Genomic DNA, 72,089 nt, shown 5'->3' on the forward strand with positions numbered 1-72,089 from the left:
ATGGAAATATACATATAAGGATCATCCCCTGGGTGATGTGGGATGTCACAATCCACCCCCCCCTTAGGGGCCCGACGTCCTCGTCGGCACACACGCGACCAGGGTTAGGCTCTGATACCAAATTGTCACATCCCGGCCCAGAGGGGACCACTTCCCGGGCCCGCTCCACCACCGTATCACGATATTGTCCGCTTTGGGCTTACCACTCCCTCACGGTTTTGTTTTTGGGAACTCACGAGCAACTTCCCAGTGGGTCACCCATCATGGGATTGCTCTAGCCCCCTTCTCGCTTAACTTCAGAGTTTCGATGGAACCCGAAGCCAATGAGCTCCCAAAAGGCCTCGTGCTAGTTAGATATAGGAATATACATTTAAGGATCACTTCCCTGGGCGATGTGGGATGTCACAAAAGAGATATGGATGGAGATGAAGCCTTCATTAGTACACAACTACATTCAAATTTGACAAAATCATTACTGCAATGGAGACCCACGGACAAAAGAACTAGATTTTAGAGGTTATAATTTGCTTTAATCAATTAGATCAATGTAATCTATACTAATTATCTCACAAAAGATGCAAGAAACTTATAATTAATAGATCAATGTAATCTAGACTAATTATCTCACTAAAGATGCAAAAAGCTTATAATTAATAAATTAATAGCAGATGACGTTGTATCGTAGTGGCGGAAAGCAATCATACATATGTACCCTCATGCGGGTTCGATCTCTGCCGATCCAACAAGCTTTTGTTGTTGATTTTCCCAACTATTGCTTAACTAAAAACTACAAAACCTCGCAGATGGCGATGAAGCCTTCATTAGTACACAACTACATTCAAATTTGACAAAATCATTACTGCAATGGAGACCCACGGACAAAAGAACTAGATTTTAGAGGTTATAATTTGCTTTAATCAATTAGATCAATGTAATCTATACTAATTATCTCACAAAAGATGCAAGAAACTTATAATTAATAGATCAATGTAATCTAGACTAATTATCTCACTAAAGATGCAAAAAGCTTATAATTAATAAATTAATAGCAGATGATGTTGTATCGTAGTGGCAGAAAGCAATCATACATATGTACCCTCATGCGGGTTCGATCTCTGCCGATCCAACAAGCTTTTGTTGTTGATTTTCCCAACTATTGCTTAACTAAAAACTACAAAACCTCGCAGATGGTGCTTTATCGTAGTGACATAAAGCAATTCTGTCTAAAACTCTTAGTGAGAGTTCGATCTCCATCGATCACTATCTTATTTCAACAACAAACCATTTAGCCCATTGACAACTAACAATTTAATTCATTAACACTGTCATTTGTAGAAAAAATACAGAATCTCAATGACTTGTTTACACACACAACTAAATGCAAACCCCTTTTTTCATTAAAAAAAGGAATATTGTTTGGAAAAAAAATAAGGAGAATAGAATGACAAGAACTGAACTTGTAAGATAACCATTTCATTTTACCAAGTTCAATGTTAGTCAAATTAGTCAATATTTATATGTTTCGATGCAACAACAAGATGTTATTTGTAACAAGTAGTTTTGTTGGTTGGTTAATTGGTCAAATTTTATTCATGAAATGGATTGGGTTGGTATTAGGCTAGATACATCAAAATAATTCTATTACATATGATGTACTTATTAGATCTGATAAGTACATTTTGTCAGAATTGAAAAATTCTGGGGTTTAGGCAAAATACCGTCCATATACGATATTTATATTAGTTAATGAAAGAGCCCAATGCAAAAAAATGCATGTTGGGCCTTTGAAACAGTTCAAATCATTTTGATAATAAGAAGTTTGATCTGTTTTACCGAGAAGGCATACGGTTCGAGTCCGTATAGCCCTAAAACCTAAAAATTAAAAAAAAAAAAAAAAAAAAATAAATAAATAAAACTAGGTGGTTCTTCTTGCGGAAAAACCACCCAACCAGTAAAAGTTTCTTCGAAGTAATTTTTTACCTAGAAAAACTAGGATTTCATGGTGAGTTCTACGGCTTTCTCAATATTGCCCAAAGCGGACAATATTGTGCTACGGTGGTGGAGCGGGCCCGGGAAGTGGTCCCCCCCGGGCCAGGATGTGACAATTTGGTATCAGAGCCTAACCCTGGCCGCGTGTGTGCCGACGAGGACGTCGGGCCCCTAAGGGGGGTGGATTGTAACATCCCACATCGCCCAGGGAGTGGGTCCTGTGATCCTTAAATGTATATTCCCATCTCTACCTAGTACGAGGCCTTTTGGGAGCTCACTGGCTTCGGGTTTCGTTGGAACTTCGAAGTTAAGAGAGTAACTCGCGAGAGCACTCCCATGATGGGTGACCCACCGGGAAGTTGCTCGTGAGTTCCCAAAAACAAAACCGTGAGGGAATGGTAAGCCCAAAGCGGACAATATCGTGCTACGGTGGTGGAGCTGGCCCGGGAAGTGGTCCCCCCGGGCCGGGATGTGACACTGTATATATCTTCTTGGCACGTTGAAATATATTATCTGAACGTACCAGCCTCAAGCCTATGAAAATAAAGAATACGTCTAATTATCTCGCATGATATCAATATAAAATAGTGAAAACAACCATTAATTGAAATGGATAAGTCCATTCAAAATTCAAAAATGAGGATCATAGAATTCTAACGTTGGAGAAGAAACCATACGGCTCAAACGTGGGAGAAGAAACTAGCTTCCTAAAATAAAGGCCACGTACAGAATAGAAATATATAAACCTAAACGGATATATATGGAATTTAATAATTAACTTTTTAAATTAAAAAAAAAACACAATAATTACATGTAATCTAAATAAATATAAAAATGTTGACATGGCTATTGTTTAGGCGTCCTAATCAAATTTCAAAATAGAACCCATGTTTAATCTAAAGAGTATTAGAAAAGTGCAGAGGATTCTAATTTTCCCTATATAAAATAGATAGAAAAAGATTAAGTGAATAACTAATAAATAAATGAAATGGTTGAATAATTGAAAAATGAGATTATTCAGGAATAGCCATTGAATGCTAAGATTACGCATTGAATTTCTGATAGTAGATCTATAATATAATAAATGTTTGTAATTGTTCCAGAAGAAATGAAACAAAAGATACGGTAAAGCTAGGACAGTTACTGTTTGAGGTCTACCAAATCCTAGATGCAAAGGTACATAATAGATCGATATGAACATCATGAGCTGTCCCGTACTAAAACCGGTTGTTACTGATACTTGTCATCATGATAATTTGTAATTTATCAGCCGATGGACTTGCTCTGTACTTGCATTTTAAAGAATAAATCAATCATGATATTTATTAGGGTTATTTAGAAAAAGATCCTTGAAAATCCTATTTTCCAAACAAAAACCCACCTAATATTAAACATCCAAATAAAACCCAAATTTCAAATAGAGTAACATGTAGACAAATATGTAACTAGTTATTATCACATATTTACAACTTATGCCACAAAACCCTAATTATGTCAATAAATATTATTACTCACCTTAATTATGATTAGCAATTAACTCCATATGGAAAATTTACCTTTCTTGTATGCTAAATATTAGGAACATATATGTGTGTGTATATATATATATATATATTAATTTAGCCATGTTCATAAACAATTATGGGCACATTTTTCGTATGGAAAAAAAAAATCCTTTGTACAATAAGTTTTTTGCATCAAATAATATTGTTTGATAAAAACAACAAAGAACCAATTAATCCCAATTAATATTCTTTTATGTTGTAGGTAAATTATTACATTCATTTAGGCATTTTTTTTTGTTATTATATATGCGTGTTAAAAATAATTTATCTATATGTACATGAAAAATATAAGTAAATTAATTTTGAATCAAATAACATTTATTTTGTAGGTAAATTAAAATAGTTGTTCCATTATTTTGGTAAAGTTAAACAATGCCTAAATTATTTCGTAAAAATTAAACCAAGACAAATTATCTCCATTAAAATAAAACAATAGATATTTTGACCAAAAATAAATAAATAAATAAATAAAACAGTAGATACATTATGTTTTTATAAGATTAAACAATAGGTAAATTATATTGTAGGTACATTATTTTTGTGATAAAAAAAAGAAATTGCAACTCATAAACAAAAAGTAGTAGATATATTATTTTTTAATCAAATTTCCTTTATTTGTAGGTGAATTATTTTCATTCATTATTATATATATTAGGCACATTTTACTACTACTATATATGTGTGCAATAATTATATAAAATATAGATAAAATTATTTTGAATCAAATAACATTTTTTATTTTATAGGTAGATAAGGTTGGAGATTGGGTATTCTTAAAGCTATGGTCGTGGAAATGTGTTGTACGATTCGGGAAGAATGGGAAGCTAAGCCCTCAGTACATCGGGCCATACCAGATCATTGAGCGAGTTGGTGAAGTTGCTTACCGACTTGATCTACCTCTATAGTTGTCGAGGGTGCATAATGTGTTCCATGTGTCCATGTTACGGAGATACGTCTCTGATCCGTCACATGTGATTCCTCCTTAGCCATTAGAGATTAATCTGGATTTTACTTATGATGAGGTTCCAGTGACGATTCTTGATTGGAAAGACAAAGTTCTCAGAAACAAGACCGTTCATATGGTGAAAGTTTTACGGAGGAACCACTTTGTTAAGGAAGCTACTTGGGAGACAGAGGAGTGTATGTGAGATCTTTATCCACGTCTGTTCTTTGGCTATGATCTTTAGTAATGTTGAAATTTCGGGGACGAATTTTCTTAAGGGGGTAGATTGTGACAACTCATCCCTAATTTTCTATGTAATTTTCTCGCCGAGCATGTATATTAACATTTATGCCCTTGTTGGCAAAGTGACATGGACGTGGTTATTCAACTTTAAATTATTTTTCTCATTATCGTAATTAAATAGTACTCGTTGTTACGTACACGTGAGCGTGAGTTTTACCCGAAACGGACTTGTAACGAAAAAGTTACGTTAAATTAAAGTGTGTTAACAATGAGTAGATTTGTATACGGGCGCGTTAATTATTTAGTACTGGAGACTACTGTTTTTTATAATATACGTTATATTACGTCTGATTTTTCAAATTGCTCAAACCTTATCTTTTCTCCTCTTTTTAAAACCTGTCCATGCCCTATCTCCATCACCAATCAATTCATTTCCCACTTTCTTTCAGCCAATCAAACACCCTTTCTTTTTGACCAATCAGAAATCCCTCTCTCCTCTTCTCAACCAATCAGAACTCACATTTTTTCTCTCTCTCTCTCTCTCTCTCATCTTCTCATTTTCTCTCTTCTCACCCATCACTCTTTCTTCTTTGCAACTACAAAGACCTTCATTAAACACTCACAGATCAAGCTTAAAAACACCACCATCATGATCTTTTCATCCTCACGAACCCAGTTGTACCAACCGATTCTCAAATGGACGAGTTTTGACTTGCCAACTCGGAAGCTCCGAGTCAGACGAGTTTGCTCCGACGTGATCCTGGTCGAGTTACGACGTTTTGAAGGTTGTAAAAGCACCTAATCAACTCCCCGATGCCATTAGGCTAGTTTTGAAGTGGAACCAATGGGAAAACATACGTTTTCAAGGAGTCGAAAAATATGCCGAACCTTTCAAGCTAATTTCAATCCACTTCCATCCACTTTTTGGACTTTTGAAAGGTACAATCTTGTTTTACTCTTCAAGAGCTTCATTTCCATGTAAATTTCATCAAAAATGGTTGAGAAATGAGCAAGATATTAAGATTTGAATTTTTCCCCAAAAACCGGTGAAGTTTTCCAGTTTCCGACGAAACTAGACGGCGGTGTTCTACCAAAGAAGACGAATATTATGTCAAAGTTGACAGAATATTCTAACGGCGTTAAGGAACGCCGTTAAGTTCAGTTAACTGTTTAAAGGAATATTCCTCTCTTCTGTCAGTCTCTGCTAGGTGCGTGGCCGTGGGCTAGGCAGTGCGTGAGGGCGCGTCCGGCCTTCAACCGACGAGTGGTTAACGTGTACGAGTCTGTGACGTCGATTAGAATGTTTTGGTATATTTAAATCCTCCGTTTGAGCAAACTGTGGGGGTTTTTCCTAGCATTTTTGTATATGTCATTATTAATTAATTATTATTAGTTGTTTCGCATATAGGGGAAACTTACCCTGAGGACGTATAAGGACAAGTGAGGCTAGAGGGCTACGATCCATCGACGTATCAGTGAGTGGGCATTTGTTTTCATGTATGTGTGTGTGTGTGTGTGTGTGTGTGTGTGTATAAACTTTATAGTTTCCACAAATGCTTTTGAATTGGTTTATGTATATCATGCCATGATTAAATAACGTTATAAGAAATGTTGTACTGTTGTGAAATGCTAAAATAATCCTACGAGATGCGCATGTAAGTTTATTATGTTGACTAGAATTATTGAATCGTTATGGCATGCTTATATTTATGTAGTCTGCTCATCATTGATGCACCCCCGGTGTTAGTGTTCGTTGAGGGCCAGGGCTAGTCTTTCACGAGTATGTTCACCTCCGTACCGCACACTCGCCTTGGATCCAAGTAGGTGCCAATCCTGTCATACAGGTTGTATTAGATAACTCTGACTTATAGGTGACCACGAATAGCGCCAGTCTTCATGTGATTGTAGCACTAGAGCGTATATTATGATTACACCCAGTCCTGTTATACAAGTTACATTAGGTAACTCCGACTTATGTGCTAGCATAGATTGATGAGCATCAGTTCAGTCGTACAGGTCGCATTAGCCGACTCCAACTTGTGTGCTAGTAAAGATTGATTGAACACCTGATTTTACTTATATTATTGTTGAGATATTGTGATGTGGCATACTTCTGGATTTACTGTTGATTTGCATTTGATTTCATACCTATACGTAATATGATTTTTTGGAAACTATACATGTTTTACGGCGAGGGGTTAGTATGTTCAGAAAATAAATGGATTTTCTAAACTTTTGTTTTTGCCCACTCACCCTTCTGTTTTTCGCCCTCCCAGGCCCTAGATAGCTGAATTACTCTGTGGCGTACGAGGATTAGTCGACGATTCTGACATATCCATGTTTAAGTGTAAGAACTTATCTTGTGTGTATTAAGTACCGAACTTGCACCATCTTTTATTTGCGGATAAAAAACAGATCTTCTACTTCATTAAAAAGCGGGCTACTAAGAAACTAAATGGGTTGAAGGGCATGCTTTTGAGTAGTGCAGGGCGGGAGTTACTCATTAAGGTTGTGACCCAAGCCTTACTGGCTTATGCCATGCAAAGTTTTTTACTTCCAAAGTCTTTCTGTGAGGAACTTCAACAACTAATGGCAAGGTTTTGGTGGACTAGTGATATCGAAGCTCAGAAAATTCATTGGATATCTTGGGAGAAAATGTGTAAGCTAAAGAACAAGGGTGGGTTAGGGTTTCATGATCTCTACATGTTTAACCTAGCCCTCTTCATGAAGCAAGGGTGGCACATTTTGCAACAACCAGGGTCTTTAGTTGCTCCTATGTTGAAGGCAAAATATTTTTCGAATTGCTCGTTTAGGGATGCCGATGATCAACCTATGGCGTCATACACTTGGAATAGTGTTTTAAAGGCTCATTTTGTTTTGGAGAATGGTTTACAATGGGCTATTGGTGATGGGAATTATGTTTCTATATGGAGAAATCGTTGGATTCCTAGACCATGGACCTTCAAGATCCTTACACCATCTTCCTTTTTACTCGGGGTTCTTACGGTTAAGAACATGATAGTGCAGGAAAATCGGTGTTGGAGGATTGAGCTGTTGGTGATAGGAATTATGTTTTCAAATGCCTTCTAATCGTTTGATGTGGCATTATGATAACAAGGGTTTGTTTTTAGTTAAAAGCGCCTATAAGGTAGTGAGAATGAGATATGCACCAACATTGATAACGACATCGTCATCTACGAGTAAGGGTGGTGCTTATCACGGGATGTGGCAGACTATTTGAAGGGCTCGTATGGCACCAAAGGTCAAGGTTTATGGTTAGAGGATTTCTTGTGACAATTTTTTCCAAGGTAGCTGATGCGAGAATTACTTGACACTCAAATTAAACCCTCGTTTGACAATTGTAGTAGAATGGATAAGTGAGGGATCGTTCTAGACCGGGGATTAGGAGGGCTTGCTAAAACCTTCTAAATTGATTTAAAAACGTAAAAACAATATAAAACACTAAACTAGACTCAAAGAATGTGAAACTAAACGTTAAAACACTAAGACAAACCAAAAGAATCAAAAATGCTTTAAAAACACAAACTCAATTGATTTCTAACTATATTGAACATTAAAGCAAAAGGGGGATTTAGGTTTGACGAAAATTGAAATAACGAAACAAGTTAATAACTAGACAGAATGTAAATATGAAATTGATGAAATAAGATGGTTGGTGAATTAGCTAGAGATTCTTTCTCCACACATGATACTTATGCATATGAATCAATTTCCAGTTATTCCTTCATTGAATTATGAACGACAATGCCCCAAATTAACCGTGACATCACTAGTTAACCCTCAGATTTTCCTTATATTGGATTGGATGGCATCATTCGACAACCCAAAACATTCTCAAAAGTTCCCTACATGTCATCATAATAGAGATACAATCGAAGATCATTAAGAAATGAAAACCATAAGCATTGACAAATCATTTGCAACTATGACATCATGTTACTCATGCTAAGAATTAAACTTAACGCGATCGTGACAAGCGACCTTCATTACTTTCAAGTATAAGTTAGTAACGATTATGTGAAACCTTCTTAAACTTTAGCCACATATTCATGCATGCTAATTAAGTGTCGACCCTCAATCAACAAACACAAATAAGTTAATCATCAAATAGTTAAGCCAATTGCATTCACGAATCAAGAGTTTCATAACCGGAATTCATCAATTCATATTACATAAATAATCATGGTATTGAAATTACCCCTAGCCAAAAAGGGTTTAGTTCCTCATAACTTTGAAATCAAAGAAACACCTAAACATTCCAACAACTCAAACTTGAATTGTATGAACGTTTAGGCACTCTTCTCTTCCATTCCTCATATTACAAAACAAAGAGAATTGAATTTAAACATTGAAATCAAAGAAACGCGTAAACATTCCAACAACTCAAACGTGAATTGTATGAACGTTTAGGCCCTCTTTCTTCCTCTTTATTGTGGCACAAGGACTAAGGGATGTTGTTGGTGTGTTGAATGGATTGGGGGATTATGGAAATGGATGAGGAATGGTGGAGAAAATGGAGAGACACTCACGGCTAAGGAAGAAAATGGAAGTGTTTGTGGTGTGGTGTTGTGTATGAAATGAGATGATATGTGAATGAATGAATGCAAGGGTATTTATAGGAGGAGTGGAGATGTATATGGCTATTTGTTTAAGGTGTTTGTGGCTGCAATGATGAAGAATTGCATGTGGAAATAAAAGGGAAAGCTGGAAATGTATTGAAAGTGCACGGCACAAGGCAAATTTTTATGTTGGAAATGCATGTGTATGCTGAAAATAGTGTATGTATGCATGTGTTTGGGAAGCTTTCTTGCTCATTTTCTGGATGCAATGATGAAGAGTTTAATAATTAATACATGTAGGTGGCTGAAATGATGAAGAATGAGTGGTGGAAATGAAAGGGAAAGCTAGAAAGACATGTGAAGATGCTGGAATTTCAAAGGGAACCCACGGCATTGAAGGTTTTGGTGCATGTGTTGGCTGTTTTGTGTTGTGAATTATTATGAATGCATGTGAGATTAAAGAGGGAGAATGTGGTGAAATGATGAAGTAGGAAGGTGGAAATGCATGTGAGATGTTTGGAAAGGAAGTGGGAATGCACGGCAAAGGAGTTGTTTTGTTGGTGTGTGAATGCATGTGACTTGTTTGTGGAATAAAGAATGAATGGTGGAATGATGAAGAGTTGCATAAAGAATGCATGTAGGGTTAGCTAGGTTGGCTTTGTTTGGGTGCATGTGTGTTAATGGTGGTTTTGCATGTGAATTGATGGATTGTTTTTGATGGAATGGATGGTTCTTTGCATGCTTTTGAAGTGATTGTGGGCATTGGAATTGGAAGGAAATGCATGGCCTTGGGGTTGGTTTAAGAGAGAATGGGCTAGGCCCTTTGTTTTATGTCCAAAATGAATACAAGGCTTTCAAATTCGTCCAACACTTTGGCTCCAATCATATGCTATCCATTCCAAGCCCAATTTTGCTCCAAAATGCTCCAAAATGCATCTTTTTGCTTCCTTAGCCATATGAACCTAAAAACACACGAAAATGGCTTAAACTACTAAAACAACTATGAATTAACAACATAGATGCACGAAAACAAGCTAAGTAAGTCGCCTAAATATGCTCCTATCAGTAGCACATCTTTGAAGCAGGTAGAGCTCCTCGCTGTCAGAGTAGGGCTTCAACTTGCAAAAAGGGTTTGCGTGAAGGTACAGGTGGAAATAGATTGACTTGACGTCATGGCTGCTTGTAATGGAAGTGCAATCGACTGGTCAACTCTCGGTTTTATCACGACTAATATTAAAGAGTTGGTGTCCGATTTCGTGGGTGTACAATCTCATATGTCTCTCATAATTGTAATGGTGTAGCTCATCACTTCGCCAAGTTAAGTTTATTTAGTGGTGATTTCATAGTTTGGTTTGAGGAACTTCTAGATGTTATTAGGGATGTTCTTCACCAAGATATGTATTCTCGTTGAGCTTTATGCAATAAAGCTATTGTTTTCCTTTCAAAAAATAATGTTAAGTATATCAAATTATTACATCAAATGATGTGGCACTAATCAAAATTTTATTTTAATTCAAGTTAAGGTTTGATTAATAAATGGAGTAAAAATTCATTTGGTGTAGAATGTGCCACATCATTTGATGTACAAGTTTGATATATGTAGCACGTTCCATTATAAAGATGCTGGACTTGGAGTATATCCAAAAAAAACTCTAATTTTTGTTAAACTAGCAAGTGAACAGTGCTAAAAAAAAAAAAAAAAAAACTATTTTACTCAGTTTAAATTTCATCTCTAACAACACTCTATATTTTAACAAACTTTGAACATTTTATTTATTAACAAATGATCACGCATTTGAGCATATTTTTTTTTTCTTTGGACAAAGGATATTTCCTTAGGGACACGGCCCAAGAACCAAAGGGTACAACATACAATTGTTGGATGTTAAACTCTAATCCAACGGCTAATAGGTCAATATAGTTAATAAGGATTGATGTGGAATGTAAGTATGATTAAGGTTTAGTTATAAGCTATAACTTGGACTCCAAGTAAAGTATATAATCTGGTTATAATTGGTAAAAAACATGATGAGTAATTCGAAGCTACCTATTTTTCTTTGGGGAGAAGCAATCAAAACTGCAAATTACTTGCTGCACAGGGTCCCTAGCAAGTCAGCTCCCAAGACACCCTTCGAATTGTGGACCAACAGAAAACTAGTGCTAAATCACTTGAGAATTTAGGGCTACACAACAGAAGTAAGAGCATACAATCCAATGGAGAAAAAGCCAGACCCTAGAACAATCACATGCTTCTTTGTAGGGTATCCAGAAATAACTAAGGGTTACAGGTTTTATTGCCCCAATCACACCTCGAGGTTCATTGAAACTAAAAGACCAAGTTCATTGAAGAAGTTAATGATGATCAATGGGAAAAGAATCTTAACTGGAATGAAAAGACCACAACCCTGCAAAATGAAAACCTAGGTGATGCTGTGATAGATGAAGTTGTTGTGCCAATTCCAGTGCCTAATGTAAATGAACAAATTGAAGAACCAATACAGGCTGCTCAACAAGAAGAAATGGTTGCAGAAGAACTTGTGTAGTTAAACAACACACCAGTTATTCAAGAAAAGCACATTGAATCTGTACAAATGGAAACCAGAAGATCCACTTATGCAAGAAAACCTGTAATCTCATATAACTTCCTTATGTATATGCAAAAAGTTGAGTTTAATAGTCAAGAAGAAGATCCATTAAACTTCAAGACAACAATTGAAAGTCTAAATAATACACATTGGTAAGGAGTTATGCAATCAGAATTGGATTCCTTGGATAAAAATAAAGCTTGGGAGTTAGTTGAGCTTGCACAAGGATGTAAACCAATAGGCTGCAAGTGGGTTTACAAGACCAAGAAAGACTCAAAGGGTGATATTGAAAGATACAAAGCTAGACTTGTAGCAAAAGGTTATACTCAACACCCCAGTCTTTACAAAAGACTCTTTTAGAGTGATCATGGCACTAGTGGCTCACTTCAATTTATTTCTGCATCAAATGGACGTTAAGACTGCATTCTTGAATGGAAATCTTGAAGAAGATATCTATATGAAGCAACCAGAGGGTTTCACTCAAGAAGAGATAGAGTTTGGTCTGTAAACTTAACAAGTCCATTTATGGATTGAAATAGGCCTCGAGACAATGGTATTTGAAGTTTGATGAGGTTGTTTCATCACATGGTTTCGAAGAAAGCCCTAGTGATGAATGTGTTTGCATGAAAATGAATGGAAATTGTTTTATTTTTTTCATTCTTTACGTAGATGACATATTATTAGCATGCAATAATGCATCATTGCTGAGTGACACCAAGAGATTTCTGTCAAAACACTTTGAAATGAAAGATATGGGAAAGACATTTTTGTTCTTGGGATTCAAATCACAAGGGATCGAAGAAAATGGCTACTTGGTTTAGCACAGAAAGCATATATTGAAAAAGTACTTAAAAGGTTCAATATGGAAGACTCAAATGGCTGTGATGTTCCAATGACAAAGGGAGAGAAGCTTAGTAAGGATCAGTACCCTAAGGCTGAGTTTGAAAGAAAAGAAATGGCTAGCAAGCCTTTTGCTTCTCTAGTTGGGAGTCTCATGTATGCACAGGTATGTACCAGACCTGATATTGCATCTTCCATTAGCATACTGGGAAGGTTTCAATCTAATCATCGTAATGCACATTGGTTAGCTGCTAAGAAAGTTTTAAAATACCTGCAAAGAACTAAAAAGTACCAACTAGTATACAAAAAGGATTCAAGACTCGAACTAGTAGGCTATAGTGACTCAGATTTTGCAGGCTACCTTGATCAATTAAGTCAACTTCAGGTTATATATTCACGTTGGCAAATGGGCCAATGTCATGGAAGAGTGTGAAACAATATACTATTGCCACTTCTACCATGCAAGCTAAGTTTGTAGCTTGTTATGAAGCTACTTCACAAGCTATATGGCTGAGAAATTTTATTAGCAGTCTCGAGATTATGGATTCCATAGCAAAGCCTGTTCAAGTTTGGTGTGATAATAAAGCTGTTGTCTTTTATTCTAAGAATAATAAGAGGTTTCCTGGAACTAAGTATTTGAACACCAAATATGCATTGACAAGGAAGAAGGTGAAGTTTGGAGAAATCAAGGTTGATTACATTGACACTCATATGATGCTTGTTGAGTAAGTAGCCTCCGATAGTTCATAGTCTCCGATAGTTCTGAGTAAGTAGCCTTTGCTTGATAAAAGCATGCAAGAAGCTTTATAGCTTAACCAAATTCATTGGCCAATAAAGAATCATGCTTACATATTCATTAAAGTTCTTTCTTGAATTAACTATTTGACCTAGTGGGAGAATGTTGGATGTTAGACTCTAATCCAACGGTTAATAGGTCAATATAGTTAATAAGGATTGATGTGGAATGTAAGTACGATTAGGGTTTAGTTATAATCTATAACTTGGACTCCAAGTAAAGTATGTAATCCAGTTATAATTGGAGAATAAGGGCTTTTGATACTATCCTATTAGGACTGAGATTTGGTAGATTGTATCCTTGTACAATAAGGAATTCTAATGCATGATTATGGGAATGTGTACTAGGGTTGTAGTAGTATAAATACCAAGGGAAGGTCCCTGCATACACCACCAAAACATGTACTTAGATAACTCTCTATAGGTTCGAGTAATACAGTCGTGGTGAGTGTGCATAAGGCTTTCCTCGAGTTCTAGGTCTTGGTGTGCTCGCTACTGTTCCAGTGCTTGCTAGTGCATTGAAGGATGTCTTCACATGGTTAGTACAATGGTGTTTTAATATTACATGAACGTATTGAGTCTAACAACAACTAGAAAGAAAACATAAAAACCAGCATAGCTAAATAGTAACGGGGATGACCAAATATAATATGACCCCCGACATGGCCAAGATAGGGCAGGGGACAGAGCGTGATAAGCAAAGCTAAAGTCCAATTTGAAACACAACCCAACCTCAGCTGATTGCGGGGAAATTGGGGAGGACAAGGAAGCCCTGTCTTTTGAAAGAATGTGAACTAGAGAGAATGGGGGTCGAATGACCCAAACTTCCATACACATCCTTCTTGTACAATGAGATGCAACCCAATCTGCTGCAGAATTTGCTTGACGGGAACCCATCTCCAACCAATGGAATGAAACCGATGTCTGAGGTTCCTAATTTGAATAAAAAAAACAAAGGGTATAAAAAGCCATCTTCCTCTTCTAAAGTCGCCATTTATACCATTTATGAGCTCTCGTGAATCAGATTCGAAAACCACATCTTGGATATCATTATCAATGGCAGCATGAACGGCAAGAATAGCCGCCGTCGCCTCGGATTCAAGGGCCGACTTATATAAACAAACAGCAGACTTGCCGGTCACCATAGAGCCGTTAGAAGAGCGAAATAACACGCCCAGCGGCTTCCACATTTGAGCATATTGAATACCAATTACGCAATCAAAAGTAGCCTCTTTGTGTCGGGGCAAATAAAAGCCACCACAATTTCAAGTTCCGTGATTCATAGTTCAAACTTCCAAGTCAAAGTCCTCAAGGGCTCTCTCTCTCTCTCTCTCTCTCTCTCTCTCTCTCTCGATCAATCTAACTAAAACATAATTAGCATCTTCCCGTTTTTTTTTTTTTTTTTGGAAAGATAAAAGATGCATTCATCTCCCTCATATGTATCGCATGGGCTTATAATGTGTCCTATATATCCTTGTCAAAAAGGATGGGTTTGTTGTGCTCTCTTTTTCCATCGTCGCATTTCAAATGCAGCAAAAGCTAATGATTTTTTTTTACTTTCTTCTCTTCTTTTACCTTAACGAGATCATCGATTACACGAGTCATGAACAAAAGCTCTCCTTGTCAAAGATAGACACCCATGCAAGTAGTGGCAGATGTAGGATTTCGATTAAGACAGGACACCGCATAAAATAATAATAATAATAATTAGCTAGGCTTATAAATTAACCTTGACTTTTTTGTGCACTTGAATGAATAATCTAGAACATTGGTTGCACAAACATAACATATGCAACGCAAAGAATTTGAAACAGAAAACAGAGAAGAGAGGGGCATGAGCCCACCAGGAATTCATTAGCTCCGCGCCGTGGGTCTCATTTATATATATATATTAGATAGGTAGTCATCAAGTTAATTAATTAAATGCTAATTTAAAGTTGTCCATACAATTAAACACACTAATACTATGTTTGGATGAAGAAATTTAAGATTACTAAGGAATTTTAAAATGACGGGATTTTATTTTCTAGAATTTGTGAATTTTCCTATTTGGTTAATCTAAAAGAACAATGAAATTGAGAATGAAATTTGTTAATTTTAAACTCTCAATCATAGAAATTGAGAAATGACACCTATTTATATATAATTTAAACTTGGGAATTGGAGGCCCCAAATTCCAAGTTTTTTATTTCACATGGAAATTCTAAATTTCTATGTTTATAAATCCAAACAAAAGAATTGGTGCATGTAAATTTATAAATTCTGATTTTTATCCAAATTCCAAGTTTATTTCCTTCATCCAAACATAGTGTAAGAGCATCTCCAAAAGATGTCAAAATGTACACATTAGCTATAACAATAAAAAAAGACCACACTAATATTCTCCAACTGAAGTGTCAAATTCCATGAGGCGATGACATGAATTGGCAGCAAAAGAGGTTGCTGTCAAATTTGACAGCAGCTTCAAATGTTTTTTTTATTTATTAATTATTAAATGTATTTTATTAAATTGTAATTAGTTTAATCATTTATTATAATTAATGTTGAGTTGACCGATGCAATTATTCTACTTTTTTCTTCTTTTCAATTAAGAAAGGTGAATAGATTACTAATTAAACTTTAAATGTCCTTTATTAAATTTTAATTAGTTTAATAATTTATTTTATAAAATAATAAAATAATAATTTAATTTGACATATCGGTTGGAAAACAAAACTTTAAAATATGTCAAAGTGCCACAAAAGCTGTCAAAATTTAAATTTTATGTTCAAAATTTGACATCTCCAAATGAGATGTCAAAACTGCCGTGTAGACATACAACAGTAAAATATGGTAGCAAACTCTCTCCAACTGAGTCTTCAATTTCCTAGGTGTCATTGAGTCATTTGAAGGCAAAACCTTTTGTTGTCAAATTTGACAGCAAGTGTCAAATTTATTAAATGATATTTTAGTAGATTAATATAATATATAATAAATGTTGTTATGTTTTTTAAATATTTAATTGGTTGTCTTAATCATTAGACTCCACAAAAAGATAAAAAAAAATTATTAAATGACATTTATTACTTAACATATTGGGGGGTTGGGGGGCAAAATGTCAAATTTTCACATAAGCTATCAAATATCATTTTCATGTTTAAAATTTGGTATCTTTTTTGAAGATGCTCTAAGAGATGGAGTTAGAAAAACATCTTGATTGATTTGGATTGTTAATAAATCCAAGAACGAAAAGAAGAATTACAAGTTAATTTCAAACTCGAATTCTTCTATTGACAAAAAAAAGAGGAAGACTCCAAATTGTCCAAACGGGTACATAAGCAAAAGGATATCTTCCCAAAACTACAATTTTCTTATTGAGTTACATAAGTTGCATTTATAAAGAGCCAATTTTGGACAAACAATAAGACAAGTGGTGGTTTGCCACCAACAGGTCCCACATACACGGAGTCGGTATTGCCAATATTCCCCGCATTTTAGCCACTCGGAAGCAACAATTATGAGGTTTTACCAAAAAGCCTCGGTAATATGTGTGTGGTACCATTCCTTATAAGGACTAGATGCTCCTTTCACTAGGCGATGTGGGACTCTCAATTTGGCTCAAATCTAAGCTAAGAAACCCAACAAACTCTGCCTGGCGTTATTCAAGCCATCTTCAAATTGGACTGTCACAATCCAAATTCAACTAAAACTCCACCTTGACCACATGCACCAAATTCCGAATGAGCTCTTCAACTTCAACAATCGTGAGAGTCACCAAGCGTACTGTCACGATCCAAATTCAGATAGAGCTCTGTCTTGACCACATGCACCAAATTCCGAATGAGCTCTTCAACTTCATCGATCATGAGAGTTACCAATCCTAAGCGTTGTTTGGGCTTTGAAACCAATTGTTGTGCGGAAACACACTAACGGGTTCCACACACATGGAGTCAATATTGCCAACATTCTCCCCACTTTAGCCACCCTAGAGCAACAGGTATGGGGGTTTTATCAAAAAAGTCTTAGTAATGTGTGTGTGTGTAGTGTTAAAATATCATACATCGATCGTATCTATGAGAAAAGAGTTTAAATATCATAACCTACTCCAACTAATATTGAGGCTTTTTGTGATAAAATCTCACACTTGACGGATTGTGCAGGTGCAGGTAATTAATGTGACATCCCACATCGCCCAGGGGAATGATCCTTAAATGTATATTCCCATTCCTACCTAGCACGAGGCATTTTGGGAGCTCACTGGCTTCGGGTTCGTAGGAACTCCGAAGTTAGCGGAGAAGGGGGCTAGAGCAATCCCATGATGGGTGACCCACTGGGAAGTTGCTCGTGAGTTCCCAAAAACAAAACCGTGAGGGAATTTAAGCCCAAAAGCGGACAATATCGTGCTACGGTGGTGGCGCGGGCCCGGGAAGTGATCCGCCCCAGGTGGGATGTGACAATTTGGTATCAGAGCCTAACCCTGGCCGTGTGTGTGCCGACGAGGACGTCGGGCCCCTAAGGGGGTGTGGATTGTGACATCCCACATCGCCCAGGGGAATGATCCTTAAGTATATTCCCATTCCTACCTAGCATGAGGCATTTTGGGAGCTCACTGGCTTTGGGTTCCGTAGGAACTCTGAAGTTAAGCGAGAAGGGGGCTAGAGCAATCCCATGATGGGTGACCCACTGGGAAGTTGCTCGTGAGTTCCACAAAAACAAAAACCGTGAGGGAATGGTAAGCCCAAAGCGGACAATATCGTGCTACGGTGGTGGAGCGGGCCCGGGAAATGATCCGCCCCGGGTCGGGATGTGACAATTAACGTGGTAACACTATCTGCACGTTGGAAGTGGGCATTTTGCTCGTCTCTCCGATAATTTCCACATGGTATCAGAGTCAGGGAGTGGGCCCGTACTGCCACTTGATGGGTGGGTCTCCTTGGCCCCAAGCGATAATGGTGGGTCCCTTGGCCAAATGCGTAGGGTGAGTCCCCTTGGCTCCAAGTGGTTGTCGATTTGTGGATCTCATGAGGGGGAATGTTAAAATATTGAGGACAATATCGATGTTATTGGAAGTAGGTCTTTGGCCCGTCTCTCTAATAGTTTCTACATGTGGTACCATTCCTTATAAACTACTAGATGCTCCTTTCACTAGTTGATGTGGGACTCTCTATTTCGCTCAAATTGAAGCCAACAAAACCAACCGTTAGGCCGATCTTTCTCTTGAATCTACTGCATCCCAAATTTAAGCATTTTCTCCCGTAGTGTAGATTAGTATTGTGTAACAAAAAGGAAAAGTAATGAACCATAAACCCTATATAAAAGGGAAGAAATTTTAATTCTTATCCTATTGCAAAACTGTTATACGTAAATGCCCTAATAAAATCTCATTTTGCTAACTTGCAAACTCTTCTAACATGAATAAGATAACTCGCTAGGTTCAAGGCACATTAAAGGGAAAAAAAATTACAACTTCCAAATTGTTTTCAAGTTGAAGTTATAAGGTGAAATAGTCATGAAGGAAACTTATTGCTTCTAATCCCCACAAAAATGGTTTAGAATGAGAAGGGGTAACTTTCCTTTATGACTACTTTATCTTATATACCTTGAACACAATTTAAAATATGGCCTCTATTTCCTTTAATATATGCATGCCTTGATGTCAGCTAATCTTTTCTAACAATGCAGCCTAATTAGGATCAACCATCTTAAACACATCAAGAAAGCTTCATCCTGAGAAAGCTTAAAAACTTCAAGATAACCTAATCCTACTATTAAGATTTCATTATCCTTTATCAAATTACAGGAAAAAACGTTAAGCTGAGGTTCCTTACAGGGTGGAAGATTGCAATTCTAAAAGGGCAGATGAATGGACCAGTTTCTGGGTGTTGTTTACGATAGGCAAATATATAATCCTCTTGGTTCTTGCAATAATCGTATTCTATATAGAAATTGGAGTTGGTTTTAGATATATATGTATATACACACGCACACACAAATTAAGGGTATTCCTAAAGTTATCTTTTGATTTATTGTTACTTTCTCTGTAATGTTCGTACTGTTTTGTGTCATAGTCACCCTCTTCAAGGCTTGAAGGAAACATTTTATTGCTGATGGTACAAGCTAAGCACATAATATGTGTATGAGGAACTTAATTATGTTGATTTTTTGTTTAAATGGTTTTGTCTAAGAATACCAGGAATCAATATATACCACAACAAAATTCAGTCTAACAATTTCAATATAATTCTGTCTAACAATCATTGCCAGTGTATACATTGATAGAGAAGACTCCTGCCACAACTAGGTAGTACAGGTACTTAAATAACATAAAAACACCTTTGGCAATTGGTATCAACTATCAAATGCAAAACAAAGCAAGTGAAATCATTATTTTAAAAGAAGATTATATTATATTTCATAATGAGTTCCCCAGTCTCACTCATTTATTTGGTAGAACATGATTAGAATATAATATCACATATTTTAATAAAACATGTTTTATTCATAATGAGTTTAAATAAGGATAATTGGAATTATTCATTCTCTTTTATTTATAATTGTTAATTTGTTCGACACATATAGATGACTAAATTGTAATCGAATGATTGTTTTCTAAAGATACTCTTTAGATGGTGATATAGAGAATGAATAGTTTAAATTATGACGTTAGTGAGGAAAGAAGAAAGTCTTTCCACCAAGGATGAAAGGATTATTCGTAACAACCAATTTGGTGATTGGTGTTGTAGTTTAAGAGAGACAAGTTGCAACCCATCATTAATAGCATTGATATTGTCCTCACTTAATCACTCGTGTAGGCAATAGTTATGGGGCTTTTATGCAAACAGACTCGACGTAATTAGAAATGGAATCATTTGATATAAGTTGTGATTTTTTTTTAGATGACCAATATGAGACTTTTCAACAATCAGTATCAATGCAAAACAAAACAAGTAAAAACAATACTAAAAAAGATTTATATTGTCATATTCATAATGAGTTCCCAAGTCTCACTCATGTATTTGGTAGAACATAATTAGAAAACATTTCTAATTATAAAACATGTTTGATTTATTGATCATTAAGAATGGAACAGGCTGAATCAGGTATGTTGTCATCTTCAAAGGCAGCTAATTATTTGAGAAAGATTGCATATTTAAAGAGGTTACTTGAGAAGTGAAGCTAAATTGTACAAGGAAAAGCGACTTCAAGCTTGTAATTAGTTACGGGGTCAATAAAAAAACCTATACCCACCAACTCCCCATTGTTTTCCCTTCTCCTCCCACCTCCCACCTTCCACAGAATATAATATCAGTTTACAGCACACTAAAATACATACAAACATGACAAAAACACATAAAATAATTCAAAATATTACATGCAAATAAACCACCAACTAAACAAGAGTTAAACATCTCTAAAACAACAATAAACAAATCATTTTTATTCTAATTTTTTTGTAATTTGATTTCTGGAATGCTAAGAGGGTGATTGTAAGGTCACCCTCAATTCCTTCATCCCACATTGCTTCAATTTTCTGCTTGCTTTTTCTACACATTCTTTAAAAATCATTCCCTCTCCAATATTCTCCTCAGAAATTACTTGGTTTAGAAGAGTGAGGGAGAGTTAGAGAAAGAGCCTCAGATGATCAATTGGAGCACAAATTCCACTTGATAATCAACCTCTCTTTCTCTTTCTGTGATCAGTGAAGAAATCAAAGAAAGATTCCCAAAAAATGAAGAACAATATCAATACAAAGCTGATCCTTCTCCACCCTTACATCCAAAAGCAAGGAAGCTCTAACCGCCTATGGCTTCTGGCCTTCATGTCACTATTCACACTCGCCTTCCTCCTCACAATCGTCTACACAAGCGGCTTATACGCGTACTCATCCACCAGCACCACTACAACAACCACAATCCCCGCCCCCACAATAACTGCCACTAACAACGCCGCTCCACAGCTGCCCACCACGGTCATCAACACCCTCCTCCACTACGCATCAAAATCCAACGACACGTTCAAAATGTCGTACGCAGACATCAAACCCATCTCTGACGCGCTCCGAAAATGCTCCACCCCATGTAACTTCCTCATTTTCGGACTCACCCATGAAACCCTACTCTGGAAAGCCCTAAACAACAATGGTCGCACCGTCTACATCGACGAGAACAGGTACTACGCCGCCTACATGGAGGAGAAGCACCCTGAAATCGATGCCTACGACGTGCAGTACACGACGAAGCTGAAGGAAACGGAGGAGCTGATCGCCGTGGCAAAAGAGCAAATACGCAACGAGTGCCGGCCGGTGCAGAACCTGCTTTTCTCCGAATGCAAGCTGGGGATCAACGACCTGCCGAACCACGTGTACGAGGTCGAATGGGACGTGATCTTGGTGGACGGACCCAGCAGCGGGTGGCCGGACGCGCCAGGGAGAGTGATGTCCATATTCACGTCGGGGGTGCTGGCGAGGAGCAAGAAGGGCGGGAACGGGAAGACGCACGTGTTTGTGCATGACTTTGGTGGGACGGAGGTGATGGTTGCTGGGAACGAATTTTTGTGTCGGGAGAATTTGGTGGAGGCGACGGAGACGATGGGACATTACGTGGTGGAGAGAATGGACGAGAGTAGCTTCCAGTTCTGTCGCAACCAAACGACGTCGGTTTCGTCAGCAGCAAAGAATTCTTCTGCTTCTTCTTCTTCAGCATCGGCTTAATTAGCGATTGTTGGTGTTTGAATTTGGTGGTAATAATCATCATCATCATCATCCTCATCATTATCAACATGTAAGATTCAGCAAGTGAATATTTATGGTTTGGTTTTTTTTTTTAAGAATTTTTTTTCTTTGGTCTTTTTGTTTTTTCATGGGTGGGGGGGTGTAAAAATAATTTTCTTTTTGACAATGCAAGCAAAATTGTAATTTCCTTTCCCACTGAAATGAAAATATAAATTCCAGTTTTCATGGAAGCTATTATTCAACATCTTAATTTGTTATTAAGCACTTCAATAATAAATTGAGTCGATCAAAAGCAGAGTGTGAAAATTATTTTGCTGAAGAAGTGTACGATAGAGAAATCAGGAGGTGTAATTTACGTTAATCTCTCTTTTCATATTTACATCCTAAATTTTTGGGTTTGTGTTGGATTAACATTTGTCTTGATTGTCTCCCCATACACAGATGGTCAAAGAAGTAGGATCAAACCATGGTCTTAAATATCGATATTATCGACGATATTTCGTCGATAATATCGTTTTTTTGACAGGGGGATATTTTCACACGTATCCACCTTATTTTCGTCAATATATCGGGATAATATCGATAATATCGGTAATATCAGGATAATATCGGTAAAATAAACATAATAATTCAGTGTGTGTGTGTCGGTGTGTGTGTGTCAACGTGTGTGTGTGGTGTGGTGTGTGTGTGTTATGATAAATTGCATAATATAATATATAATATATATAATATAAATCCCCCAAACGGGCCAACTTTTGAAACTTTTGACAATTTTTGACAACTTTTGACAAGACAAAAAGTAGTGGTGGTTGGTTTCATACTCAAAACCGTGTGCCACTTCCAACTCTTTCACATTCAGAGAATCAGATCATCACACCTCTATTACACCTTTTCGTTTCTTCTTCTTCCCTTGGCCCTTTCAGAGCCTTTCCAGAGCCCTTTCAGAGCTTCAACACAAAGGGTTCCATATTTAAGGTAAGTTTACAAACTTATATTTATATTATTGTAATTTATACAACTACAAAAAAATTTGTGTGGACCCGTACATGTGATCTAAGAACCAAATAATATTTGCATGTTAATTTTTTGAAGTAATTAAGTAATGTTGTATAATTATTCCCCAGGATAATTTTAATATGTTTAATGTTATTTATTATTTTATTAATATTAGGTTTTATTATCAAATTGGATTATTATTCATTAATATTAGGTTTTTTTTTATTATCAAATTGGATTATTATTCATTAAATGGGATTATTATCAAATTGGATTATTCATTAAATTGGATTATTATTAAATTGGATTATTATCAAATTGGATTATTATTCATTAATATGTTTAATATTAAGATTATTTTATTATCAAATTGGATTATTATTCATTAATATTAGGTTTTATTATTCCATATTATTTTTATAATTACTTAAAATCTTGCAATCATTTTCTTTACTTCGTATTTAATTCTTCTGTAGAATAACTTTATTATTTAGGTTCTCTTATATAACCGTCATCACTACTATATTTTTTGGCCAAAATATAATTGCCTAATTTCCATGAAAAATAAATATAGGTACGTTTAAGATGTCTAGTGGAGTTACTAAACGTGATCCAGCTTGGGAACATGAAGACCCAATAGACGGAAACAAACATGGCACAATTTGCAAATATTATGGTCGGGTAATGAAGAGTGGCGGAATGACACGACTTAAGTACCATCTTAGTGGATTAGATCCAGAAAATAATGTCCAACAATGCGATAATATCCCCCCATACGTGAAGGCATTCATCACCACATTATTAAAAAATAAAAAACACCAGAAGGAAAAGAAAACACATGGAATGGAAAATATTCGAGCTGGGCTACGAGGAGAAGTCATTGGCCAAGCGGTTGACAATGATTATGATGATGATGACGATGAGGACAAATGTGATGATGACATAGGACCTGAAGAACAACGCAATTTCAAACAAGCATTACGTGCCTCTAAACAGTCAGAAAGGGAAAGAGAACACCTTCATAAAATTCCTAATAGAGCACAAGGTTCCAGGACGAGTGGTGGTGCACAAATGAGACGGGGAGCAAGTGTTAGAGAATCACAACCAACACCACCAATAGCCCCAAGTTTATATAAGTCATCCAAAACATGTCAAAAGAGTGTTTGGAGTTATTTCACTGGAGGTAATATGAATGAGGGAATGGGGCGCCTAATTAGCAAGTTCTTTATCTATGAAAATGTCCCTGCTGAGAAGGCATCATCACATCATTTCAAAAATATGGTATTGAGATGTCAACAGGCCGGTGTTGGAGTACAACCTCCCACTCCCTATGAGGTAAGAAACAAATATTTGGAAATGGAGTATAAAGACATTAGCGAGCATGTTAACAAGTTGAGGTTAAAGTGCGAAACTAATGGTTGCACAATCATGTGTGACGGATAGACTGGCCCGACCAGATTGTCTATCATAAACTTCATGGTATACTCCAAGGAAAAGACAATTTTTGTGAAGTCCGTTGAGGCTTCAGACCATATAAAGAACTATAAGTATATTTACAAATTATTGAGGGATGTAATCATGGAAGTGGGAGAGCATAATGTTGTCCAAGTCATGACCGACAACGGTTCTGCATTTGTCAAAGCTGGAAAAAAGTTAATGAAGCATCATAATGTGTTTTGGACATCACGTGCAGCACATTGTATTGATCTCATGTTTGAGGCAATGGGGAAGAAAGAGAATATTGCTAATGTCGTAAAAAGAGCTAGAACAATCACAAATTATATTTACAATCACGGTTGGTTATTGGCAAAGATGGTTGAATTTTGCAAAGGAGAAATTATTCGTCCAGCTATCACTCAATTCGCCACCAACTATATTGCATTAGACAACCTACTTAAGAAGAAAACAGGGTTGAAGCAACTATTCACTAGTGATGATTGGGCCAACCACAATTTCAGCCGCTCAAATGCAGGTCGTATAGTGGAAAGTATAGTGCTTGATCATGCTTTTTGGACTCAATCCGAACATGTGTGCCAACTATTTGAACCTCTTTACAAAGTTTTACGGATCGTTGACACAGAAGTGTATCCTACTATGAGGGCAATATATGAGTTGATGTGTGTAGTGAATGAGGACTTGGAAAGAAAACATGGTGCAAGGTGGGTCATAAAGATAATTGATGACCGATGGTATAAAACATTATACCACGATTTACATGCAGCAGGTATAAATTATGTCATAATTTGCTTTAGTTGCATAAGTATTATTTCTCTTATTAGAGTATGTGTTTCTTTGAATGACATATTATTTGAATCCTCGATACCAATACAGACCCGGTGTTGGAGATGATGGTACCCTTATACGTGTTGTACATAATGTATACTCTAAATTAGACCTTGCATTACCAACAGTTGGGCAATTTGGAAATGAGGTACACAATTACTTAAATTATAATAATTACATTGTTGGATTAAGCTAACACGATTTATTGAATTCAGCTAACATGGTTTAAAGATGCAAGAAGAACTTTTGGAGAACCAACATCAGTTGCTGCTCGAACAAAAATGTCTCCTAGTGAGTGTAAACATATTTCACTATCAGTTTATAATAGAATTTGTTGGAGTTATTAGGCTTATCAACATTGTTTTTCATTATAGCTGAATGGTGGATCATGTGTGGGACTGATGCACCAACTGTGAGAAAGTTAGCAATCAAAGTATTATCACAAACAGCTTCCTCATCTGCTTGTGAAAGAAATTGGAGTACATTTGCATTCATACACACAAAGCAAAGAAATAGGTTGGCTCATAGTAGGTTGGAAAAATTAGTTTATTGCTACTACAACATGAAGCTTCAAATTCGAGATAAGGAAGCAAAAATAGATCATGTCGACCGTGGTGACCCACTAGATGTGTTTGATATTGTTGTTGAAGATGATGATACAGAGGGTAACCAACTTTATCAATGGATTAGACCTCTTCATTTAGATGATGATGAAGGCAACCCAGCTCTAAGAGTTGCTGAAAAAGCACGTAATGAAGGGATAAATGTAGAAAGAGTATTAGAAGAGGAGGTAGGATCTAGCAGTGTTGACTCTTTCAAAGAACTTTTGCGCCCAAGACCAAGAAACACTGGAATTCCACCTTCTTCCAATCTTACACAACCACAAGATCCTGTTGATACTAATGATAGCTCTAGTACAAGATCAAGAGACTCACCTACCACCGGAGGTGGGAATGATGAAGGATATAGTGGAGCTGGAGGTAGTGGTGGATATGGAAACTATGTTGGACCACCTCCTGGATTCATGAGCCCTTTCACTGGTGAGGCAAACTTCACGCATGCAACACAAGATGAGGACCAGGAATTGGTGCCATAGGGAAGGACTATACTCGTAGAGAAAGAGGCAAGGGGACTTTGTCAAGTCAAGAAGATGACTCGTTATCTATAACTTCGGACTCTGTTGGAGTGAGAAGTAGTAACTATGGTTATACTCATAACCAACCATTTCCCTACCCTTCATATCCCATTCCTGTTGGGATGGAATCGAGCGACTCATGGAAAGAATCCGAGACTCAATCTTCAAATGATTTTGCTTATGGACAACGTCAACCAATCTCGGATCCATATGGATGGCATGTTAACAATTACATGCAAAACTATTTTGGGGATTTATCATTTGATGACTACTCTTCACAATACACTTACTTTACACATAGAGATGATGAAGATAGTGAATATTTTGAACCTCATGGGAACTCTATGTGGTACTAAGTCACTCATGTATCTTACCCTGCAATGTATAAAGTGTAAAATATTGTACTAATTCATTATATATAAATGATTATGGTGTGTTTAAACTTCTTTCATTAATTACTACATATTTTCTACACTCACAATATTTGCCAACTCGCTATATAATCAACTTAAATCAGTTAAATCCTTCATGCAATGCATTTCCTTCCAATTTTTTGTGATAAACTAATAGATAATAGACTAAATAACCATCCTACAAAGTTTCAATAAAAATTTCCAAGTTTTTCTTACAATTTCCGTGGCTTTTATTCAATTTTTATTGATATCGATAATATCCCGATATTTCCATCAAAATTTCCGTGTTTTTGGACTAATGATATTTCCGCTATCAGCGATATTTTAGACCTTGGATCAAACTAACAAATAATGATTGCTCCAACTACCTGAGATTTTCAATTGTTTGACGTGTTAACTGAACCAAATTCAAGTACCTTGTCGGCAAAACCAGCTCAACAGCTTGAGAAATTTTTATTATGACAGGAACACAAGTGGTACATCATGTGTTTTTATGTAAGTAGTGGAAATTTTTATTTTTTAAGTTATTAACTTTTTAACACATATATCCCATAATTTGTATAGTGACACGTGATGTACCATCTCGTGTGCCAGTTACACTGAAAAATCTCTCCAACTGCTCAAGCCTAATACAATAAGGCTAAATTGGATTAATGTTCCCGTGGTGAGAGAGTAATCAATACATAGCTCTTGTGGTGAAAAAAAATTGGAATTAAACCCTCATAATGAAATCTATTAGAATTCAAACCCAATATTAACATTTTTGTCAACTATCTGTTAACCCATTTGGCCTTCATAACTAAAGGGGATGTGGCCGCTAATTGGGGCGTGGGGATGTTTGGCCAGGTTGATACTCAGATACAGATAACGAGTTCAATATTGCAATCAAACATCTTTGAAAGTATTGCATAGAGCCATAGTGAAGCACGTCTATCAAATAGTAAGGGTAGCCGGACTGCTTCTAAAAGATTGGCATCAAATGAGACTAGGCTTCCTGATACTGGTGTCGATCGAGCAGTTGCCTCGGGGCAGGTTTTACGATCTTTCAGTTCACAAACTTCTGCTTCAAGGACAAAATTACCTCAAGCTTCAGTTAAACCAGCTGAAAAGGAGATGATCAGGTGAACATTAAACCGAATTTAGATTCAACTTTGTGATTTAAAGCATAACCAAAGGGAAAAAAACTCATTCATCCAAGGCTATGAATTCTTTGGTCCATTCTTCGATTCCATTCAAAGCTTTTTTGTCTATCTGATGGAACCACTAGCTTTCTTTAATGCAGCAGTAGCCATCGCATTAACATTAATAATAAATTTGGAGGAACTGATGGTGATTTGCTTGCCCAATCAATGGAATTTCGCAAGAGAGTTGAGGAGCAGTACGGTAATTTCCTCCAATGCTTCAATTAGCTATCTAGAAAACAGACAGAGTACGGGTGGAAATGTTAACAAAAAGTTGACGAAAATTTTAATTTTGGACTTGAATCTTAACAGACTTCACCACGAGAATTTAAATCATAATTTTTCACCATGGAGCTATCCTTTGATTATCTTATCACCACAGGAACTATTAATCTAATTTGGCCATACAATTATGGTCTAGCAGTATTCATCTTCACTTGTAAGTGAGAAATTTTAGGTTACATTCTCGCCAAAGACAAATTTGTACCACATTGTTGCTAGCCCATTGTGAGACTTAGTCTATTCCCAATTCATTTAGTGTAGATAATATCGTTTGTTAAAAATAAATAAAATATTTGGCCCTACAATAACAAAAGCGTTTATGGTGCACGATATTGGAGTAATTGTTTGTGAACTATCATTATAATTTTGGGACTTGTTTACAGTACATGCACTTGACTGTCGTCATGTATGGTCAAATATAACATTTCTATTTTTTGGTTGCATATATGGTTAGATAATAAATATATTAAGTAAATACATCTGCCATAACCAACATTTTTACATCCATGTACATTAGATGTTATAATATAGTGGTTCATTTGGTGACTTCAAAAGTGCAACTTTCACTCTGGAAAAGGAGGGCACCGCTGCACTAATGTGAAATTGTGACATGTAAATGTGGTGGAAAATATATATATATATATATATATATTTAATAGCGATATCATGATTATTTATTATAATATAAAGAGATGGCAGAATTGATATATAAACAAAATGATATATCATATATTATAAATCATAATATAAAGAGATGACAGCATTGATGTGTCCCACGTTTCTATTCGAAGGGAAAAAAAACAAGAACAGAGCAAAACATGCCGAATATGGCAAAAAACAATAACAAGCAAAGCCCAGAGAGAAACAAGACAAACCACAAGGTCCACAACACATCATCCCAAACCTCCTACTATCTGATTTTCTAATTAATCTAACAATTAAAAACGATTCACGGATGACACTTTATAGTAACAGATAATAATAATGTATATATTCGCAAATTCGATTTTCACCTTTTTTTTTTCTTTTTAATATTTAATAATTTAACTCACTAATGTTTTCATTTGTAAAGAAAATAAAAAACAATTCTTGACTTAAAAACATGGTGAATTCTCAAACATTTGTTGTCACTCAGATGAAGATTTGTAAAACCGCTTTGCAGCTGGGTTGGTTCTCCGCACCCCCTCCTTCTATGATTCTGATCGTGTTTTGCCTTCTTGCTTTGTTGGCATCAAAAGTTTTCCCTTGTTGGTCCTCGGATGATGAATATGGTTGCTAGTGTTGGCTACTTATTTCTTTTACTGAGTATTTTAGAGGCAAATTTGGTGAGGTACATGATGGTTGTAATAAAGACAACTTGCATCGACAAATGAAGCCTAATTAGACCGTCATGTGCTTTGTTTGAGCTTCTTTGCCTACTTGGCCTTCTAGAAGCTATTGATGTATGTCTTGATTTTATAAATGCTTTTAAGTTTTTCTGTTAAACGTTGCAGAACTAATTAGCTATTTAAAAACTGCGTTTAGCCATAGTAAGAGTAATGCGAATAATATGCACTTGTGTACTTTTCTTTTTGTCCTTAACTGATTACCATTTTGTTTCACATGTAATAGTGCTATAAAGAAGTAAACCAGGAGGTATGGAGATCTTGAAAAACCAATGGAAGGACCTCATCAATGGTCCGTACAAATTAAGGCCTTCCCTACTGAATATAAGCATTCGATCAAGTATATATTTTGCGTACTTATCTCGATTACAAAAAGGTTGTCAATGTAATATGAAAAGCAGAGCTGATATAAAATCGAATACGAAATAGTTAGGTCACCTTTGTTGAGTTAGAGTAGTAGAGCTTTTGCACAAGTCTAGCTCAGCCTACTTAAGATTAAGGACTACTGATCAAATTTAAGGAGAAAAGTTCTGTGAAGTGAGTGGAGGCATGGAACACCCCGTCGTCCCGATCACCATTGAACAAAATTCGTTTATGTTTTGATTTTGCAATGCTGCTCTTGACTCATTCAACAGTATACAAATAAGTTGATAATGTTTTGGACATTAAATTGTGACTACGTATCTATTGTTCGGTCTAGATACTCCATGTTTGTTCTCTTTCGAGCTTAGTATAGACTTCACGACTGATTCTTGCATAGTGTTACTGAAGTGGTTCATTTCGCCTTATGATCCTTTGTGCAGGCCAGATAATCCTCCGAATTTAAGGTACTAATGGAGGAATATATCAGCCTCTGCACAGGAATGTTTTCCATGGATAACAAACTTTTTCCCATTTTTTCGACGCTTTATCTTTTCATATTCTCCTGGTTACAGGCTTTTGTTTCTCGGTTCCTTCCAATGCCTTAGTACTCAGTGGATCACCATATGAGTTTGAAGGTGATAGAGCTGGAGATGCATTTTGGGTGATGCGTCTTATTGGTTACCCAGGTGCATGCTCTACAAATGGCTCAGACATTCCCACAAATGATGCCGGATGGTGATCTGTAATGCTGCTTAAGATGCTTGGGCTTCCCTTTATGTCTAATTTATATGTTACTGATGTCCTTTCCTCTTGTTTTCCCCGTTGCTCTCGTTTTGTTCATTGCTGGCGGCCAAACAATTCCCGTGGAGCTGACACTGATGATGGTAATCTTCTTCACCTTCAGCAAGTCGTGGCCTAGGAAAATCAATAAATCCCGGTCTTCTAAATTGTTGCATTACAGGTTTGTTGACATTGGTTAATCAGGATGACAATATAACTGCACTTCAGGTACTAGTTTTATATGCTGTTTGTATCCTGCCGCTCTAGTTTCCATAGAAGTTGAGTTGAATGACTTGTTGAAGGTGAGAAACCCGTCCGGTGAGTGGATATCGCTCCTCCAGTTCTCGGAACAATTGTCTGCAATATCGGAGATATGCTAAAGGTAAAATTAATGTGTGTAATTAGGTGTTCCTAATATCTGTACCAACTCCTGGATTAAGTATCAAGTCACTTCTCTCTCTAGGATGAGTGCAGATTTACTCAAATGGTTTAGACGATACCGGGTCTGTGTAGCATATGCATATCTCTGTGAGGTATGAGATTAGCCCGTTCCTTTCGTCTTGTAATGCGTTCTCCCCGCGTTCTTTCAGTTTCTGTTTTCTCTGTTATTCGTGTTTAGGTGCTAATCCCCTCTCTCAATGCTTCATGTTGTTTAACAGACAAATTTTGACACAGCAGTGGAGCCTTGGACTTTTGTAGAGAGAAGACAGGCGGAGCTAAGAAATTCGAAAGAGCTGTTTATGGCGAACATTTGGTTAAGTACAAACGAACTTCGTACATTAGTCGAAATCTAGTGTACGATACATCGAATGAAAATGGCGAACCCTAAAGATTGGGTATTTGTGAGTCGAAGAGACTGAACTCGGACAAAAAATTCAAGAGATTTAATAGGATTCAAATGAACATGAACAACTCCTCATTCGGGTATCGAAACACGAAGCAAACTGAAAACATAAGTCACTGAATGGGATGTTAATACAATTGATGTTTTCCCCTTTTTTTAAGGGGGCGTAGACTGAGATGCGCCAATCAGCAATAACAAAAGAATGCGGTATAATAGGGAGGTGCACCTTATAATCTAACATTACAACATTGAGATCGATATAATCTAACATTATATCTGGAACAGACCCTCATTAAACCAGTATCCCAAAGTTCAAGTACACGACCCATTTGCAGAAACAGTTGCAGCAGTAGTTTCTTTTAGATGAAGTGGAATACCTGCCCCCAGCTCTCTCAGCCGGTCTACTATACCGTAAAGAAATTCAAAAGTGAGTCTATTTTGTGCATTGAGATCTTCTCTTATGTGTGGATGAATTCGGAACCATTCCCCCAGCATCTTGTGCACATGAGCGCGAATCATCCGCCAAGGCACAGGGTATTGTTCACAAAGCTTCAAATACTCCACCAAAAGATCTGCCTGGTCCAGTGTCCCATCTTTCTTAGTTTCTTCATTCTCAGCTGCCCATTCAGCAGTTCGAAACCCAGCAAAGAGAGCTGGATTCTCAAGAAGCGACTCCGCGGAAAGCACCCCATCAGCACCAGTCGCTTCCAAACAGTCACGAACATCGTCCATGTGCCTGATGTTACCATTGGCAAGGACGGGGATTCTGAGAGCATTCTTGACGGCCCTGATGGCATCCCAGTTGGCCCGGACTTTCTTCTGGTCTTTCTCATCTCTGGTCCGGCCGTGGACAGCCAAAAGTGAGCAACCCGCATCCTCAAGCATCCTAGCATACTTGATTGTATCCTCTAAATTTGGAAAGATTCGGACTTTGCATGACACAGGCACATTCAGGTTTTGAACCAAGTTCTCTACCAGAGATTTTATAAGAGGAAGGTTATCCATTAGAAAAGCTCCGTAATTCCCCCTCCTCGCAATACGCTGAGGACACCTGAACACGAATCCACACATTAACTAACGATCTGAGGATTCCAATCCCTAAATGTCATACTAACTCAAAAGGGTATTTGGGAATTCAAATTAGTTGTTCGTGTGTTGTACGTTTCTAATGCCAACAAGTAAACAAAAATTCACTTCGACAATTGAACATTTCGGAATTGTTAACACTAATTTCATTCATAAACAAAAGAATAATTATCTGGGATTAGATAAGCAATTACCCCAAATTAATGTCGACATAATCACAATGAGGCTCCACTTTCTTTGCAGCCTCCAACAAAACTTCAGGATCATTGGCACAAAATTGAACAAATAATGGACGGTCCTCCTGCAATACTCTCAAAATTTAATCCATCAATTAGTAAAAAATTACTACATTAATCACCAAATTAAAGTAAATTTACCTTGCAAGTGGTAAATTCTTGCTCCCGGTACTTCTCACTCTCGGTGAAAATGCGAGAGTGGAGCATCGGCGTGTAGGCGGCATCGGCCCCGTACTTACGGCAGAGCATACGAAACGGGAGCTCCGAGTTGTCCACCATTGGCGCCACAATCAGTTTGGGCCGCCCCAGTTTCGACCAGTGAGCCCATGCCCGCTCGATGCGCGACTCGCCAGTCAAGCAGCGCAGCGGCGTTGTAACGGCGAAGGTCTGCTGTTGTTGCTCTTCTTGTTGTTGGTGGTGGTCGGAGCAGAGGGAGTCGTCGAGGTCTTGCGGTGGGGCCGAATGGAGAGTTCGGGTTCGGATTTGGGATTCTGCGGCGGTGAGAAGAGAGGCCATGTGAGATTTAGGGGTTAGGGGATATAGGGTTTTGGGAGGGAGAAGGGGTAGATTGGAGATTTTGAATCTCATAGGCGGACGACGGGAATGGAGACGGAGAAGCAACCCATCAACGCCTTTTGGATGAGGAGGTTGTGGGACGGTTGCTTACGCAGTGGACTCCAGAAGTTGTGCGAACAGCATCGCGTTAAGGTCTAAAGCTAGGGTTTTACGACATGGCGTTCTAGCGAGTTAAACCCATAAAAGCCCATTGAAGTGACCAAATTGGGCCTTCAAGAGTTTTTTGTATTTTTATTTTTTTTTAACAAATCTACACTAAAAATTCATCTAAACTATGGAGAAGGAGATTCAAATCCGGGTTCTTGAGTGCATATGCAAATGTTCTTAACCAATTAAGTTATAACTCACTTGCTTTTTATTTATTTATTTTCTTTGAATTAAAAGTTTTTTGCTCAACAATATACATTCGGGGTGCCTTTTTATTATTTTTTTTTTATACAAAGATAACGGAATGGTTCATGGTTTGTTTGTATTAAGTCACACAGTAAAAATCGAATTTAAGACATTTCATTGACAACTGGAGTAGATTGTAGTGCTAGTAGCTATAACATTTATTAGTAGGCGAATATATGGACAACACTAAAATGAAAGTTTTTTATATTGACAAGAATATCCCTTTTTAAAAGAATAGTGTTAAAGTCATCAATTTATTCACTAAACGTGTTATTACCTTACTTGGTAGTAATAAATAAGGTTAAAAGTAGACTCAAATATAGAATGATCGAACATTGTCACGTTATTTAGAGTATGTGGGAAGAAATTCAACATATCGTAAAATTTCAATTGTGCCAGTTAAACTAATAAATAAAAAGATATGTAAAGTTCTTGTTACGTAAGTAGGTTGCGAGTCCAAATATAAAAGGTGCGTAGGTAGACATAGGAGAGCAATGAGAATTTAAGTGCTAAAGTTTCTTCGCTAAGTAAAGAACAATTACCTCCCATGGTTATGTTTGAAGGTGAAGTCCCTCTTATAGTGGTGAAGCGGAGAGTGAGTTTAGCTCGTAGGTACACACGTCATGTGTTCATCTATTATGGTATGAATTGTTATCTCATTCATCAAATCAATTAATCGTTTGAATAGAAAGCTGTGATGAATGACGCAATTAAGAGTCCTCTAGATCGCTAATGGTGTCGTGGGTTAGGTTTGTGGCTGAGCGATTTTATGGAGTACACACTCCATTAGTACACACTAATAGACTGCTTGGCATGAGCTTAAGAGGTCTTATTTCCATGGTTGGCATGTCTGATGCGCGAGTTCAACTGAAGCGGCTTTCTCCGTTGGGCTGTCATACAAGGCTTCACCTACCTCACGTAGTGGTTGTCAGATTAGGCATATCATTCACGCGTTGGCTCGAGAGGTAAAATCCTCAACTTTTCTCAGAGCAATTCCACTGGAGAACTGATAAGCCGGTACCCAGTCAAATAAATGGCCCGGCACCCAGGCTTTGCACTCCAGCCCAACAGATAGGTTGGCACCCAGCCCAAGCCAGGCAAGAGACCGGCCTAGAATCGAAAGACCCATGGGACAGCCTACATGACACAAGCTGACGTCAGTCACTTTTTTTTTTCTTTTTTTTTTTTTTTTGTGCCAAAGAGGGAGTTGTTGTGGAGGCTAAGTTCGTCGGAAAATCTGAAAAAAAAAATGCATAGACAACATGTTTGCATCAACGCAAAGGTTTCCAACACGATTTATAAGTTAGAAACCATAAGAATAGGATTGAGAACTTACCCAGGTGAAATGCAAGAGATTTCACCGAGAATTGGACTTTGAACTCGTTGGAGTTTGTCCATTTTCCTTTGTTGGAATCACATCCGGGAATTAAGCCCTCGAATTAACCACAAAAATTGCAACACAACAGGATTTAAAGCTCAAGAACACAATACAGTGATAGAAACATCACCTGGGTTAGAGATTGAGAGCTCAAGCTCTCGGCTTCAATGGTAGGACCTCGCACCATGCACCAATGCCGCATGCAAGGCCATGGTTGGGTTCCTTGAGCTCCAGGGATTACAAACATAATATTTTGTGTTTGATTTGTTGAAGGTTTTGAAGAGGAAGGAGAAGGAGAGCTCACAGAAGTGAGCTGGAAAAGAGAGTGAGGTGGAGAGAAAATAGATAAAGAAAGAGAGAGGGAAAGAGAGAGAGAGAGAGAGAGAGAGAGAGAGATATCTAGTCAAATGATGGGAAAAAGGTCATTATTTTAAAGGTCCAATTGGAGATGCATTTTATTTAATCATATTTTAATAAAATGGACTAGGCTATTTTTTTTAGGGTTGAATGCATTTGGACTATTACTATTCATTAGGATCATCACTGTTTACTGAGTGAATTAAATAGGCTGAGTGCTAGCGCATTTTTTTTAGGGGCGGAATTGCTCTCATTAGATGACGGAAACGGATTTTTCCAATTTCACCCTACATAAATTACCTTTTGACTTTTGCCAGCCACCTTCTCCCTAAAACCTAAACCCTTAGAGTGGCTTGAATAACTGAAAATCAAAAGAAAACAAAAAAAACTGATCGAAAATTGAACTGAAATTATTGGTTTGGTTTCAATTTTGGTAGTTAAATAACCCAATTGAACCGAAATGAGTGCAATATAACATTTTCTAATCGAATTCCAAGTCAATTATTAGCCTAAAGTCAATCTAAGACTAGATAACCCAACTTCAGACTCAAATATATTCAAAGTCTTATTACCTAAATTTTTTTTCTTCATTTTCTCTCGAATTTTTGGGCTATTATAAAAAGAACTTTGAAAACAAATTGAAACCAAACCAAACTAAACCGAAAAAATCAAGTCAAAATAATTATGTTTCTCCTTTATAAATTGAAAAAACAAACCTGTGGAGCCTACAATGATTCTAAAAATTCAAAAGGCAACACGTTAACTTTTTCTTTAGAAAAACAAGATTGCCCTTATTAAATGGGTAGGATACACAAATTTTCCCACGCGCAGCTCAACAACCTTGGAAGTTCAAGGAGCAGACACAATTGCTCAAAGCTCCCTACTCGTGGCATGGAAATGTTAAAAGTATTAAAATTAAGATTAATTACTAAATCCTATATTTAATACAATCTCAATTGAAGAAATTGAAGATCAACTCCATCAAATAAGGAATTCTCTTCACAATCAATTAGGGATACTCCCACCATTATCCCAATATATTATCTCCTAAATAATATCTTGGGAATATTATTTTCTCAGGCATCCTACGGATGACATACCTTGACCAATAGGATGCTACCATGTGTAGGGCAAAACTCTAATACCATGGCCGGCCATCTCCTCCTATAAATACATCCATTTCCTCAAAACTTTGGTAAGCTTTTTGCTATGCATACAAGCCCTAAACACTCACTTTTTTAGAGAAACTAACTTAGGCATTGGAGATCCAGTGGCCAATCTCCCCCCCAAACTTTGTGGGCACATGAGACTTTGGACTTTGATCAAAGGTGTTGATTGTTTTTTAGGTACAAATTCATCAAGACTGAAGAATTGGTGCTTTCATCGAGAACTTAATTCAAACACTCAAAGAAGGCTCTCACATTCATGTTTTGAATTCTTCCATTAAATACATAAATATTCCAACACGTTTCTATTCTTAGAATCTTTTATATGTCCCTTGAATAGTCCTGGGAAAGAAAAATGATATGACGGAAAATTCTAAAACAACGACAAATGGCGCTCCTTATGTACTAGGGTTTTCTCCCACACGATGGATCATGGAGCAAGAATGATGGACATAAACTAAATTATTTAACCTTGTTGTATCTAGTATATTTCTTTTATTTGTATGTATCCCCTCAAAAGTGCTCTGATTCATTTCACAATCGGATGAACTTGTAATAAATCCATCCTTTGCAAATTAGGTATACCATTTCCATAAGTATACCACCATGAAACTGAAAAAAAATAAATAAAAAAAAATAAAAAAGCACACAATTAATATTAAAATAAAAAATAAAAAAACCAAACCGCCTAGGACCTCCTAGGCGATCCCCTAGCTCCAGATCGATTTTTCGAAACGATTTGCACTAAATCGCAACAGGCCTTCACTGCCTAGCGCCTAGGCCAATTTTTAGAACACTGCTCCCCACACGCAAGCCTAGAAAGCCAGGTGCTCCAGCTTGTAGCAAGGTGGGTTAGGCCCACCCTATGACCTAGATCCGTGTCTCTTAGGACCCAAACCGGTCTAAACCAACTCCAGATCAGTTTAGCTGAACCATCGGCCAACTGAAAAAAATATCGACGACCATTTCTAGCCATTTTTTGGCGTTCTACACCCATTTTCAGTGTTTTTGACCTTTTTTTTTTTTTGCAAACTTGACTTCTTTAGGCTCAAATTTCGCGCCTGATGTTCACTACACTTCCACCACTCATGGAGATGCACTTTAGACGAGCTGCTCAACTTCTAGTGGCGATCCATAAATATCCCAAAAAATTACGGACTTGACTAGCACCCTCGCACAACAGTTTACCTTGACAAGTCAACTCCTCGTGCACATCAACAAGCAACGCACTCTTGACAAGGTGTCCCGAAGCAGGACATAACTGATGATAATATTTTTTCCCACAAAAAATCGCTTAACCATATAAACAAGGCGTTCTGGCAGTGCACTCCCTTATAAACCCCCGCGAAAATATTTTCTCCCCACCTTAGAGCACTAGAAAACTATCCATTCCCAGAAGGCTAACAGGTGAGTGCACGTCCATGGTGGTGGTCCACACTTTGACGAACACTCGAGGCCCGAATCCAGCACAGTGTTCATTCTCAACATGGCTTGCATGGAGTTTCTTCCACCTTATACCAGAGCATGCAACATAGAAACATAAAGAAACTCAAGAATTCTCAAGCTCAAGTTCAAATGGCACTCAATGCCTGTCACAACCACGATCAACCTGCTCATTAGCTAGAGACAAACGACGTGTAACGTAGCCAGCCGAAAAAGCAGCACAAACTTGCAAACTACCACTAGAGACAACCAAGGTGCCATCGCCCAACAAAATCAAATCTAAAAGGAAGTAAAAACGCTCAAACTCAATATCAATTGGCAATCTACGCCAAGCGTAACCACGAGCAACCAACTCATCAGCCAAGAACGAACTGTGTGTACTGTAGCCATAATACGAACGAGCAGGACATAAGAAGGGCAGCACAGACCCACAAGTCATCATCGGGGGCAATCGAAGGCTTCCCAACAAAGGAAGATCCATAAGGAAGTAGCGCACGTAGACCATCGACGAAACACCACATAATAATGCCTATCCTCGGCTCACGCCGAGCCAATATTTCAAGTCTCAAAGCTCCAGAAAAAAATTAAGCAGAAAGAAAATTAATCTTTTCTTACCTTTGTGCGGCACAGAGAAAAAGAAAAACAACGATGAACAACTCTTTGCAAGGGCAGGCAAAGAAGAAGGCTAGGGAAGGGGGAATAAATTTCCATTGGTTTTATCTCTTTCTTGTTGGGAAAAATTGGTCTCCAAATTTATTTAACCCTCTACTTAAGGCAGGCTTAAATAGGTTTTGGTGGCAATTGGTTTCCTTTAAGTAGAAGAACTACATCAAATTAGGAAACAACTCTCTGCTTACCCAAGTAGCTTGGGATTTCTACACTTACTGCCCTTTTCTGCTTGTAGCCTAGCAAGTGTTGGGCCTTTGTGGTGGCAAAAATAGTCCCAAAGATCCAAAAGATGACACGTGAACTTTTTTCTCAAGTAAGACAAGATTGCCCTTATTAAATGGACAGGTCACACAAATATTCTCACGCGATGCTCAACAGCCTCGGAAGTTCAAGCAGGGGAATACGAATGCTCAAAACTCCCCTGCTCGTGGCATGGAAAAGTCAAAGGTATTAAAGATAGGCTTAAATTCTAAATCCTATCTTTAATAAAATCTCAAATGAAAATCAATTCCATCAAGGAATCCTCACAATCAATCGGAGATACTCTCACCATTATCCCAAGATATTATCTCATAATTAATATCTTGGGAATATTATTTCCTCGCGCATCCTCTGGATGACATACCTTGGCCAATAGGATGCCGCCATGTGTATAGCAAAGCCCTAATACTATGGTTGGCCACTTGCTCCTATAAATACATCCATCTCCTCCAAATTTTGGTAAGCCTTTTGCTACGCATACAAGCTCTGAACACTTACTCTTTTTAGATAAACTAACTTAGGTATCAGAGATCCATTGGCCAAACCACTTCCCAACCTCATAAGGGCGTGAAACGGCTTTTGTTTTTGATCAAAAGTGTTGATTATTTTATAAGTATAAATTCGGCAGGACTGAAGATGACATATTTTTGCTACTAGAGAACCAAACTAAAATAAACCGAACGCACTCCTAAATTTGAAGGTGCCGTAGTTTTACCGCAATTAAGAATATTTTCAACATTAAAGTCTTAGAAGAGTGGGTCTTATTAATTCTTTTTATAAGATGGGTGGTCATATAAACTAATCCAAAAGTAATCTTTGATTCTTCAAGAGGATAAATGGCCCTTGTGCAAGACTTTTTTGTTATGTTTTTCATTTCAAGCAATTTTAAGTTACACTAAAAATAAGAAAGGTTTAAACTTGAAAAGCAATGTGTTAAAGAAGAAATCTATCCATCAAAGAGATCATTTATGAGTGCAAGACCTTATTTATAAGTGGAACAAAAAGTCATTGTCTTTCTCTAAAAATTATCTTATTAGGAACATTATGCTACATTTATAATTCATTTCTGTATATATAACGTGTTTTATTTTATTTTATTTGTAAGAACATCGATATTTGATATTGAAGAAATGAACTAGTGTAGTACAAAAGCAAAGAAGAAAGTGGAAGCCAAACAAAACAAGAGAGTAATGAATGTTTAGGTGAGCTAAACTACTTAAAAAACTTGGCCATCTAACTATTATTATAGTCTTACTCTCGTCCTATACAAGATCATTAGAATGAATCAAGACTCTGTAATTTAATTATCAATTACTAGTGTAGTATATTTTTTTTACAAAGCAATTTGAAAAAACAATTACAATCATGTGACAATCTTACAATCACATTCAAGAATTTTGTCATAACGTCGACTGATTTGTGCCTGAAATTTATGGGATTGAGCTTGTGTATTTGAGCTAGCCACATGTAAATGATGAGGAATTGACAACGATGGAGCACCTTGGGGACCATAGATACTTACATAGAGGTTTTATTTTTTAGGCAATCCCAAATGCAAACAAATAACAAACTAGTGCAAACCCACACCAATTGGGGCCCATAAGTGGTCAAAATGATGAATTGCCCACCCACAAATGTTGACTTGAACATTACTTTTCCCACTACTACTACCCCCACCTTTGAGGCAAAGACATTGCAAAAAATATATTAATAAATAACAATAATTGCCCACCCACAAACTTTGACTTGAGCTTTAATTTTCCCCAACCGATCCTCTTCGGATCTTTTGATAAGTATTTATTAGGTACGGTTTGTATTTAATTTTAAATAAAAATATTAAAATAATTTCTAACCGCACGATGTACGATTAACGAATATGATTCATGAATTTCTAGAATCCTCATAAAAATGATCCGGAGGATCTGGATTCTAATTTTCCGACCCACATCAAAAGCTTGAACTCCATCATCATATTTGTCACTTAATACCACGGTCTAATAATATTCTTTTTTACTTGTAAGTGAAAGATTTTAGGTTTGATTCTCACCAAAAATAAATTTATATCACATTATTGCTCGCCTGTTGTAAGACTAATTTCGTCCCCCTTCTCCTTCTAATAGATTATATCGTTTGTTCAAAATATAAAAAAACACCATTTTTGTCTTTGAAGGACTTTGCAGCCCCTTTTGTAGGCCAACAATTTTCTCCTTAATTCCCTCCAAATTCATCCAACCATTTTCTCAGGAACCAAACAGAAAACACTCTCTCTCTAAATAATCCCACCTCTACCAATACCCAATTAGCCTCGCTGGAAAAAAAAAACCCAATTAGCCGTTCCCAACCAGCCAACCTGCCAACCCCAAAGTTGCCTTTGGTCAACCGTCACAAATACGACATGTTGGTCCACTTCTTTACAATTCTTTGACCCGGTACCTTTCATTTCTTTGAATTTTCACCTTTCCCTACACTATTTTATTCAAAAGAAAATGAAAAAACCTAAACTTGGGGTGATGGAGGGAAAAAGTAGGCATCATGATCCATCCAAGACAAGAACCAAAGTAAAAGCAATCAATCCAAATACAAAAACATCAAGTTGGAAAGAACAGTCCCCAACACCCACTCTCTTCTTTTTCTAATCAATTACACAAATCACTCTATTACACTAATCACTATTAATACGGATTAAATTAGTTAAGCAGGACAATGTGTTTTCGAATCAACATGTATAATACCAAATCCACTATCATTGTTTCTATTTTTGTTTTAAATAAGATTTAATTCACATTGTTTGAAGAGAAAGGGAATCCCCATATTGTACAGCACAATGAACTAATTTGACTCAACTCATCACCTCCTTCGAGATGGAACTGAGTCCGACCGAGTCAGTCCGAGTTGGAACTGTAAAACTACCATCACTGTACTACCATTAATTCCCCTCCCAAAGCAAAAAGAAGGAAAAAAAACCCAAAAGATTCAACTTTGATGATCTAAGAAGATTCTAGAATGAGATTGGAGGTCTCTGCAACTGAGAGAGAGTGATTGTGGTCACCTTCGTAGGTAACCACTAGCATTGCCGGATCGTCCAGAGCTCTCTCTACGTGTTTTCGAGCCGGGCATCCTCTTACGCTGCTGCATTTGTAGTATCCCCTGAAAATTTACACAAATCAGAACAAGAACTGAAGAACAGAGCATAAACTCCCAATAGTTCAGAGTTTGGGGAGGCAAAAAAGTCCAACTGAAGTGATTTAGCTCGAGCGATCGAAGCTTTGGATCGGAGTTCTACCTTGGATGTGGAGATCCCTTGATGGGTTTCTGTCCGTACTTTCTCCAGGAGTAATCGTCGGGTGGGATATCCGCCATCTTCAAGCTTATAGCTGGAACTCTTACAACCCTCTTCTGTCTCAGCTTTCTGTAACGAAACCCACAATCCAGAATTTCAATTTAGTAAACAGATTAAGAGAGGGATTAATTAAGTTAATCAGAAGCTAAACTTTGATTAAGAGAAAGACTGGAAAGAGAAAGGGACCCACCTCTTCTTAGAGCAATGGCAGCGGCCGGAGGATCCAACACCGCACTTCCCAGAGCCCAAGTTCTCGGAGCCGCACTTGCGCTTCAGCGAGGTGGAGGAAAGCGGCGGCTTTCCGGCTGAGGAAACCTGGGACAAATTGGTAATTTGAAAAGCCGAAGACGACATTGGTTGCTTGCTGTCGGAGTCGCCGGTCAACGACGACATAAACGACGTCGCAGCTGAATACGAGAAATTTATAGTGTTAGAGGAGTCCATAGTGCTCTCGAGCACCATACTGTGGTGATGGTGATGAGGAGGCGGGATCTGCTGGATCGGCGTCGCATGGTAAACTTCGGTGGACTCTAAAGGAGCTTGCTTGACGACGATGTCTTGGCTATGGCTCTGGTATTGGGGTTGGAAAGACGACCCGGAAGTCAAAGTCAAAGGGGCTCGCCGGAACCGGGCGTGGCCGGTCCGGGTCCGACCCAGAAGAGAAATGACCTTCTTGAACTTGGAAACGGCGACGTCGGCGACGGCTCTGCAATCCATGTCCATAGCCGTCAACGGATACTTCTCTTGGTGCTGGTTCTGCTGCGTCTGCGACAGCAACCGAATAAGCTTCTCGACGCTCTCGAGGCCGGAAGCCGCTTCCTGCACGGCGTTTTCTTCCAACTTGGCGGAGAAGCTGCTATTGCTGCTGGTGTTTCTGTAACCCATGAAATCAACGGCCATATCTGACCCTCTTGAGCATAACAAGGAAAAGGAAAAGCAGCAGAACAGAGAAAGCAGAGAGGGGAGAGGAAAAAGGAAAAGCGTAAAAGAGAGGGGGGAAGGGGTGTTGATAAAGAGGAGAAAAACGGTTACTCCACGTATCACAGTACAATTACAGGAATGGAAAAATATAATTGTTTTTTAATATCCGATATGGGATGGTAGCGGATTTGCTATCCCTAAAATATTCAAAAATACTATTTTTATTATTTATTTAAACTATAATTTATATTATCCCTCTAATAAAAATGAGATCTATGTACGTTAGCACGACTTATATCTATTAAAGAAATGATACAAATGATAATACAACTAGATGATGAATGTAGCATTATATCTCCTTGTTAATTTTGCGACATTGTTAAGTCCATTAGAACATAACTGAAATACAAAATATAACAATCCCATCATTTTACTAGCTTTTCTACCCATTCCAGTCAATGTCTTCTGAGCTTATTCTAGTGCAACAATAATGTTAAAGAGACTAAATTTGCAAACTAAATGATGTGTCATCAATAGGAATAATCACGTTTATCAATGTTTAAGTAATAAACCAATCATTAATTTCCATGTCTCTTAGTTTTTAAAACTTTATCTACAAATTTAGTCTCCCCAGCATTACCCCTTCCTTATTATCGGCTCCTTTGCAATATGATGATATCATTAGAAGGCTTAAGGCTTGTTTTGTATTCTACTTGAATCTAATTTTTTAGATTCAAAAACACTTTTTAAGTTTTACAAATTGAATACTTGTTTGTTAGGCATGTTTTGAAAAATTGAATTCAAAACTAACTTGAAAATTAATCTACTTCTAAATAATACAAAAAATGAGTTTTTAAATTCCGAACCCACTACATTTTACTCTTAATATGTACTCCCCTCCAAATTCCTCTCCTATTTCTCCTCGTTCTCTCTCATCTTTCTTTCTCTCACCTCCCCTCCTCCTACAAGTCTCTCTCTCATCTAGATCTAGCATTCGTGTAGTGTTTTCTGTGTTTGTGTCATTTTCATGTCATACCCAATATCTTAACGGATCGTGTCGTGTAACACCTGTTAAAGTAAACAGGTAATATGACCCAACTCAAAATTGACCTATTAATATTATCAGGTAATATGACCCGACCCGTTACGGTTAAAGAAAATATATTTTAAATCAATAAATAATGAAAATGAAAAACATAATTTGACCCAAAAAAAAAAAAACATAATACTAAATTAGTATATGCATATCACATTGTCACACAAATATTTACTTCAAAACATAAATAAATAAATAAAAACATTTGTCTTTCAAGTATTACATACTCCAAAATAAGAGCCTAATGGAAAAACATTAGTACATTACTATAAAATACCGAATGCTCAAGGATATACAAAATGAGGAGTTGCGTTCAAGGTTGAAGAACCTTGCACATTTATATATGCTTTCACATTTTTTAGACTTGTACATTAATGATTATGAATTTTATTTATTTGAACTCCCTTAAAAATATTATTCATGAGGGTTTGTATGGTTTTAAAAATTCATACGACAATGTACCCATAGTCATAGCGTAGAGGATGCGATCATGAGCCTTTGCATATTTTCACATTTTTGCACTTGTAAATTAATTATTATAGTTTTTTTTTAATGTTTTTGGTATTTTTAAATTACTTTATACATACAATAATACATATTTAGTATACAATATATACATATACACTATGGCTATTGTACATTATAGTAAGTTTTTATAGTAGTTTAAAAAGTTAAAATCAACAAAATAACTTTTTCTTAACGTGTTGAAACAGGTTATCCGCGTGTCACTTTCATGTAAACTTGTTAAGGATCCATTATTAACGGTTCTTATTGTGTTACCCGATAACAACCCGATTAGTTATCGTGTTAACCCAAAACCTGTTATTTTTGTGTCGATTAGTTATCGTGTTGACCTGAAACCCGTTATTTTGTGTCATTTACGTGTCGTGTTAACGGATTGTGTAAGAAATTGTCAGGTTAACTCTCATCTCTGCTATCTCTTATTTCTATCTCTCTCTTTCTCTCCTTCCCTTCACCTCTAGAACCTCTCTCCTATTTCTTTTTCCTATGTCTACTATTTCTCTCTCATCTCTCTTTCCTCCCCTCGTCCCTTTGAATCTTTCTCATATTTCTCTCTCCTTTCTCTGTTCTTTCTCTCTCATTCTCTCTCCTCTTCCTCTCTAATCTTCATCTCCTCTAACCTTCTCTTTAAATATCTCTGTCTATCTAAATGAATTGTGTAGTAATCGATGGGGGTTGTTGTAAGATATTTTTTTATTTTTTTTAATTATAAAATTTGAAAACAATTTTGAAGCTCATACTAAACAAGTTTTTGGATCTAAAAGACAATTGTTTTTAAAATATGTTCTTAACAAATGTTTTGAGAAATTATCAAAAAAATTTAATACAACACTAAACAAACCCTTAGAGACTCAAATTCTGCTCTTTTAAGCAATTATACTTCAGATCCAAATCCAAAGTTTCTAATCTTTCCAAAGTTTAAGGAAATATCAACAATAATTTGAAATTTGCTAGTGATGCAAACCCCTAGGTTGAGATTGAAAGAGATCAGCAGGGTGGGCAGTCCTGGTGGCATGCGCTTACAACTGGCGGACAAGCCATGTGAATTGAAATTGTCGTTTTAATTGTTGGCTCTCACTGACGGCTGTGAGATGTGAATGACAAGGTAGGGGTCTCATAGGTTTGCAGTTAACGCAAGTGTTTTATTGGTGATTGCTTGTTCCAGGTTGTTAGGCAAACAGTGATACAAAGTAGCAAGCGGCGGTGCTTGATCAGAAGATATGAAGGATGAGATCAGAGTGTAGAGGGGGACCTAATATTTTTTTTTTCTATTATTTTTTTAATAGAACTTAGGGGTATGTTTGTTACACCTTCTTAGGAGGGATTGGCTTGGATTGGCTTAAGTAGGACTGTAATCCTACATTTAGTATGTTCTTGGACTAAATAAATGGGAGTTGCCTAAACTCATAGTCCCTCCACGCTTCGCTAAAGATTGTTAACTAATCCCAAGCTTTCTTTTGGTATTAAGGGGGAGTAGAAAGGAAAATGAGGCCAACACCTTCTTCTTCTCTGGTGCCGTCACCTTGGCAAGGCCGACAACTGTGCTTGTTCTTCCATGGCACGAACCAATGGGACAACTATAGCTCACAGCCAAGAAGCAGATCAAGAAGTTGGCGACGCTTTTGTCGCTGGATGTTATTCCTGAGAAGCGGATTGAGAGGTTTGCAATAAAGGTTTATGGGCATTTATATTAGCCATGGCGGACGCCTACTTCCATTTCAAGTTTCCAGTTGAAAAATCTCATTGAATTTGAAGAACCCAAATAAGCGACATGTGAAATCCTATCCCTGGATTTCACTATTTAAAATTATGTATATCGTATTCTTAATTTCGACATGTTTATAATTACGGCGTGTAGTTTTTCTTTTATAAGTAAAATGATGAAAATGCCCTTAATGAACTAAACGGACTTTTCAAGGATGTATTTAATTCCTATGTGTTTTGTCACTTTTATGTACATATTTGGATAGAGCTCGACCTTATGAGTGTGTTGGCGAAAACTGTTCGCCAAACAGAGTTATAATGAATGAGATATAAACAAGCAAATATAGGGGCAAAATGATCATTTGACCATTACCTGAAAGGCTCCAGATTTGCTGGAGCACTGATTTGGTGCCACGTGTATGGCTAGGATGGAGATATGAGGAGAGAAAAGAGGGAGAGACGGGCCAATGAGGGGGAAAATGAGGGAAATGAGAGAAGGGGAAGGGTAGCTAACCTGGGTCACTTATCAACCCACGTGACCCAACCCAGTCCCTGCGTGAATTTTCGACGTGAAATCATAGATTTTTTTGGCAAAATTCGTTGAACCACCACTTAGAACCAACTCCACGACCCTCTTTCCTACATTTACACTCAAACCCAACGAGTTTTGGCTCTAGTTTCGTGAAGAACGACGTTAGTGGCGCCGAGGATCCCATGGCGGCGATGTGCCATTCCTGAAGCCAATTCCATCGATCAACACCACCAATAGACTGCCCTCAACCTTTGGAACAAAGCCCAAGCATTGGTTGGGGCGTTAGAGTTCGTTTTGGCGTCGAATCGAGAATGCCCATTTCTAAGGTTTCCAGCTGATCGAGGTGTTTTCAGGCCACTTCCCAGCCGAATTGGACTTTGACCCAGGTATGAAAATTATTCCCCTTGAATTACTCTACAATTATGTGAAAATTGGTAATTTTTGGAGTTTGTTGGAAAACTGGGTTTCCGTTCGCTGGAAATCGCCACTTGTGGCGGCTTGTGGCCAATGGGCCTGACGATACCTTTTTAAGATAAATTAGATGTCTTGATTTCAGATTTGATATCTGTTTGATGTGATTTGATTGTTTGAACCTAGTTTCATTATGGTCCGCCTCTTGATCATTATAACCATCGATGATCCGAACGTTGGATCGTCGCCAAACTTTAATGTGTTATAGCACGTAATATTTGAGGACATAAGAAACTGACGAATTGAGAATCCAACGTACGAATCTTGATGAATTGAATTTTTAAGTTTGTAAAACTAATCGTTGACCGCCACGTAATTCTAGTAATTGGCAAAGATCCGACCGTTTGATCGTTCTTAAATTTTAGGATATTGTTCTAGAAGATAAATGAGACTCTTGGAAATTACGGATCAAAAATCTGTGGGATATTCCGGATCGAATTACGTAGGGTTGTGAAACTATTGTTGACTGAGAGTTGACTTTTGGTCAACATGTTTCGAATCGTTCTTAAATACTAAAATTAGTACTGCTAGAGACTAAGTGAAGTCTAGTGGGCCTACATTGGTTAGTGAGTGTCTATATATATGTGATAAGTTTATTACTTTGATTTCGTATTTAGTATCCTTGTGGATATCATCTGATTTTATAAATGTGATTTCTATTGAAATGTGATTTTGTATATTTAGCCATCGATCTATGTTTATTAAATGTGATTTGACTTTTGTAATAAAGATGTTTGTGAAATGTGATTTGAACTGCTTGTTGAATTGTTTGATGAAATGTGAGGGATAGTAGTGGACCGTTAACCCATTGTCATAAGGTTTGTTGCTTCAAAACTTGTTTCATATTTCGTTTCATGTTTCATTTCTCATTTCGTTAAGCCATTCTAAATTGAGTACTTTGATTCATGTCTTGTTTCTTTAAGTTGTTGATATGTTTCTTGGACTTCCGCTCGATTCGTTAAGTGGTCCGAATTAGGTTCTGCTAGGATTTCGTTAAGTGGTTCGGTTCCCTGCTTCGTCTAGATTCCGTTGAGTGGCCTGGAATCCCTCGTGCTTTGCAATTTTGTAGAGTGGTCTGGAATTGTATCCTACCTTGGATTTCGTTGTGTGGTCCAATATCCATTATACTCCGCGATTCCGTTAAGTGGTTCGGAATCGTATCCACTCGGATTCCTTTAAGAAGTCCAGAATCCCTTCTACTCTACGATTCCATTGAGTGGTCCAAAATCGTGTCTTGGTTTGGATTTCAGTCGAGTGGTTCGAAATCACATCCTTGACTTTGTTGATTCCTTGGATTCGGTCTAAATTGAGATAGCTTCAGAGATGTAGGCTTTAACCAAACTGTGTCACTCTAGAGCCTTGCGTATTGGTGTATTGTATGAGTTATTAATTGACGTGATTGTGGAATAGTGTTGGAAAGCATATGTGTGTGTGAATGACAAGATGACAACTCTTGTTTAGCTTATGGTTGATGTGTAGTGTGGTACTCTATGTTTTCTACTAGGAAATGTTTTACCAAAAGTTCAGAGTTTAACAAATGGTGAACTATGAATGACTTGATCTCGTCGGAGGGTACATAGACAGTCTAACAGAGAGGTTAGATGCAGCCATAAAGTATACAAAAAATTACTACGCAATTCGAATCTTGAGTTGTGCTTTGTCCATATCCCGGAGGCGGGGTATGTTAGATATACAGGTACTTGGTGACGTCACGTGTCAATCTTGGACGTACGTCGAGATCAGGGCGTGACATGACAAGTCTTCGAGCTCTGTGGAAATTTCAATGTTTTCTCCTTCATTTCTAGAAAACGACGATGTTTGGCTTCATGCTACCTTGAGAATTTTAAAGGTGGGGTTGAATAGCAAAATTGGGGAAAATGAAAAAAGGTTGGGTTTGAGGGGAAATTTGACAGGTTGAGAGGTATGAGAGAGAGGAGTGGAGAGGGGTAGTTCGGAAAATGAGGAAAGTTGAAAAATTAATGAAAAGTTGAGTTTTGAAAGTTGAAAAATATGTGATTTTCATTTGGGTTGTTCTAATTCAATGAAAATTTGAGTCCCTAATTGAAAGTTTTGAAGGGTTTTCAACTTGGGTTCCATTGATTAATTGAAAATTTTTATTTTTGGTTTAGGGAATGTAAAATTTGAGGGTTTGGAATCAAGTTTTTTTGAAAAGGTAAAATTTGCTTGCTAGATGTAGTTGGATTCTGCAGAAAATTTTTATGTTGGGTTCAATTTCTTTGTATCGGAAAATTTTGCAGAAATTTTTGTTGACAAAGGTTCTTTTTTTCTTTTTGTCCCTATATTGCTTCTAAATCTGACACTACATCAAATGCTTCACTAAATCAATCCAGCTTAGTCTTTCAAACTAATTCAGTCTGAAATAGTCCGATGTAACAAACGCACTCTAATAATATTAATTTTGGTTTAGTACTAAAATAAGTGTCGCAAAATTAGTAAGAAGACAAGAAGAAAACATGTATTTTGGGGATAACAATTTGGTGATCGATTAGAATGCTTGAAGTGTTTGATTGATGAAATGCGTCTATGGTCAAAATTATGGCATCTAATTATCTAGTGACCCACTTGCACTTGCCGTCACGATTAGAGGCGGCTTTGAGAGGGAGCAAAATGTGCAATTGCACACGGCCCCCAATTGAAGGGCCCTTAAAAAATTTTGGTATCTTATATTTATATGTAATAATGTTATATATTAAAAAATATTCTTTTATTAGCACGTTAAAATCTTATAGTGTACTTTTTATAAGTATAATTTTTTTTCTTTCTAAATACAAAAATTTAGAGTGCACAATAAGATAGTGGGAGTGCCAATAACAACACATTAAAAAACGATTTTTTTTTCAATTTTATTATATAATAATTCTATATATTAACTTTAAAGTTAGAGTTTTTGAAGTTTTTTTTTTCTTTATTTGGTTGATTAAGATTGAACTGTTTTTTATTATTTATTGAAGGTTATGTCTGTAACTTTTGATACTTATTTAATGGCATTTGTAAATTTACAATGAGTGACTCCTAAAGATTGTTTTGATTTAAGTTATTATTTTTTAGTACCAATATATTGTCCTACTTTTTTTAAAATAAAAACTATTTTAAAAAAAAAAGACCATTTTATAAATTTTGTACAGAACTCCCAAAATCTCAGAGACGATCCTAATCACGGTGGGAATAAGATCCAACCAGACCACACAAATTGCAAATTAACAGCACCTTTGCTTTTGTCAGGGTTGCCCGAATATTATTTCTTTTTTTAAAAGGTGCCCGAATATTCACTCATCACAAATATATTTTTATATGTTTTTTGACAAAGTTATGAGATAATCACAACTATGAACCGAATGCATTATAAATGTTTCGAGAAATGTTAAAAATATTCTTTTAAAAGTAAAACATTTTATAAAATTTTCGACATCATTTTTTTTACATAATTTTCGTGCTAATATTATAGAAAGTTCATAAAAAAAAATTTCTTAACATTTCTTAAATGTTTATAAATATTGTTATTGATGTGAGTTAAACTTTTAAGCGCAAATGAATGTCGTGCTAAACTAAGAGTTATTTAGTCAATCGTGTTGTTTTCTTCCTTTTATGTACTAAATAATTAAACTAATAGAGTTTTTTTTTAAGGAAAATTAATGAAAGATGCTTAAAAATTTTGAATTTTAATGATAAGAATAAAATAAAGAGTAAAATAAATAATATCATAATTGATTTTTTAATGTAAAATCATGATTTTTCATTAAAATAAACAGTACGAAAGTTTTTCGTTAAAATTCTTTTCTTTTATGCTTGATGTCGGATAAATTTTGACCTCTCCCTTGAGTCCTCTTTGGTCTTATCAAAATTTAAACTTGGTCAAAAGTGGTGCCGGAGCCGTTGGATTGGAGATTGATGTTGATGATCAAGCAATGTGTGAGAGAGTGAGTGTGGGACCAATAGAAATTAGAAACATAAATAATTTAAGAAAAAGGGGGAAAGGGACAGAGTTTGTGCGTGGCAACGTGATACAGTTTTTTTTTTTTTTTTTTTTTAATTTAAACAAACTATATTATCTACGTTAGATAGAAGGAGAAATGAGTATTCATGATAAAGAGTTGGTGCATGGCAGCATGATACAGTTGACTATGTCTCTCGGTAACCGTCAAGGAAAACGTCCACATTTTTCTTCAATTGTGTCATCCGAGAATGGCTTGCTGACTTGGCTTTGGATAACTGAAGTGAATAAGGATTCTCTTTGGATTCTCTTTGTGAGGATTTCGAGGATCCTTCAATCATATTCATTCATTGTATATCATGTGATTAAAAATTATTGTAAATCTTTTTATTTAAAACTAAATATAAACAGTACCTAACGAAAACTGACCGCACGATGTACAATGAACATATGTGATTTAAGGATTCTCGAGATCCTCACAAAGAGGATCCGGAGAGGATCCTCATTCAAATGAAGCCAAAAGTTCAGCTCTATTTTATCATTTTTTTAACAAATGATATTATCTACGAATAAGAGACGGTACTAAACCTCACAATGTGCTTTGTCATAAATTCAGCTCTATTTTTATTATTAAACAAGCTAAATTTTGCAGCCGTTTCTTAAGTTCAATGATAATTTTCTTCATTATTAATAAAAAAATTTCGCATTTTATTAATAATTTAATACTAATTTATTATTAGTCACTCAAGGTGTCGTTTAGTTCAAATTCTCTATATTTAAAGGAGAGTAGGGTACTAAAATTTATATGGATTTTTGTTGAGCTTTTAAAGTGATAAACTTTTCTGAATTTAGTTATTTTTACCGACTATTATAAATTTTGTAAACTTTCATAGACTTTTAGTTGCACAGGCCTTTATCCGAAGGAATTCTTATTTTTTGGTAAAAATGAGGATTAGTTGTAGGACCTCTTCACATTGAACTTCAATGATTATAACCATCTATTTCTCGAGTTGTATTTTATAAATCATCTTTAGAAAATAGTAGTTAAATCAGAAATATTTGAGGAATATAATTGTGTTAAAAATTTTGACGAACATTATGTTCTAAAAAACATTCAAATTTTATCATGACAATCAAATGAGTAAATGGTTTCGGATTGAATTAATTTTTGCATGTATAATCTATGAATGAAAACTTAAAAAATAGAAGGGATATTTGAAGTTCAATGTATAGCAGACCCCACAACTAGTCCCTATTTGTACAACACAATTTCCCACTAGCCCCACCCAACCGATTCCCAGGCCACTACTAGCTGCTCCATGGCTCTACCTATCTCCTCTCCACGACCACCACCTAGTTCACTCAGTCTCCACCACCACTTAATCCCCTACTTTCTGAATTTAAGTAAGTTTTTTGTTTTAGTCTAAATTAATCATATAGAATGTTAAATTCATACTTGAGATTGTGGACAAATTTAGTCTTTGCAGCTTGCAATGTTGTTTGTAATAAGATTACGAGTGAAAAGTTTGCAGTTTATCATTTAATTTTTCACTATTATTTTCGTCTAATTTTTTTGGAGCTTTTATATTGGGACCGCTTGATAATATAATCCTAGATCCTCCATTGGATGGTGGTGATGGGGTGGCAACATGGTGGCGGAAGTGGTGATAATGAAATCCACCAAAATCTCAACGGTAGAGTATATTAAGAATTGAGAAAAATGAAATCCACCAAAATTTCATCATTGCATTATGGTAGCTGGTAGAGTATATTAAGAAATGAGAAAAATGAAATCCACCAAAATCTCAACAGGAGATATTAGATTTGCTATGACAAAAAACTACTACAAAAGCACTCAAGTCCATCAAAATCTATGAGGGGTTTTTTTTTTTTTTTTTTTTTTTTAACAAACAATATTATCTATATTAAGAGAGTGGGGGATGTACTAAACCTCATAATAAGCTAGTAATAATATTTTTCAAATTTTCATTTGACAAGAAACACGCCAAAAACCTTTTAGTTACAAATTAAGAAAAATACCACTAATTATTAATTTTTCGAACCACTTTAGTGTGTTACGTAATTTGAAAGACAAAATGTTGATTTTGATGCTTCCAAAGAAGACGAAGTGCATGGTTTGGTAACTTGGTTCATGACTTCATGTGCATTGGACCGCGTACCCTTGATCAATCACTGCCATTTGTACAGGCTTGCAGGCTACCACAAAACTCCAAAACCATCACAAAAGAAATGGTCCATGCAAATTAAATAAAGAATTGTTATTGGCATTCAAAAAATTTTATTTTACATTTCAAATTTTTTATATTTGGAAAGAAAAAGAGAATTATTATTAGCACTCTAAAAATCTCATTCTACATTCCAAACTTTCTATATTTAGAAAAATACACTTGTGAGGAGCAGAGACGGATCTACAGAGGGACCTGGGAGGTACCAGGACCCCTCGGCGATTCTAAAATGCTGCTAGAAATTTTCCGGAGGACCCCTCGTACTTGAACACGAGGTCTGTACTGCAGACTGCAGCTTGAAGGTTGCAGCTTGCAACGAAGACGAAGATAGCGGGGCCGCGGGGGAGAAGAAAGAAAACAAGCAGACCTTTTAAAAAATTGGTCCAAAACGCAGTGTTTTGGCCAATTTGTTTAATTTTTTTATTTTTTATATTTTATATTTTATATTTTTTTAAGCCTGAGATAAACGGTGTCGTTTGTCCATGATTCCATACTCTCTTTTTTAAGGCCTAGCCCCACACGGGCCATCTTTCCCAAGAGTCCTTTCCCTATTCCTCTGTTTTGCCCCCCTAATCCCCCCATCTTTCTTATATTCACCCAATTCCAAAACCCTAAATTTCTAATCCCACCCAATCCCATATTATAATTACATTACTCTAATATCATACCTCCACTTGTTTCAATTCTCCAAGCCACCACTATTTGGTTCAAAATTCAAGTAAACTTTTTGGTGTTCTAATCTAATCTTAATTAAATTATATTAGATATTGGTGGAGATTTTTAGTCTATTATTGATATGATTGTTGATATGTTTTATGTTTGTATACTCATTTTATCATTGAAATTTAGATGGAATTTTTGTTTATTGGTTGATTGGTATATGTTTTGTGTTTTTGGTTAAATGTGTAGTTTAGAAATAAGAAATATGGAAAGATTTTTCAAGCCAAAGCCAATAGCACCATCTACTTGTTCGGATAGTTCAAGCTCAAGACAAAATGAGTGTGACATTGATTTTAATAATCTTGAGAGAGACCCGGGAAAAAGAATTCGAATGAAAGACTATCCTTCTAATATTCAAGATGAGGTCTGAAGAGCATATTTGCAAATGGGACCTTGTAGGCCTACAAAGTATGAGTTCCCATTTTGTGCGTTTTGATAATGATTTTTCTCAATTGCAGGGGATTAATGAGCTTGCTAAGAAAATAGTGGAGAAAGGGTTGCATCAAACATTTGCATATGTATATTTGGTTGTTCAGTTGACTTTGGTTTTACCAGTTGCAACTGCTTCAGTGGAGATGACATTTTCCGCTATGAATATCATTAAGAGTCCACTTCGCAACAAAATAGGAGATCAATGGTTGAATGACAGCTTAGTTGTTTACATTGAGAAAGATGTTTTTTCATGTATTGGTAATGAGGCTATCATGGAACATTTTCAGACTATGAAACCTCGTCGTGGACGCTTTAATTAGGATTTTATAGCTTGTAATGTTGTTTTGCACATGATTTTTGAATGAAATGTATTATATTTAACTTTTCGACGTTATTTTTGTCTATAAATTTTTTGACCTTTATTATTGGGACCCTCCGAGTTTAAAATTCTAGATTCGTCACTGGTGAGGAGTGTAGAATGAGATTTTTGAAGTGCCAATAATATTTCCCAAAAAAAATACATTTATAAGAAGTGTAGAATGAAATTTTTAGAGTGCCAATAACATTTCCTATTAAATAAATGATTTATTTTACAGAATTTAAACTCATAAATATATAAGTACAATAATATTGGATTGTATGTGGTTATATCATAATAGATAGAGTGTTGCTTACCACCTATGCGTCCCGTGTTTAAAATCCTCTCACTTAAGTTATTTTAATAATTTTGAATCTTCATATTTCCCTTAATAATAATAATAAATAAAGCAGTAATATTTGGACATAAAAGATTCACTGCTTCTAAAACTCGAGGTTGAATAATCTTTTTCGTAATTTAAATTAATTTAAAAAAGATAATCGTTTGTAGGTATAAAAAAAGAAAAGAAAAAACCATTTGAACGGTCTTTGACTCTTGTGACCTTTATATGATTGCAATTTTCGTTTCGATAAAATAAAAAACTCAGAAACCTTAAGGGAAAAGATGCCCATTGATATTTAATTTATGCATAATATATATTATTGGAGTTTTTAACGAAAAACTCATGGTACTATTTACTTTAACGAAAAATCATATTTTTACACTAAAAAGTCAAACCTGATACTATTCACTTTACTCTTTATTTTGTCTTTATCTTTAAAACTAAAAGTTTTCAAGCCATTTTTATTAGTTTTCCTTATATTTTTTTATATCAAACGATAGATTTTGTTAAATTAGATGTTAGATTAACCACTGATAGGATTTGATTCCATGCCGTCATATAAGGGCTCATCATCTTTCTATCACTGTGGTAAATGATTACTTGCTAATTTATGCATAATATTAAAAAGTAGGTTTATGTGGAAACGTTATGATTGATTTTCCCTCCTATCATCATCCTCTTCTCTCCTCTCCACACACACTTTGTTTTTTGTCTTATTGTTTCTACAAAAAAGTATATATAAAATATCGATATGACTTAATCGTAACCATTCAAGTAAAAAGAAAAAAAAAAAAAAAAGAGAAATTAAGAGTATAGAGAACCCTCCTCCTTAACTAACACTCCAATAACGTATACAAATGGTTTAGGGAGACTGCCGACGTGATGAGATGAGCACCCTTTGCGACAAGCTTTGTTGATAAAACGTAAAAAATGTGCACCAATTTCAGGAAGCAACAGTCATATTTTGAAAAATTATATTTGGGAAAATAGCTACAATCACATTTTGACATTTAGTTTGCATAAGTGATATTTTTCAGTAATGACAATCTATTAATTATAAAATTACAACGACACAATGATGACATAACAACAATACAATAAAAATATAATGATAACATAATAAATAAATATCGATCATTTTTGCAATGAAATGTCAAAATATGTTTCTAGCCAGTTGCCCATCATATTTTTATGATCAGACTGTTTTTGCAAACACGTGTCAAGTATTAATATATCATCTTGAGAGGTCTTCCGTCTCTGAAATATAATGAGCTTCAATTAATTTTTATAGTACTGTTTGAGTTTTTATTTATTTTTTTTTTTTCAGTACAAGTGATATTTCACTGTACTCAATAATAAATGGGAGGATTTGAACCACATCGGAGCGAGTTGAAGATGAAAGCTCTAACTATCGTAGCAATTTATCACTTTCAAAATTATCGGAATTAGTGTCAGACTCATTGATTTGGTTCTGCACTTAAGAAAATTGGGAATAAAATTAGCAAATGGTGAGAAATATGCTGCTTCCAAGCCGATTGACCAGAAAGAAAGTGTTGCTTCTAGTTGTAGGCTAATGCTTGCCTATATTTTGTTGTTTTTATCAGCGTGATGAATCAAAGACCTAGCCATTAGTATTACTAATTTAATTAACGCAGTGATTCCACCGTAACACCTATGGAACCAAAACAAAACGAATAAAAACAAAATAAAATAAAGGGAATTGTTATTAGCACTTCAAAATTTCATTTGGCATTCTAAACTTTCTATAATTATAAAAAAAAATACATTTTTAAGGAGTGTAGAATGAAATTTTTAATGTACTAATAATAGTTCTTAAAATAAAATGTGTTAGCTACTATTTGGACACATGCAATGGGCACGTGTGGGACTGATTGTCCATTATGTTCATGAACCGACCACGCCGCTACGCAAGTCAAGGCCGGAAAGCTGGAGAAAATTGACTATTTGCTCCACGAAACGTGTTGGAGACTTGACTTATTCTTTTTTCTTCTTTGTTTTTACATCGATATCTTTATATTAAAGGGAAGGAACTTAGAGTAAGTTCACTGCCCAAATTTTGACTTCAGACCCAAACATCACTAATTTACGGGGCGGTATAATTGGTTTTTAAAGTTCAATTCTTGAGAAAAATTAAAATTTAATTAGAGTTTAGTGTTCAAATTACATATTGAGCGTAGTCCTTTAATGTGTATTTTATTTTAAATTTATATTATATTTTTGCTTTAATGTTTAATGAGTATTTTACCGAATAACTCTTCGTTAAATTTAAAATTTATTATTTACACATTTTAATTCATTAATTTGGCTTAACTTTCTCAAATGATTTTCTTATAAATTACCTAAATGAGAAGAAATAGTGACACATTATAATAAATGAAAACTAATAAAAAATACTTCAAAACTTTAAATTTTAATCAAAAGTTACCTTATAACTTTATTCAATAATAAAGACAAAAGAAAGAAAAAAACAAAAAAAAACTTAACTAAAGCGTGTGCAAAGAACACGCCAACCAATCCTTCGCAATTTTAAAATGTCTACCTAATAAAGGATCATGAAAATATTTTTTTCATGATTAAATATTGAAATAAGCACCCAAGTGTGGATATAGTTCATATGAAGCAGTTACAAAATTTAAATCTTCATCCCACATAAGTGCAGAAATTGTTAAAGCAATTAGCCGACGAGAGGTGTGGAGCCAAAAATAATTAAGAAAATTATAAAGGCGACACGTAGACTTTAGGGGTGAAAAAGATAAAATTACCACTAGGGCACATTGTGACTCATACGCGCATGCAACATACAACAACGGCTCAATCGATGTCAAATGTGATCAAAATGGCATTCTTTTAAACCTTCTCAGCACTCCTCATCAAATCCTCATCCACAAGGTAACTTCGAATTATTCTTTTCAAATTGGGATTAATTATCAAAATTAATCGATTAATTGCAAGATATTATTTCATATAATATCTTGCAATCAATCCCACAAATCAACCAAATGTGGTTGGTCCCTATTCTCCTAATAGGGCCGACCACACCCTTATATATAGCTACTCATTTTCTCCAAAACCTAAGTCCAATTCTCTTCTAAAATTGTTTAAATTTCTCTAAATCAAGGTTCTAAAAAACGCTAGTCGGGCGGCGGGTAGGCGCCTAGCGCTTACGCGGCTAGGCGGGGTCTAGGCGGGCGCCTAGGGGGATTTAGGTAAATTTCTTGTATATCTTGTAAATAAGTGCATATTGACACTTACAAAAAATTAAACTTGTATGAAATCCATGGATAAGATAATAAAAGAATAATAAAATGCAAAAAGAGTATCCAACAAGTCCAAAATTTAAAAACACATTAAGCATATATGTCATAGAACCATAGTGAGGAGTATTGTAGGATGACACATGTACAATAAGTTCCCAATTTTAAACCACACAAAATGCAAAATAGGAGGAAAAAAAAAAAGGAAATATAGTAATGTAGATAGGATTTTTTTTTTAATTTCAAAAAAAAAAAAAAAAAAAAAAACCTCCTAGCTGCCTAGGGCCGCCTCACCCGCCTAGAGCCCGACCGATTTGCAACAAAACGTCTCAAGTCACCACCGCCTAGCGCCTAGGCGGCCGGCTAGGCCGTTTTTTAGAACATTGCTCTAAACACTTTTCCCTCAAATTCTAACTTTGGCATCGGAGATTCTTCGACCAAAGCCCCCCCATTCATCATGGGTGCATGAGGCACTTGACCTTGATCTTAGGTGTTAATTGTTTTGCAGGTGCATTTCATCCCAAGAAGAAGAAGGTGGAAATTTGCATCCACAAATTGGTGCTTTCATTGAGAGTCTTGATTTACACGCTCTTAGAAGACTCTCGCATTCAAGATTTCTAATTTTTTGTTCATTTGTAGATTTTTCGTACATTCTTATTTCTAGAATTTTTTATACAAAAATTCTTTGAATAAACATAAAAGAAAAGTACAATGACAAGAGACTTGGAAACCATGACGAGTGGAATGGCACCACCCTCACGAGGCACCACCGTAGCAGCCACCACGATGGCCATCATGGCAACAACCACAGTGGCCACCTTTGGACGGCCCACAACTCACGGGGAGCAGTAAGCCCAGGTGCCAAGGGTAGCCCAAGCCGTTGCCCCAGTAGCGCAAATCTGAGCTCCATGCACGGCTTAAGGCCTGTAAGCCCAAGCCATGCCAACCCAACACCTTGCGACATTCCAAGCTTCACGGACCCAAGCCCAGGACCTCCCAAGCCGAGCCCAGGCCCAACATGCGCCGCATGCAATCCAGTCCATTCCCGTGGTGTCCCAAACAACCCAAACTGGTCTAAGAACGGTTCAATTATTTCGACTTCAGATTTCTGGGCCGACGATTGAATCGGGGGGATTTTCACCTCATTTTTCTGTGGATTTAACATTTCCCAACTCAAATCTCGCGCCCGGAGTCTACCACATTTCCACTACTTAAGGAGACGAATTCATCCAAGCTTTTCCAACCCAAATGGTGAACAACACTTGTCTCGATAAGTTATAGAGTTAACAAGCACCCTCGCACAGCAAACGACCTTGGTGAATTAACTCTTGTAACGCACTGAGATGAAACGTGCCCCGAACGAGGTGTCCCGAAGTAGAACAAGGGTAGGCGAAGAACCTCTCCAGCAACATCCTGGCAAACAGCCACTTGACTAGCCATGAATCGAGTGTTCCGAAAGTGTACACTTCTGACTGGGCCCCTGAGATATTGCATACTCCCTTCTTAACGCACAGAGAAGCGTGTACTTTCGGTTAGGCCCACGGACGAGCATACACTCACGATTATGACCACACTCCGATAATCAACATGAGCAACCTTCTAGGCAAAGGTGTTCATTCGCAGCTAGGCTTACAAGGAGCATCCTCCACCTTACATCGAAGTAGGCAGCACGACGGACGGAGAGAAGCAGTCGCTCAATTTGGCTCAAGTTCAACCGACAACCTACGAGGAATTCACTCGCCTGCTAAGGATATACCACATGCACCGTAGCCGCAATGTAGATGAGCCGAACATATATAAGAGCAGTCTAGACCAACAGGTCAAGACCGGGGGCAGCCGAAAGCTCCGTTACCTCAGCAAAGGTAGATTCATGAAGAAGTCGAGAAGCTCTTAACCGAGCGATTGCATGATTTCCAACGCAACAGGGTCACCGATGAGGCGTTACGACATGACATGACCAACATGAGCAAGTTACCCTTTGTGGACGAGATTGAGCAGGTAGAGCCTCCACACAAGTTCAGCATGCCATATTTCACATTTTTCAAATAAGATGGAGATCTTGAAAGACATTTGAAGAACTATCGAAGCACAATGGTCTATTATCGGAATAACGATGCTCTTATGTGCAAGGTATTTGCCACTACTCTATAAGGCAATGTGTATGATTGGTTTCACATTACTGTCATGATCCATCCGAAGTCTTGTTAAGCTTTCCTTGGTTTTCCGCAAAGAATACTCATCCTATCGCTCAATCAAGAAGAAATCTGACCATTTGTTCAATATGAAAAAGAACCCAAAGTAGTCGCTCTACGATTACGTTAAGAGCTTCAAAGCAGAGAAGGCAAAGATAGTTAGATGCGACGACTCGATAGCAAATGTAGCCTTCTAAAAAAGACTCCTAGCAAACCACCCGTTGTTTGAAGAATTTATCATGAAAGAAGATCTAACTCAGGCAAACTCTTTCGCTATGGTAGAGAAGCATGCACTTTGGGATGATGTCCAGCTAGCAAACAAGGCACTCGAGTAGCCTTAGAAAGAATCAGCAGTGACTTAAAAGAATGAGGACGAAAAATAGTACAACAATAAAAGCAGGCAAGGGGTCAAGAAAAGTGATCGATCCTCGATTAAAGAAGGCCCGACACCTAAGAACTATTCTAAGTTCTTGATCTCGATCCACCAAATCTTTCACAACATCAAGAGCGAACCATGGTTCAAGTTGCCGAAATAATCAAAAGAAAATACTTCCAAGTTGGACTATACCAAGTAATGCACATTCCACCAAGGTCCCGATCACACAACTGACGACTGCTATACTTTGAAAAATTACCTAGAGAAGCTCATGAAGGAAGGCAAGGTCGATAGATACTTGGACAAGTTAGCTGCGTAGCCTAGAAGGAACACAGATGCCGACGAAGAACCGCCCAACAAGACGATTCAGATTAATGGCATATTCGCCGAATCTGAGCACTTGGGGGCCACCAATAATTCTAAGAAGAGGAAGATCCAGCAGGCTCTACTAGTCTCACAAGTCCAGGCAGTCGACACCCAACCTAGACCTATCGTTGGTTTCACTGAGTAAGACGCTGAAGGCATCGATTTCCTACACGATGACGTACTAGTGGTATCTGTCCAACTAGCCCATGCTATAGTTGACAAAATGATGGTTGATAACAGAAGTGCAGTCAACCTACTTTAGCTCTTAATAATTCAGAAGATGGGCCTAGAAAGCACAATTATACGCTGAGCGAAAGTACTCACCAGATTTAACAGACACACCTCGACTACCATCGGTTACATTACACTTCTCGTGAAAAAACCGCCAACCGTCTCAAAGCAGACATTCACGATAGTAAGTGACCCGTCTCCCCACAATAGGATTCTAGGGCAACCTCAGCTGATAAAGCCGGATGCCGTTACTTCAGTCAAGTATAAAAAAATCCTATTCTGTATCCCGAGATGAGGAGTCGGAGAAATCAAGTTTGACCAGGCCACATCTCGACGATGCACTGTGCAAGTATTGAAGGACTCAAAGAAAAAGACCTTTACCCCCGTAGAGGCTATTGAGGTCCGAATGGATGATGAAGCTGCTAAATAACAATTACAACAAACATATCAAGAAGATGGCGTCCAAATCAACACGCCAGCAGACGACACGGGATAAAAACCTGAGGAGGACGCTGAACATATCATTCTTGATCCCGAGCAGCCGGAGAAGACTGTTAGAATTAGCACGCGTCTGAGCCTAAAGGAAAATGAGGAACTCACGGCTTTCCTTAGGGAAAATCATGACATATTTGCGTGGTTACCTTCCGACATGCTTGGCATCGATCCCAAGATAGCTTGCCACAAGCTGCATGTCGACCTTCACTACCAAATTGGTGATCTAAAAAGAAGACATTTTGCACCCGAGCGAGTAACGATCTTCGAAGTGAAAATTAACAAGCTATTGGAGGCCAGATTTATAGAAGAAGCACACTCAGCATAGCTTGCCAAAGTCGTGTTAGTAAAGAAGAAAGAGAAGGACAAGTGGAGGGTTTGCGTAGACTACACTGACGTTAACAAAGTATGCCCAAATGATCCTTATACAATTCCCCGAATCGATCTATTAGTAGATTCAACTTCAGGGAGCCAGTTGCTCAGTTTCTTGGACGCACTTCAATTATAACTAAATAATCATGTACGAGCCTGACAAGGAGAAAACCGCGTTCTTGATCGAGCAAAGCACCTACTGCTACAAGGTCATGCTATTTGGCCTCAAGAACGCGGGAGCCACTTACTAAAGATTGGTAAACATGATGTTCAAGAAGCAAATTGGAGTAACCATGGAGGTCTACGTCGACGACATCATGGTAAAAGGTAAGCAATGATCAGACCACATCGGTAATTTAGAGAAAACTTTCAACATCCTTAGAAAGTACAAGATGAAGCTTAATCCTGCCAAATGCACATTTGGAGTATTTTCAGGCAGATTCTTAGGGTACCTCGTAACCCAACGAGGAATCGAAGCACATCCTAAGAAAATTCGAGCAATCTTAGAGATGAAATCTCCAACTACCTAGAAGGAGATCTAAGGCTTGATCGGACAAGTAGCCGCCCTCAACCGTTTTCTTTCACAGTCCACCGATTGATACAAGCCTTTTTTCAAAGTCATCAAAATGGTACAACGAGACAAATGGAATGATGAGTGCGAAAGAGCTTTCCAAGACCTGAAGAAGTATTTCACATCACCTCCCTTATTATCTAAGCCAGAAGCAGTTGGGGAGTTATACATTTACTTGGCAGTCTCGGAGGTAGCTGTAAGCTTTGCCCTCATACGAGAATAGTTGGGGGCTCAACTGCTAGTGTTCTACACTTCTAAAGCTTTTCTCGATGTAGAAACTAGATGCCTGAAGATCAAGAAATTAATTTTGGTGCTAGTTGTTGCGGCTCGAAAGCTCAAACCATATTTTCAAGCTCACACGGTCATCGTCATGACTCAATATCCTCTACGATCAATCCTACATAGTCCAGATGTTTCTCAATGAATGTTGAAATGGACGTTGGAACTTGGCCAATACGGTTTAGTTTTTCAACCTTATATGGCAATAAAGGCCAAGCCTTAGCAAACTTCATAGCAGAATTCAAGCCTAGCCTAGGCTACGCAACAGAGCTGCCCAACGACGCCCTGGAGGCAGTTGAGCACACCTTAGCCGTGCCTGCTCTACCTTATAGAGACTTCTGGCATTTGCATGTCGACGGCGCATCTAACGATAAAGGATCAAGAGTATGCGTGGTCTTTGTCACCCCAGACGGTTCGATGCTTGAGTAGGCGATCACTTTAGGCTTCAAAGTATCCAATAACGAAGCAGAGTACGACGCCCTACTAGCAGGCCTCCGAATAGCAAAAGACTTGGTGATGAAAAAGCTTGCAATTCATTCTGATTCTCAGTTAATCACCAACTAGACTACTGGGGAATATATGGCAAAACATTCGAAAATGGCACAATACCTAGAAAATGTATAAAAGCAACTCGAGGCGTTTCAGACTTATACCGTTACTCAAGTTTTGCGGGCAGACAATGCCTTCTATTCCGATGGAATAGCTAGACAAGCCAAGCATAGAGGCAGAGCCAGCAGCCGAGGTGTCACAGGTTAGTACAACTCCAAACTGGCAAAGTTCCATTATAAACTACCTGGTTAATGGCACACTCATCACGGAAAGGTTGGAGTCTAGAAAACTCCAAATGAAGGCAGCACGTTACTACATGTGGAACAACATTCTCATTCAAAGATCCTACACTGGTCCACATCTCCGCTGCATAGCGTCTCCCGATCACCTAAAGGTTCTAAGTTCAATCCACGAATGTGTTTGTGGAAATCACTCCGAAGGCCGATCTTTAGCGCAGAAGGCTCTTAACGTAGGCTGCTACTGGCCTACCATGCACCAAGACGCTAAAGAATTAGTACAAAAGTGCGACAGCTGCCAATGCTATAAGCTTGTACCAGCACTGCCTGCTATCGAACTACACCCACAGACAAGTCCTTGGCCATTCATACAATGGGCAATTGACTGGGTAGAGCCAACGTCGCCCACTACTAGAGGTAGAATGATGATGATCGTGGCAACCGATTACTTCACCAGATGGGTAGAAGCAGAGCCCATGATAACCATGACTTAGACGGACATAGAACATTTTATATGGAGGAACATCATTTGCTGATTTGGCATCCTTCAATCCATCGTCACAGACAACGGCCCGCAATTTGTAGGTAAAGATTTGGCGAAGTTCTTCTAGAAATAATGCATCAAGCAGCACAAGTTCACATTGAGGTATCCTCAAGGCAATGGGCAGGCCCAAGCATCCAAGAAGATGATTTTCGACAGCCTCAAGAAATCCATTTCCAAAAAGAAGGGAAAATAGCCAAACGAACTCCCCAGGTGTCTTTAAGAATATCAAACCACTAAACAATAAGCAACCGGTAAGAGTCATTTCTCTTTGGCATTTGGTTCAGAAGCAATCATTCCTTGCAATGTCATCGTGCCAAGTATCAACACTCTCAACACTCTACTGCCAAACATCGAGCAAAATGGAAATGAGATGGCCACAAATCTAGATCTGGCAGAGGAGAAGTGCGAGAAGGTCATCACCGCATCGCAGCCTACCAGCAATAGCTCATCTCTAGCTACAACAAAAGGGCCAAGATCCGGCAATTCGAGCTTGGAGATCTAATCCTAAGAAAAGCCTTCATCACTACCCGAAGAGAAGGCTCCAAAAAGATAGATCCCAACTGGGAATGTCCGTACAAGATCAGCAGAGTAGGCAGCAAGGGTAACTACACTGTCGCCACCATGAACGACAAAGAAATCGAAAAGTAGTGGAACGCCTATAATCTGATGAAGTGCTATGCGTTACCTCCTGCTACATGAAAACCTGAAAACTTAAGCAACTCAACGAGCACCACCTCGCAAGCCGATGACTATCCAGTTGTTATGCAGTTTCTACTTTACAGCTAATTTTTCGTTCGTTTCACTTGTTTTTCAATGAGAAATTCAGATGTAATTTACAACTTAGCTCGACTGCATGCTTACAATAACTGATTATTCATGCACTTTAAAAGAAGACTGCGCTCTTCTTAGAGACTCATCGCAGGAATTGCTTTATTCGAGGGACCAACCATGATTTCTAGTGCGATAAGGTAAACCAATTCCCTGATACCCACATGGGTTCACTCTCTAATGCAGGATGATAAAATCTACACTTCGAATATCCCGACGTGGATTAGTCGGGCTGCCCTAGTATAATTAGGTGCTCGATGGCTTGCGCTGGGATTACTAAGAGGCGTTTGTTACGCCGGACTATCTCGGACTGGATTAGCTTCAAGGACTAAGCTGGACTGGCTTAGACTAGACTAAACTGGACTAACTTAGTGAAGCGTTTGGTGCAGTATTGAACTAAGAAGCTGGTTAATAACAAATTCTAATATTATATTATTTAATATATAAATTATTAATATTTTATTATGATCTTATCTTTTTCTTCATCTTTTCCTACCATTTCCATCCCACTCTTTTCCTTTTCTCTCATCGTCCCAACCTCTCCCTCTTTTTTTCCTCTTAGACCTCTCAATTCATGTTTCTTTCTCATTCCTGGTCAAACTCCTTATTGATTCCAGTGTCTATTTCTCTGTCCTCCCTCCCTCTCTAGCTATGTGTTGTTCGAATGGAACCTCACGGCTCCAATTTTCCCGACGAGTTGTAGGTTTCCCGATGTGTTTTCTAGCCAACCCTCGTTAAATTGGATGAAGTTAGCACCGCCGAAAAATTCATCACCATCCCTAGACCGAGATCTTAACTTTGAATGCTCGAATCTGTCATGGATTTGAAGAAGCCCAAACAGGCCGAAACTTCCAGGCCATTTTCCGGCCACATTCGACCACATTTTGGCCTCTATTTAGGTAAAATCGTAATCTTGTCACTCCAAGCTTCAATTTGGTATATTTTATATGAAAGTTGGTTGTGAAATGGATCTGAAAGGGAGTCGGAAAGTTAATGATTGATCTAGGTGACCGGAGATGACAAGAGTCTGTCGGGAGTGGTCGTTGAGCATGACGAGGACAAGAAAGAGAATATAGTCTTAGCTAGTCCCATGGTTATTGGGGGGTCTCGCTAAGACCTCTTAGTGAAGGGTTTTGTCCATGCTAGTCCCCTTTAGTCTCATTAATGTTAGTCTCAGCATGGAACAAACACAGTATTGGACTAATAGCTAGTCCAGTCCAGTCCAGTCCAACTTAGTGAGGGCAAACAAACGCCCCCTAGAAGTAGCCATAATGGTCTTTATCAAGGCTTAGCTAACAAAAGGATTTTGGGTCTCTTGGCCTAATCTGCGGGGAACTAAGCCCAGAGACGGAGGGGGCACATTACGAAGTACGCTCTATAGACGGCTGCCTTGGAACCCGAAAGTTGTTACTGAGTACACTAAGGTAGCTTACAGTTTCTAAAAAACTGCCTACGGCTTGCCCTTCGAGCAGTAAGTCGCATTAAACTTAAACAACTGCACGTTTCTATGAATGGTTAAACAAGTTAGCGCACATATACGAAACTTCATCCATTGCCAACATGCTACGCAGTCGATAAGCTTCATTTCTGCCAAGGCGTGGAATGATCTACATTAATTTCTAAATTGTTGTGATATTTGTTATGCAACCCACAAAATTGGTTACATAAAGTGTGTTGTTATACAGGCCACACAACTCAAAGGATTGAAGAAAACCAAGGTTAACAGCCAAGTGGTCACGCAGACTTGTCTGCTTATGTAATAAGACATCCGGCTGCCAACCCTGTGGCTAACGACTTTGCAAAAGTTCTACATCAACACCTACGGCTACATAGGCTACGTGGGCTTGTCCGCTTATAGAAAAGTGGCACGCCCATCGCTGGTCTAAAAAGTCTAAGGTTAGGTGAAAACAAAAGAAGCGAAGATGAAGAAAAACGAAGGAAACAAGTTTATTAAATTTTCTAGCAAAATTGATAAACAACTGGCAAAGGCCGAATAAGTTCAACCAAAGCAAAAAGCAACAAGTAAAACAAAGAAAATCCTAAAAACTACCTAGAAGACTACTCTTCAGCAGCTTGGACACTCTATAACTATTCGGTCGCCACACTTTCAGCAGCCACGACATTCTTAGCAGCGGCACCATCTGGCGCTTTACTCCCAACTGCTCCAGCCTGGGCACCAACCTCTTCGACTACTTCACTAATAGAAGCCTCAAAGGTGCTTGCGAGCAAGTCTTCTAGAGAAATAGAGAAAGTCTCGAAGTCTTTCCCAGCAAACTCAAAGTCAGAGGACCTACCAAAAAGATGATCAACATAACCCAAAATGTAGAAATCGGCTTGACTATGAGCAAGCAAGGCCTCGAGCCCAACTTTCTTAGATGCTCGTTCACTTCGAGCAGACCAACACGAACACGCTGCAGCTCATCCACTTCTTTCTTCAAACTTTCGTTGATCTTCAAAGCACCTTGGAGTTCCAAAACTTGGGTTTTAAGCCTATCAACGACCTTCTTGAAGTGGATTACTTGATTATAAGCAGCAATCAGCTATTCATCCTTTGCGTAAACGGCAAAGCGAAGCTCAGAGACGATACGCTCAAGGTCTTGAATCTGAGGTATGTAACATCCGATCTCCTTCTCTGCAATTTCATACTTAACTTGGATCACGTCAAGCCTAGTCTTCAAATCCACGATCTCTTGGCGAGCTGTCTTAAGCTGCAGAGATATTAGACCCTTTCAAACCAGAAAGCTCAGATTCCAACCTCTTGATCTTTTCGATCGAGGAATAAGGTTCGACTACCATAGTCTTTGCCACCTCTTTGGCATTCTTGGTATCTTCTTGGTTAATGAGCATAGACTCAGCTACCAAGATCGTTGTTTTCTGCATCATAACAAGCAGAGCAGTCCTCATATACTCGGTCTATGCTTTGTAAATGAACTTGGGCAGACAACCTTTTTAACGTCATTAACAAACTTGGCACACTCATCCATGTCCTAAAGCATACTTGGTTTCAAAAGCTTACAAATCTAACCAGCCTTCTTGGAAGCAAGCTTGGTGGATTTCTCATAACTGCCCACATGAGCAGTTTCCTTCTTCTCATCAAAGAATCAGTCTGAGCAGCAAGGAGTGGGTTTTGACACCACTTTAGCAATAAAGTCCACCTTATCGCTCTTCATAGTAGTAAGTCTCTCCAAATGTGAACCAGACTTAGCCCCCAACAGATGTTTTAGCACAAATTTCGGCATTAAGGGCACGACAAAACTTTTACGCTGAGCAATCCTATTAGCAATCGAATTAGCTATCTTTGGAATGGCATGCGTCACTGCACAGATCTAGCAGCTTCATCTTTCTCTCCCTTGGAAGAGGTTAAGTCAATCACAAGCCTAGAGGCAGCCGACGAACCCTCGTGAGCAGCGGAAGAAATCTTTGGCTTTTTGTCAGCCGACATCTCTCGAGCAGGCAGGGAAAATCTTTTCTTTCCACCTTCATTCACAACATGCTCCACTACAGTGATTAGACGAGCCAACGCTTCAACCTTGATTCGCTTTATCTCCTCTTTCGAGGGTAACCCACATTTCTCCCGACAAAGAAGACTATGCAATCAATGCCACTCACGATACTCAGAAGGAATGCCTAATGCGATATGCACCTTCTTTATATCTAGAGAAGTCTTAGGAGTCTAGTTGAATTCCAAATCTACAAGAGCAGAGGCAAACAATCAGTAAATCAAATAGCAACTTAGCAAAAGTACAAAGCAGCTGAGGGACTTAGCAGTCTACTTACCGGAGATGAAAATCGTTGGAACACGTAACTCGGGGGGGAAGAATCAAACTCCCATTATCCACTTATCTCCAAAGTTTCATTGGCCCAATCATTGTCTCCCTTGCTCGAGTGGTCAAAGAGCTTATGACGAGATCACAGCTGCCCAACTCCTTCAATGTGGCCAATGTCAAAGAAGTACGAAAATTCATTGACAATCAAATCCAACTCAAAGAATTGGCTTAGATTAAGGAACTCCGCCATCACATGGACCACATTCGGAGAATATTGAGTGGAGGCACATTTCATGGAGCAGAGCACTTCTTGGAATAAACATGACATAGGGAAAGAAAATCCCAACATGAAGTAGTAGGGGTGAAACTTGATAGCTCTTCGGGCCCCAGTACATGGCTCACGGCTGCTACTTTCCTTGACACGCCTCACACGCACCCCCGACGGAATGACATGCCTATATGCCTCAAGAAAATCTCTAAACGAATCATCTAAGTTAATTTTGAAGCGAGCATCCTTAAAGTAGCCCACCTTACTCAAAAACCCATCTTGACGATACAATGATGGTACACCACATCACCCTTGTGGCTTGAAGAAGATATACTCAAAAAAATTCTACAAAGACACAAGGAAAATTCGTTAAACAGCTGCACAAAAAAAATAAAAAATGAAAAGAAAATGATGGGTAGGTTTGGCGCACCAAGCCCCACGGCCTAAGACCACATGACGCAGCAGCAGCGCCAGACCCCACGACCTGGACCGCACCACTCCACTAAGCCTAATAGGCATCTTGGCCCAAATCAGAAGCAAGGGGGCAAGCGCCCTAATGCGCCCCTTGGCCCATTCAAACAGGCCAACTCTCGGCCTTTCTCTTCCTCCCATATTAGCATAGGCCCAAGCCCAACATTAAAAAAAAAAAAACAAAACTAGAAGAAGAAGAAAAAAAGGCCCATCCCTCATCGGCCCAACCATCACAGCAGCATGGGCCCAAGCCCAGCGGCCTAAACTCAACGCCTCAACGCCTCACACACCTGGCCCATACCAGGCCAAGCCCCACGACCCAAACCTCTGCACCTAAACCTCGACCCGTGTCGAGCCGCGCACAGCACCAAGCCAACGGCAACCATCCCATGGCACTCTCCAACCAATCTTTCACACATCCTCGACCCCCGTCGAGCCAAATTTCAATCCCCAAGACTCCCAAGAAATTGCGAAGACAAGGAAAAATTATTTTTTTTCTTACCTTGGTGCGGCGTGAAGACGAAGAAAGCAATGAAATATGGTCTTTTACATGGGCAAGTGTAGAAGATTGCTAGGAGAGGGGGAACAAATATCCTCTAGCTTTCTCTCGCTTGTAGGTTAGAATAAATTGCTTTTTGAAGTTGATTTAATAATCTACTTAAGGAAGACTTAAATAGACTTTAGAAGTAATTTATTTCCCTTTCCTAAAATGACCTAATTTCCAATTAAAGAGAGAATCTACATCAAAATAGGAAACAATCCTATGTTTCTTAAAACAATAAGATCTCTACATCTGTTGCCCTTTCCTACGAGCAGCCCAACAGGTGTGGGGGCATTTGTGTAGCAAAAAATAATCAAGAAAATTATGAAGGCGACACATTAACTTTAGGGGTGAAAAAGACAAAATTACCCTTATGACACATTGGGACTCCCACGCGTATGCAGTGGACAATAACGGCTCAATCGAGTTCAAAGGTGATCAAAATGGTATTCTTTTAAACCCTATCATCACTCCTCATCAAATCCTCACCCATAAGATAACTTCCAATTATTCTTTTCAAATTGGGATTAATTACCAAAATTAATTGATTAATTATCTAATTAATTGATTAATTGCCCTAATTAATTGCAAGATATTATTTCACATAATATCTTGCA

General features: G+C 37.5%; 4 protein-coding genes across 5 annotated transcripts; 2 read left to right on the plus strand and 2 right to left on the minus strand.

Annotated features, from left to right (window-relative positions):
- Positions 1–20,864: 20,864 nt before the first annotated feature.
- On the plus strand, positions 20,865–22,492 carry LOC103961586 (protein IRX15-LIKE). Its single transcript, XM_009374158.3, has one exon. The coding sequence runs from the start codon at positions 21,249–21,251 to the stop codon at positions 22,227–22,229; it is 981 nt and encodes a 326-aa protein (XP_009372433.2). The 5' UTR covers positions 20,865–21,248; the 3' UTR covers positions 22,230–22,492.
- A 563-nt stretch (positions 22,493–23,055) lies between these two features.
- On the plus strand, positions 23,056–27,072 carry LOC125471206. 2 transcript variants are annotated; one of them, XM_048571404.1, is made up of 3 exons: positions 23,094–23,225; positions 23,821–25,820; positions 25,904–27,072. In XM_048571404.1, exons 2-3 carry the CDS (start codon positions 25,811–25,813, stop codon positions 26,623–26,625), a joined length of 732 nt encoding a protein of 243 aa, XP_048427361.1. In that variant the 5' UTR covers positions 23,094–23,225; positions 23,821–25,810; the 3' UTR covers positions 26,626–27,072. The 2 variants fall into 2 exon arrangements, with proteins under 2 accessions (XP_048427360.1, XP_048427361.1); XM_048571403.1 differs by lacking the exon at positions 25,904–27,072 and having other exon boundaries at positions 23,056–23,225; positions 23,821–25,347.
- A 4,938-nt stretch (positions 27,073–32,010) lies between these two features.
- On the minus strand, positions 32,011–33,929 carry LOC103961587 (tRNA-dihydrouridine(16/17) synthase [NAD(P)(+)]-like). The gene is made up of 3 exons (XM_048571413.1): positions 33,376–33,929; positions 33,193–33,299; positions 32,011–32,963 (listed from the first exon to the last, which is right to left on the minus strand). Exons 1-3 carry the CDS (start codon positions 33,820–33,822, stop codon positions 32,225–32,227), a joined length of 1,293 nt encoding a protein of 430 aa, XP_048427370.1. The 5' UTR covers positions 33,823–33,929; the 3' UTR covers positions 32,011–32,224.
- Positions 33,930–42,201: 8,272 nt separating this feature from the next.
- On the minus strand, positions 42,202–43,824 carry LOC103961588 (probable WRKY transcription factor 15). Its single transcript, XM_048571308.1, has 3 exons — positions 43,008–43,824; positions 42,761–42,886; positions 42,202–42,624 (listed from the first exon to the last, which is right to left on the minus strand). Exons 1-3 carry the CDS (start codon positions 43,715–43,717, stop codon positions 42,465–42,467), a joined length of 996 nt encoding a protein of 331 aa, XP_048427265.1. The 5' UTR covers positions 43,718–43,824; the 3' UTR covers positions 42,202–42,464.
- Between the last annotated feature and the right edge of the window lie 28,265 nt (positions 43,825–72,089).

This window comes from the organism of the source record quoted next, unplaced genomic scaffold (assembly GCF_019419815.1).
Source record: "Pyrus x bretschneideri cultivar Hongxiangsu unplaced genomic scaffold, Pyrus_bretschneideri_v1 Contig59, whole genome shotgun sequence".
Taxonomy (NCBI): domain Eukaryota; kingdom Viridiplantae; phylum Streptophyta; class Magnoliopsida; order Rosales; family Rosaceae; genus Pyrus; species Pyrus x bretschneideri.

What these genes read in the sequence shown, in the direction of transcription:
- LOC103961587 (XM_048571413.1), bottom strand. Translation starts at nt 33,822, where the DNA reads ATGAGATTCAAAATCTCCAATCTACCCCTTCTCCCTCCCAAAACCCTA. An exon ending in AAGAATTTACCACTTGCAAG is followed by an intron (nt 33,300 to 33,375) that starts GTAAATTTACTT and finishes AGAGTATTGCAG; the next exon opens with GAGGACCGTCCATTATTTGT. An exon ending in TATGTCGACATTAATTTGGG is followed by an intron (nt 32,964 to 33,192) that starts GTAATTGCTTAT and finishes ATTCGTGTTCAG; the next exon opens with GTGTCCTCAGCGTATTGCGA.
- LOC103961586 (XM_009374158.3), top strand. Translation starts at nt 21,249, where the DNA reads ATGAAGAACAATATCAATACAAAGCTGATCCTTCTCCACCCTTACATC.
- LOC125471206 (XM_048571403.1), top strand. Translation starts at nt 23,832, where the DNA reads ATGTCTAGTGGAGTTACTAAACGTGATCCAGCTTGGGAACATGAAGAC.
- LOC103961588 (XM_048571308.1), bottom strand. Translation starts at nt 43,717, where the DNA reads ATGGCCGTTGATTTCATGGGTTACAGAAACACCAGCAGCAATAGCAGC. An exon ending in TGCCATTGCTCTAAGAAGAG is followed by an intron (nt 42,887 to 43,007) that starts GTGGGTCCCTTT and finishes GTTTCGTTACAG; the next exon opens with AAAGCTGAGACAGAAGAGGG. An exon ending in AAGGGATCTCCACATCCAAG is followed by an intron (nt 42,625 to 42,760) that starts GTAGAACTCCGA and finishes GTAAATTTTCAG; the next exon opens with GGGATACTACAAATGCAGCA.